This window comes from Sinohyriopsis cumingii, chromosome 4, assembly GCF_028554795.1.
Source record: "Sinohyriopsis cumingii isolate HCF-2022 chromosome 4, ASM2855479v2, whole genome shotgun sequence".
Classification (NCBI taxonomy): domain Eukaryota; kingdom Metazoa; phylum Mollusca; class Bivalvia; order Unionida; family Unionidae; genus Sinohyriopsis; species Sinohyriopsis cumingii.
In genome coordinates this window covers 109,168,979-109,229,926 of record NC_142964.1, presented here as the reverse complement: position 1 = coordinate 109,229,926, position 60,948 = coordinate 109,168,979, and the positions used below count along the sequence as shown (strand labels likewise).

The following is a 60,948-nucleotide window of genomic DNA, read 5'->3' as shown; positions in this document are numbered from 1 at the left end:
GATCAGTCAAATGCAGACTTTATTATCACTAGGTAAAAATTGCATATGTCTTTTTCTGCAAATTTGAAAGTGCAAATCATATTATATATTTTGTGCAATAGCTACTCACAAAAAAGTTGTAATAATGTCAGACATCAAACAAGTACATTTATAGCCATCAGAGACTCAGCAAACATGGATATTGCAGTTAGCCAAGCACATTCAGTCAAGTGTCTGAATGTATGTCACTTCTGATGGTTTAAATGAGTATATATTGCTGTATACTGACCAATTTAAGACCACTTCCATGTAGTATGTTTTCTTGAGTATTTTTCAAATCAATCTATATGCAATGCATGTCATTTTTCCATTTACATGGTATACATCTGCCTGCTTTTGTTGCTAACGGAAGAAATTCGTAGGTGCTTTTGTTAACTTGTATATATTAACTCGTTGATCACCTGCTTGACTCAAACCATTATTTTGGACAATCTTCTGTTTCCATACATGACTAATGTCATATACACCACATCTAGGTAATTACAGTTAATATCCTGTTTTACTTCCAAAAAATAGTTGATAGACAAGCCATTGGCATAAAAACCGTTTTATTATTTATTTTAATGAGATATTCCGGCATACGCTAGAACGTTTGAGCGCCTGCAGCCATATGACCTACCAACTGTATCAAAACTGCTTTCATAACTTCGTAGCCTATAGGGTATTAACAGCAGGCATTTGGTTAATTCGATTTAATAATTTACGAAAGGCACTCGGCAATCCATGTCACAGGTGGGGCATTATAAATTGCACATAAGGTGATGCGACTACCTTGACAAACTCCGGATATCACCATTAGCATTCCTGTTTCCGCGCAAAGTATCAAGGAAGAGATAAGAATGCACTTTTTCCATGTCCCTAGGAAAATATTGAGACATCTCTGTTACACGTTTCATATGACAATATTGGTTTTTGTAATTTTCCTGTTACATAAACGCGTTCAAAAATGTGAAAGAACTGGAACAACCCAATTGTATTGTAGAACAGGATGTTCGTACATATGAGTCTTTGGTTATTACACTGTTTCAATGAGATGTAAAAGTCTACAAACGGGAACATATATATACATCTTACTAAATATATGTCACAAATCACGGCGCTGTCACAGCTTTCACTTGGTGGGTTGAGAAAGAGTCTAAGTGCTGTTGTTTTTAGCAAGTAACATACATTGCATAAAACGTCACAGAAAATGGAGCTTAGTGATTCTAGAAATTATTTCATGGATAGTGTAGAAGAGTGCATTCCGCATCTACCCGTTAGAGGTAAAGGAAAACAATTACACATATTTATAAACTTATTTTGTCCGGATTAAAGTTGAACGCAAATGGCACATTCATCTTAAACATCAGAGACGCTTTTAATCATTATTATCTGAACATCATCATAAAATAGCCAGACACCGATAAAAGGCGAACACGACATGAGACTCTTGACGCAACAACTCATTTATTCAGTGTTGAGATGAATTACAACGGAGAATCACAATACAATAACTTGAAACTTGTTGAACAGGGTAATTTTAGAAGAAACAACTACCGAACACAATACCCCTTTAAACTTCGGAAGACATGCAGTGTATGTTTGTCTCAGTCAATGCATGTCTTGGATTTTGTCGCGCTCTTTTCACTATTCCTATACATTACTTGAAGGAACACGATCTCAATGGTGATTAAAACTTATCACTTCACTAGAAAATAATTTTGTTGAAACTCTTGCGAGTGATTAAAATGCAAAACTACTCCAGTGTAAGAGAAAGACTTGCGGCACAATGTCAGCACATCACATGTCCATGAAATGTATATATCTTAGTCATCTACACCGACATACAACGTATCCAATCTGAACAGGTATGAGAGATAAGAAGCCAAAGGGATTAGCGACCAAACCAATGACCTAGTATTGGCCTTGATTGGACACTGGTTTCAATAAATGTTATATCAGGTGGTTGGTCCATTAAAAATCAATTAATGTTCAATAATAATCACTTTTAAATCAAATGCAGTACCCGTCTATCCATTGAAAGTGTTAAGCGTTTCTAAGATATATACATCTTGTTAGACTGGCGAGACATGGTGAATGTATTTTGGCAAGCAATGAGAAAAGTACGGATAAGATAAGATACACTTAGAGCTTATGCAATGTTGGTTTCAAAACAGATCTTTCGGTACAAAATGAACACAAACGAAGACAAAATAAATTCCAAAGAATATAAACCGGATATAAACACTGTGACACAACCTTTCCGCTTCTTAGCCACAGTTTACAGATACAAGCTGGTATATAAAGAAATATCTGCTCAGAAGAAAAACTCTTCATATCACATTATGTATATACAGAACTGGATCTCAGTGTATTTCAAATATGTTGCTTTAAGTAACTAACTTATTTACATTGAACAAGTAAACTATTTTCTGCCCACGTATATGAGTCTCAGAAGTTTTCGAAGTGGTGTTGATATGACGGAAAATCCTCGTACTGCTTAACCTTAGAACATGCTTTCTCTACTGCTAGGGTCATTGGCGGTGGACCACAGCTGAAAACACCAATCTGTTTCACCTGTGACAAGGAACAACATGCAATGCTAAAATGAATGATCACATACGCAAAAAAGAAACAGCCAACAGGTTAAGAACCATCTTTTGATATTCAACATAAAAGAAGAAATATAAATAAAATAATCCGTATTACAAGCTCTAAATGGTCGTGCTGATCGAACTGATTTGTCCAGTTATACTGATAGTTGGACTTCTAATGATTAAAGAGGTTGATGGATTTGCTGATTTTTAGTTGTGTGTTTAACACATTATTTGTTGTATCATGCCATTGACATGGGAAATAAGTGACATTCCAAGGAGACATCGAGGTAGCTTTTGTTGACTGTCCTGACTGTCCTATCGTAAACAAAAAACGAACACAAAATATCGACCGATATGAAGTGCCTTCTTAAATATAATACAGTGCGTACCTCATACAATTTTAGTAAGCATATCTGAAATAAAACTGAACAGTTAGCAGTAAAATAATGCCAAAAAAATTAATTATAAAATGCTGAGGCAGCAAAGCATAACTAAATTATATATTTACATAAATTTTAATCGCATGCAGTATTTTACGAAGTCTGTTTTCCTTACATTCGGATGTTCATAATGAAGGGACTGGAAGAAATCCACAAAATCAGGACGACCAAAATGAGTAACTGCCTCGAGTCCAGTAAACAGGCTCCTACCGGATATCTTCTGGAAATGGCGCTCACAAACGTACTGGAAAACATAGTGTCATGATGATATGGTGTCATTGTAGAAGATAGAATGGCAGCAAATTGATTTAATTTAAATGTAAGTTAAAATAAGAACTGACGACTAAATACAAAATTTTGTTTGTTTTGTTTTGTTGTTTTAAATCAAAAGCCCGTCAGTAAGGAGTCGCTGTTTCTAAGGCTGCAACATCCATTGGTAGGAATGCGCTTTACATCTGCCTGACTGGATCTCTTTGACTCTTAAACAGCAGATACTCAAACACATGGTTGCTTTTAAACGTGTAGAAATAGAATGTGATTGAGTCTGCATAATGTTCGAGGAAACTGAGACCTATATGTATTATCTTTATATCAGGAACTTTGCCTTTGCGAGCTAAAATATACGGAAAACATAATCAGATGGATGTTATGCAGCAAAACCTACATGCTATATCCAAATTTATTACAGATCATACAATTCAGTTGGATGTGTGTTTGAAGGCGATATACAGTTTAAATGTGTTCAATATGAAGAAGTAGTATTACCAACATGGTGGTGCGCAGGTCATATTTATGCTGGAACTGGGTGATGATAATGTGTGTGCTGACCAGTTTCTTGTGATCCGTCGTTTCCACCTCCCTGATGATATCTGTCAGCCATTCGAACTGTGTCTGTGTTCTTGTAACCCATAGGAAATATACCTTTAAGAGAAATAAACTGGCAGTTCTAGGAGGATAATTCTGGAGTTAACCATTATATATTTATTCAGTTTTACTGTGGAACATATGCAGGCAACATGAAAATACTGAAATAATGATTTTTTATTGCCGACATGAACTCCAGCGCAACGGGATTTATGCGGTGTATGTGTAGCTAATGAAACTTTAAATACTGAGCATTTGGCAGAATATCGAGCCATACATATGTTTAATATTGGAGATGTAAGAGGTACAGACCGTAAATTGTGCTGAACATTATACCTTTTCACAAGGAAACTTGGCTCCTATCTTTGATTTATGGGCAATGTCCTTGAGAATAGAGGCAAAAGGAGTAACGCCAATACCTCCTCCGATCAGCACAGACACTGGGAACCTGTACCAATCTTGATGTCCTTCCCCAAACGGACCGTCCAGGTACAACTGTGTAAAAAGAAACATCTGAAGATTTGGTGTCAAACATTAATATAGAACGTGCATACGGTCAAGCTATATCGAATTCAATAATATTTTATCTTTCATTCCCTCAATTGTAAATTACAATCCTACTGGCATTATAATCTGTCTTGTATTTGATTTTGTGTCTTGTTTTTGAAAATATATTGCTGGGCACGGGGCCACAAATCGCACAATTTATGTTAAAACACTATAAATATGAATGATGTTTTCTTGAAAGTCTTTTAGCAGATAGTTTGCTATATATTTCATTCACCTTTTATAGGTTGTAAAATTTTTGGATCAAATTAAGTTAAAATCACTCAATAATCAATGATCGACAGCGTGTTACTAAATGAAACGGCTATTCTCTGCCAGACTGCGGATATTGTGTATCTGAATGTGCCTCAGAAAAGTAACCAATAATCTTCATACATGTATTTTGCAAAGTTTCCAACGATTAGCAGTTAGTATTTTGTATCACTTTCACCATGGATTTAACACACAATGCTATTCATGTTGTACAAGAGTACCAAGGTTATATATGTAAAAAAATAAAATTTAAAGAACGTACCATAGGTAGTGGTTTGTCTCCCCTGTCATTAATGTCATATACCTTTCGGAGATTCATGGTCCAGGGCCCAACTGCCCTGATGTGTAGCTTTAACTGATCCTCGTGTGGAGCGGAGGTTAGCGTGAAAGGGTGGTATTCATTTTCCCCGAGTTCATGACACGCTATTCTAACCCACTGACCCGACTTGTACTCAAAGTTCAAAGGTCGCTTGAAGGTCAAGGCCGTGACATCTGCAACGATCCATTATGTGTTACACTATTGAAAAAACCTTTGAAAAACTTAACAATATTGAAAACTGAAGTCAGTTGGTGCGAATCTTCTGAACCCAACTGTATTGCTGATGATATGACGGTTGCGGATTAGGACAGAAACTAATCCAAGTTATTGATTTCATTATGGTACTGTATGCTAAAACACAAGACAAATTATAATCCTTATTACTTTGTCAACTAAATGCTCTTCATTATTTCTCTCTCTCTCTCTCTCTCTCTCTCTCTATATATATATATATATATATATATATATATGTACATTTATATATAATTGATAAGTAGATACGCTTTTGTTTTGGAAGACGTATTAATATCTCATACGTTTGGAGATGTATGAATGTATGTGTGTATGTATGTATGTATGTATGTATGCATGCATGCATGTAATAAAGTATTACTATTTATATATCTGTGTCGCCGAGTTAAATTGTGGATATCGAATTTGTTTTAGATATTCTTTCCAAATGAATATCGTGTAGTATTATGAATTATATCCATGTTTTTCAAGAGTCGTGGAACGACTTGTGTTATCGATCGTAATACTTCCAGCACACCACAGATACAGTGATTCATCACCCAGAAAGGATATATTAATATAATTGTAATCCATACCGACATAGGAATACAAGGAGTTATGATCTTATCGTATCCATTTAAAAAGGTATCGGGAAAAGTAAAGCTGATCCTGGTGGTTACTGACAAATGTCTACATTGCAAGTAATACACAATCTATTTGAAGAATTGTACAATAAAAAAGTTTTTTTTTAGACGTGAGTGTAACTCAATTCCACGACTTCCAAGAGCAAGATTTTAAGAAACAGCTAATCTTCCTCACAGCTGCTATCAGCCTTCAAACGGTTATCCACTGCAACTCCAACAATGGTAGCTATAAATATACTGCCTTCCACGTTTTCCAAAATGTGTTTGACATTTTCGGCACAATACAATTCATTTAGAACTCTTCAAATATTGAAGGTGAAATCTGGATAATAATAAAGACACGTGCCGCTATAGCTATAGCTTGAGATAAGTCAAGGAGTAATGCATGATATAGTCCGTTCCTCCGTCTTTATCTCATATTCACAGAGGAGATGCTGTTACGAATCTAAGGTATTAAACTAAGAACAAAAACGAGCGAATACCATAACGTTTTGTAACAGTCAAAATATAATTTATATCTCTAAAATACAAATATTAAAATTCAAAATAACTTACAGTATCGTAAATGAAATCCTAAATAGTCCTAAATGTTCTATTACAGGTCCAAAAGTATTGAAAAATTCAAATGAGTTCTGGTGGTATTCTGAATGAAGTTCACTATAGTACGGATGTGTCTATAGTCTTGATAAACCAAAATAATATAATAAAAAATGTCTTTAAATGAATTCACAGTAATTCCGAACCAATTAAATCCGAATATCAGACTACTTTGTAATTCTAATGAATAATTGAATGAAAGAAATAAAGCATTCTCAATTCATCATCATCATCATCAGTCTCATGACCTAGTGTGGTCGTTGAGGCACTGTGCTGCTGAACATCTGACCAGTTCCCTCCACTTTTCTCGATCATGTGCCAATGCCTGTGTCTCCGCAAAACTTTTCCTGGTCCATTCTGTGATGTTGTCAGTCCACTTTTTTCTCTTTCTACCTCTCCTTCTGCCACCCTGGACGCTGCCCTGCAGTACTGTTGTGGATAGACTGTTGGCTCTAGTGACATGGCCATACCATTTCAGCTTTCTCATTTTGACGGTGGTGAGGAGGTCCTCATATTGGCCTACTTCGCGCCTGATGGTGTTATGCACTTCTTCATTTGTGATGTGGTCCATGTAAGAGATGCCAAGGATGGTTCTGTAGCATCTCATTTCAAGTGACTGGATTCTTCGTTGTAATTCTGCTGTCAGAGTCCATGCCTCACATGAGTACAAAAAGACTGAGATGACTAGAGATCGCAATAGTATGATTTTAATTTTCATACATATATTCTTGTCTCTCCAGATGGGTCTTAGCTTTGACATAGCTGCCATTTTTTGTGCTGCTCTTGACAAAATTTCTGCTCTTGATCCATCTTCAGTGATTATGGAACCAAGATATTTGAACTGGCTCACTGTTTCCAGTTCATGTCCTCTGACTTTAATCTTGGCTGAGATTTGTTTGCCACTAGTTGTCATCAGTTTTGTCTTCTCAGCGCTTATCTCCATGTCAAATCTGGAAGATGTTTCATCCAGGTTCTTCCCTAAGGTGGCTAGCTCGTCTTCACTGCCTGCCAGCCCATCAATGTCGTCTGCAAAGCGGAGGTTGGTGATCTTACGCCCTCCAGTGCTGACTGTCCCACAGTGGTTTTCCAGGGCTTCGCTCATGATGCGCTCTAAGTAGATGTTGAAAAGCGTGGGTGACAGGAGACAGCCTTGACGCACTCCCACTGTTGTCTGGAACCAGTCCCCCACAGCAACTTGGGCAATTACTGCACTGGTAGCCTTGGCGTACAGCTGCTTGATGGTATTGGTTAACTTTTGACCCATGTTATACTTCTTCACTGTGGCCCACAATGCCTCATGCCACACTCTCAATTGGAGAAAACTATATGTAACTCCTTTGCGACTGATAATTATGATAGGAATATAATATTTGCAATAAATATTATCGTATATGGAAAGATGATACATAGCTTTAGAAACAGAAAGAGTGTCAATGACACATTTGCAGCCGAACTTGTAAACAAGGTTATGTACTGTATACAGCTAGACAATCAGGACCTAATGTCCTGAAGTCAAGTCGCATGAAAGATAACTAAATTAGAACGTGGTCTAGTACTCGAATGCGTTTGCTGTGATATAGATATTTCCAAGTGTTCTGCAGACACTCCCATTAAGATATTCTCCCTTTGGGTTGCTCTGCAAGAGTTAGTGCAATATGACACACACCCTTACACTGGAAAGTTGCGATTTATGAATTCACAAATGTTTCAGCGATATTCTTGTAAATGAGTACAAGTAATTTTTAAATAAATTTTAGCCTTTTGACAATTTCAGATCTTTCAACACCTCTATATACAATGAAATTTTATAAGTAATCGATTTAGCAAATTTATTAAAAATGATACTCACCAGAAGGCAAGAGGTCCACCTTTTTCACCAGTATAGGAATCTTTTTCCGGCTCATGCTGACAAGTTTGTCCAGTACAAATAGCACGAGTGGCCCAAGGAGATAATAGTGGGTAAGGGGGGCCTGCACGAGGCGTCCGGACCCATGCAGAATCAATAAGACGTACAGCAGCATATACAGAGTGTGAGTGACCCAGAAAGCCCTAAATACATGGCGACGAGCGTACGGCAGGGCGAAAACATACATAATGATGACGATCAGAACCAGAAATATTCCTGTTATCCCTATAATAATAATAATAATAATAATAATAATATAATGATAACAAGAACAATAACAAAATAGTGAAGAATCATCCAAGTTTATCATACATGGACTGCAGAATAGGATTCCATATAAAAATAGTCTTACAATGATAAATACGCTAAATACGGATATTTGTTTACACAACTTATAGATATATATATATATATATATATATATATATATATATATATATATATATATATATATATATATATATATATATATATATATATATATATATATATATGTATAGACACACATACATACATCATATATGTATATATATAATCGGTTTGATATATGATCATATGAAGCCGAAATTTGCATGACTAATTAAAGGCTTAATTAATATTTATTCATCTTATTCTGTTTGCATTGAGCATGCAAATCCCGATGTGTACAGAAGAATATAAGGATTAGTCGTAGGACATGCTAGAGTTGGGTACCAGATATATCATTGGGAGGGGAAAAAAGAAAACAGGTATTGGAAACAAATATGGAGGCCCCGACCTTTCTGTGAATTCCTTTTGAGTCCCTAACCCTAAGGCATAACTAATGTTATACGAGGGAATGGTCTCTAACGGATTTATCACATGGCGACGGTCTTCTTTCCGAGTATTATATGATCCTATCTTTAATTTTTTTTCCTTTATGCACATCTTTTCGGGCATGTTGGTAAATCGGTTCGTCTGCTCAGAGATTATACTCGTGTCTCTTCCAAGCCATGATTTTTACGGGCAAGTTGGACAGTGCTATGATGATATGGAACAAGATGACTATTTTACATCATTCTATCACACGTTTGGGACCGGTAAGAAGGCATAACAGAAATTAAAACACTTTTAGGATTTTTTTTTGCCTTTGCGTCGATATAGTCATTTTACCATCAGTTAATAAAAGTGATTTGAAACCAATTTCGCATTTGCTCTAAAGTTCAAACTTTGCTTGACAGATACCTAGATTGCATTACCGAAACGGATACAAAGCGTCCTATGTTTTGTCGCACAAGATTCAGTTCTTACTCCGGCAATATACACATACTAAATAAAGGCATTTATTGACTAACCCTATGTTAGAGTTTCTTGTAGACGATGCTGTAAGATGTCAGGTTATAAAATAATTAAACTAGTGTGCAGAACTCGAGAACGACTTTGGAATTCAGGTTACAAAATAAAGACTTGCGACTGTAATTGTATGCAGAAACATGAGAAACCTTTAATATATTAACGGCAGCAATGCTGTGGAACATTCTTAACAGTTCCATTGTGGTTATTAAAAATCAGTATTAGTTATACAGGACCATGACACTGACATCAGTAAATACCACAAACACAGCATATGTAAGGCAAACCAGATACCGGGTCTTGTTAAGAAGAACGTACTAAATCATATTATTGACCTATCTAGGGAAGGGATAATCCTTTTCTAAACAAGACTGAGATGGTACTTAAAGTGTCACTACACATGTACTAAATATACATCACAATACATGTCGAGTTTCATCAGAACCGTCAAATGAGAATGTAGGTCCACATAACAAAGCTGCGCTGATTCGAGAATATATATGTTTATCTGACGCCACCGAGGGAGCTCAATAACAAATACATGCCAACAAGTACATTTTCTTCTATTTCCAGAGAATGATACACTTAAATGGGTTTCCAACTACCAAGAAAAAGACGACGAAGCAAATTATTTCATTTTTATATCCGTTTACTTTACTTCCTTCTGCCTTACTTCATTTCCTCCTCTTTAGCTAACCTGTTTCACGTTATTCTACTTTCGTTGTTGCCAGCAATACTTTTATCATTCTGGCAATAATTTCCACAGTTGTGGGATGGTAATATAATATGAAAAATCACAAATCTATTGCGGTAAGTGTTTCACTGTACATGAGCGACACGGTGAAGTCAACGCTCGTTCTCTCATTTACTTGTATTCATGCTCCCATTGTGAGTGTATCCACACGATGATTTGCCAGTTCCTTTAAGAATACATACTTGATGAGGTGATGACACGTGATTTTATTGTTAGTTTTTGTATATTATATAATTAACTCACCAGTTATTGTCAACCATGCCCAATAATGGAAGGAAGCAAGGACGTCCGATCTGAAAAAACAACCTTGATAAACTAGAGAAAGCTGAAATTAATCGCGACAGTATAAAAGAAAGTGATGGCAAAGTCTTACAAATACAAACTTAATTTCGACTCAAAGAATAATGCAGACAATGAGGATTCACATAAATTTGATTGTAATCGCACCAGTACTATTGTTAGCAGGCTTCACATCATACTTTATGAGTTTAATGAGTACTTCATATAACATTTGGACGTTGCACATGAGCTGTGAATGTTTATATTTACGGTAGAGGCTCATTATAATTGTACAATACTTAGAACACCTACGGCCTGAAATATCCTGTGAACTGGCAGTTCATGTCCATGGATGCGTGTGTGGAGATGTGGTAGAAGTTAATCCCGTGTCCCACACAATGAACAACTGAAAAGTATGTGGAATAAATAGTTTACTATTGCATTGATAAATATATATAACAATTCAACATCATGCGAGAAACATGGAATTTCAAAACTATACTAGATAATAAGGCATTTTTTCAAGATAAATTTAGCTCATTAATTCTTTCCATTTTAGTGAACAAATAGAAGAAATGAAGACACCGAAAAGATTTAATAAAGCAGAGTTTGATAAAAAGGAATGTTTTCAATTTTCGGCATGTTAGCACAACGCTGGCTCTACACTGCCGATTGCACACTAAATTGTAAAACTGTAAAGGGAAACACCACTAAATACACGGGAAGAAAACCTTTTCAAATAAACATTAATAAAAACAGTTAGGCTAAATATAAAATATGTATAAATATATTTCTTAGAATGTGCTAGTTTTCATTTCGGCTTCGGCACGTCCTGTCAAAATGGAAAAAGGTACAAGTTTAGAAATTTGGTGTATGCCAATAAGGTACCTTGAGCTTATATGGAATTGCGAAAAACTATATCAAAGAAACCAACCGGTGAATATCAGCGCTACTATAGCAATCAGTTTGTGCATGGCGTAAGCGGAGTCGAAGGGGATAAATCTGTGAAGGAACGTTTCTCTCAGGAAGGTGATTGTATTCCTGCTCATGGTGATTAGTAGAGTTGAGTACGTCCACATCATGACGCTGGCGGCACCACGTGTAACCGTAACACCGTAACCCGCTATGCGACGAAGGCCACCATGCTCAAGTTGAAAGGAATAATCTGCATATAAAAATTGCGATGTTAACAAAAGATGCATTCTCATGCCCTCTATACTATTATTTGCATAACGATATTGAACTAAACTTTGGATTTTGAACTGTCATTAATTTCATTGATTTGCTTTTTCAACAGAGCCAAATTATGTGTTTAGCGGCCATCAATTTGGACCTGACGGTCTCTAAAAATAAAGATGTTTGCGAAATTAAAGCTTACATTTTTCTATAATTATTACAAAAATTAAAACGTGGACATTTTAATCGGGTGATTCATTTATTTGGGCAATAATTAACGCAAGTTTGAATGTACTATCGATTGAAGGAATGCACAGTTCATCAATTATCTATGGGTAGTATTTGATTACTGCATACAATATTGTCCTGGTGGCTCGTGTATCTATGAGTATTATATGATTACTGCATTCAATATTGTCCTGGTGTCTCGTGTATTTTTATCAATTACTTGTGTTTACTATTTTATGGGATTTATGACTGAACGAGAGACAGCATGGGGCAAAACAATGTGTGCAATACCTACTCTGAATTTCACTTAATACTTATTGTTATAGTCAACATGAGAATAATTACGTTCACAATGTATACTGATAATAATTATGTAGCATGATAATCTGGAGATACTAGTATATTTTGTAAACTCGGCTAAGGTACCTGTAAAAAATTGTGTGGCATATTTTGATTACCTTATCTGCTTTGATGGTAATCGAGTTTCACCTTATAAAATCGAGCTTGCATAACAACTGCACCCTTATGCCCATGTACTACAAACTGTAGTCAGTACGAGGAGCCTGTAGTCAATATAGCATGTGAAGTCTGAAACAAATGCTTTCATAAAAATATTTTCTTAAATGTTTCTTCTTCTTCTTCTCTCCCATCAGCAAGTCTCTACTGCAATGACCTTGAAGTTGTCTAATCAACCAGACAAGACGTACCGTATGCAATCGCGTATAAGTCGGATTCAACATCGTAAATCCAGATCTGTCGTCTCATAATAGATCTTGGTCGATGCAGCTTTCTACGATTACTCAATAGAACGAAAAACAAGACAGACACTTATATGCCTTCACATAAGGCGTCGGCAGATAATGGCCTAAGTGTTTTGAACCTGAACCTGATTTACGATCAAGTATATACGGTATCGTCAGATCTCGCATTTAATGGTCATAGTATTACTAACGAAATACCTTCCTTATTGATATTCAAGCTTATTTTCTGTAAATATTATTCGTAACGGTCGTGCAGTACTTTCCCTGTCTTTGTATACTCATATTCATAGTTTACTAGCTTCATTTAAGAATAAATGTGACAAGATTCAATTTGCTTACAGTGGGCTCTTTCTACAAAGATTCCTACGGTAATGAGAATGTAGATGGTAACCCAAAAGATCTGACGACGGTAGTTCTCTACCCAGCTGAAAAAAGCAAACTTTCTTTTCTCCCACTTTGTTTTCGGATGCTCTTTGTGCTTGGTTGTGATCGTCACCTGCGATTTCGTGAGGGATAACGCTGCATGTGATGAATCGTTGTTGTCAAAGCCACGGCTTAAAAACAAAATGATCTATCGAAGTTAACAAAATGCATGCAAACATAATTTGTGTGTGCATTTCTCTGACCAATCACTGTCAGTTAATAAACACTTTCAAGCTTATATGTAAAGGAACTGAACTTAGTGGCAGCAAAATGCACGATGCAATATTAATCACTACATGATATTGGCTTGTTTAATAGGAAAAGATATATCTGATTTGTATTAAAATGAACAACGTACATTATGACCAAAGACAACAACAGTTCTAGGCAAGTCTTAAATACTTTATAGTGTTAAATGGCTTTATAATTTTAATTAAAAGTGAAAGGAATCTATCGCAACAGGCAATCTTTAGTCATTTGTACTGAGGGTATCTAATTTACTAACTATTGGATGTATTTATTGCTCAATCTGGTTGTATACATTTCAGAGAGAGATGGATGAAAGGCTTGATTCTCAATATTTATGTGATTATGTTTTATTATATATTTAACTGTTTGAAACTCCAATGAAATGGAAGACAGAGCTTACGCGAATCCATCGATAAACGTCTTGCGTCTGGATTGGAATCTTTTGGCCAGATGTCCTGTTTTTCTTTCTCCTGAAAAGTACAACGATAAAAGATATGAAACTATTTTATAAGAGTAAACAAATGTCATTTGATAATTCGTTCGGTGATTTACATTTCTTTTAATATAGTATCTGAGGGTAAAATGAGATTACCACATATACGTGTTGATGCAAATGCCATGTGTGTCAACAAATCATATTTATTTATCTAAGTAACACAATCTACACAATGTTGTTGAATTAGATTAAATAGTTCTCTTCCAGAAATGAGTGTGAATAATTGTTTGCAGGTTTCATCCATATTTGAAAGGTTCATGATTTCAACCAACATTGATGGTATTAAAGTTGTAAAGTGAACAGTTGAAATCGTTACATATTTACTTTGTTTAACGTTCACAAAAGAAGAATTCAGTAGATTTGTAGCAGCAACGATTCTCTTGGCTCTTTGGCCAAGACTTCCATAAAACCTTACAAAACAAGCAAACAGCCACTTTAAACAAAGAGAAGGAAAAAAACACCACAATAACGAAATCTTCTACCTTAAACCGAGGCTTCTTTAAGCTTGTTTCTCAAGACATTTGTGAAGAATTTCAACTACCTATAGCTACAAAGAACACGTTCTATACAGGTATAATACAAAATTCAAATGACGTAAGATCAAGTGCCATTTGCAAGAGTACGGGTATATACAAACCAATTGCTGTACATCCGTTCTTCTGTTGGACAACATTATGTGTTTGGATATGTTTCATTACATCGTCTTTACTAGACTTTGGGAATTATTGCCATCTCGTGCAGAAGTTAAAATGACTGCAATTTCAATTGGACATATACACATTTATGGAATTTATGTTAAGATTAGGCCCTAGGCAATTGAATCCACATCATGACATAAAAAAGGAAATAACTCTATGTACGAGTAACGATTGAAACGTTCTCGTTTCCTATTCGGGTGAAATGGGTATTATTATATATCACGTGTTGTGTTTCTTTTATATACCTCTTGGACTAAAGTGAGGTATGAAACCTACATATAAGCATGAACTGATGACGTGATGCACGGGACGATCTCACATATATGTGATATGAAGACGACAGAAATGTACGTAACAGTGATCACGAAAACAAAGTAGGGACAACAAATTGTCGCTCTTCATCATATTAATGTAAGACAAGCTCTTTTTTCTTCTAATGGACCTTAAATGAATATAAAATCTAAACTGCAATTTTTACAAAAATGTTATGCATATTGATTCAGCAGTTTTACAAGATATGGCCGATTAAGTACAAACATTCGTGTTGATATTCTAAGCTGTGGATGTTACCATGATCAATATATTTGTGAGGTGACTCAAATCTGGTTTAATTCATGTACATTCTTCATATGATTCGATGTTGCATAAAGTTTGTATGAGAACTATTAACAAAGCACGGGGAACAACGATGCTAAAATGTATATTCAATAGTGACAATGAATTCAGATGGTATGATACTGGACAAATCCGTTGATGATAATGTCACGTTTGTTCAAACTACTTCAAAATATACAGAGCTACGACTTTAGGTCTTAAAGAGTGCAACTGAAAGGAAGTGAAAGCAACAATTTAAGTAAAATCAAGAACAATGCATTTATCTACACTACAAAGTGTAAATTTAAAGGACTCTTATAGGGCTGTGAATTAACAACCAAAAAATACTAAATGCCCTTTCAAAAGTAAAGAAATATAAAATGATACTGATAATTTCCAATATTCATTAATGTCCTCATGTAACACAATAATGCAATCTTCCATGACTTTAAATGAATTCACGTAAGTAAAATTTAATGTATTAATCCCAAACAGTCAATGAGGACATTATTAATTTAAATGAACATATGAAATAAATAGTTTCTATGTATTTTTCACACTGACCCTTCGGCTGAAGTCGTAAAAATGATGAGAAATATGTAGTATTCTGCTGTTCTGGCACAAAAGTAAATATTAGTATTTTAGTGCCTGATACTTTTGAGTCACACAACAACACGAAATCACATAACACCTTGAAATCACACAACACCTTGAAATCACACAACATCACGAAGTCACACAACACCTTGAAATCACAACCTTGAAATTACACAACACCTTGAAATCACACAACACCAAGTAGTAGCACATCAACTCCATTTATTTCTCTTAACGAATGATGATAACACTTTATGTCGTGTTACTAGATAGCTACCCAGTGTGTGTGTGTGTGTGTGTGTGTGTGTGTGAGAGAGAGAGAGAGAGAGAGAGAGAGAGAGAGAGTATATTCGTTACAGTTGAATTATGTTTTGTAAAAGATACAATTAGAAAATTATCTCTTACCGTCAAGTCTGAGAGTTGCATTCTCGAAAACCTTTTCATATTCGTCTGAGGCAAAGATTTGCTTAAATGTATCGAAACCCATAATGTCGGCGCTCCGAAGTCCAGCTTGGGAGTAGAGATTATCTATCAACATATTGACCTGGTCATCTCCAAGTTTGCCGTCGGACAGCTCCAATATCGACCTGGATACACCGAAACATACAACGTAAGTATGGTCCTGTCTGTCAAATTCATAATTAACCTCATCAAACATATCATCAAAACTGACAAGGGAATATACAGTGTTCAATACGGTTTTCACTATCTCAACCCTCCTTTATCTCTATAATGGGTGTGATGAAACCGAACAGTGAAACGTACAATATGCAGATTAGTTCTCCAAATTCCAAAAGAACATTTTCTCTTTCATAGCTATTCCAATCCACAGCATGTAAGCTAGTAATCAAAGTTTCTTTACATTTGTAGTTCTGATGGATTTAAATGACTGGGATGATTTCGTACGTATTCAAGTAAACGCCAGTCAACATTTAATGGGCCACGAATGAGCTTTTGTATATATAAATGCAAGAAACTGACAACGAACAGTGCAAAACTAGTATCAAGCTAGCTTGAACGCTTTCGACTCTTTAATGAGCCTTTTTCAAAGTCAAATACAAAACATGGACAAGACAAATAAATAAAACAGTAAAACGGTTATGTTTGCGAAACTTTCTATGGCTGTTTCTACAGGAATTCAACCTTTTAACTATATTATGTGTCAACTAGTTTATTTCAGTTTGTTGCTAATACTGGAAAATATTTGTATTGACCTAGAAATTGATGAGCCAGAACGACATTATTTAGATCGTTGTGAAAATAAATGTTTCAGTTTAGTCATTTATATATTATTTAATGTTCGCAAACATAACAAAATAACACATGCCAAATTACATGTCTGTAACAGCAAACAATGCAGAAGAATAGGAGTGTAGATGTCAGAGAGTTATGCATTTTGTTCTTATTTTTGTTTTAAATCTCGTACAGTGATTCAAAGACAATCAAAATCAAGTTTAAAGTCGTGAGACCAGTACTATCGGTATTTTTGAAAATTAATGAAAATCAAGTAGACTCTGCTCTGAAACATGGGCAAGAATGTAAATTTCCTTGAGGTCCAAACATTAACTGCATGATAATAATAATTAATAATAATGAGGACTTTGTATAGCGCCTAATCTTTAGAAGCTCTAAGCACTTTACAACATTAGACAACACCTATAAGATAAAAAAATATAATAATATTATTACAAAAACAAACACCATGAAATTAGAAAAACATTAAAATATAAAAACACATTCTGAGAATATTTCAGGTAGGAAACATTATTAGGTCTTTAAGCTTGTTCTTGCAGTCGAAATAGGTGAGTTCTGAGAGCCCTCTTGAATGTGATCTCTGTGTCTTTGTGTCTAAGTTTAGTGGGCAATTCATTCCACGTTGCTGGGCCCTGGTATGCAAAAGAACGCTGTCGATATGACTTTTTTTCATAGTGGAAATAATGAGTATACGATTGTAAGAAGAGGAGCGTAAGTATCTTGCTGGTGTGTAGACATGGGTGAGATCGGATAGGTATGTTGGACTAGAGTCCGACAGTGAAACGTAGCACAGAGAACAAATTTTGTGTTTGATTCTGGATCGAATGGATAGCCAGTGTAGGGTACAGAGTAGAGGGGAGGTGTGCTCTGATTGTGGTACTCTAAGTATGATCCGAGCAGCTGTGTTGTGAACTTTTTGAAGTTTCTGGAGTAGATATTGAGATGAACCAGACAGAATTTAGTTACAATAGTCCAGTCTTGAAAGTACTAATGAACACACAAGAGTTTTAGTGGCATCAACTGAAAGATATTTGCGAATTGAGCTGATGCGTCTCAGCTCAAGATATACAGCCTTGCATATGTTCATGACATGATGGTGCAATATAAGAGTACTGTCCAGAGTAACACCTAGGTTTCGTACTGATTGTGTGAATTTAATTGTTTTTGCGTTGCTGATATTTATTGTTTGAGGTAAAGGATGTAAATGAATAAGTCTTTGTGTTGTGATCAGAATGGCCTCAGTTTTATCATCATTCATCTGTAGCTTGTTCCATGTCATCTATGATTTCACATCAAAAATGCACCTCTCTACACCTTCGATGGTAGCATCAACTTCAGCTGGGTGGCTAGATTTGTATATTTGGGTGTCACCAGCGTACAATTGGTGAGACACTGGATGATGATCTATGACACTTGAGAGCGGCTGAGTGTACATAATGAAGAGAACAGGTCCAAGAAGAGACGCCTGTGGAACACCACAACATAGATCAACTGGGCTGGAGTGTATTCCATTTGCCGATACAATTTGTGTCCTGTTGACCAAGTAGGACTTGAACCACAGTAAGGCTGTATCATGAATGCCAAATACATGTTGGAGACGGTGAAGTAATATATTATGGTCTATTGTGTCAAATGCTGCAGACAGATCAAGGAGGGTGAGGACTGTAATCTTTCCGCTATGCAACGCAGAGAGAATGTCATTAACTACTTTTAGAAGAGTAGTTTCAGTACTGTGGCAAGGGCGATATGCAGATTGTACATTGCTAAAAAGACTGTTTGAATTTAGATGAGATACAAGCTGGGATAGAACAACCTTTTCTAAGATTTTTCATATGAATGGGAGATTAGAAACTGGGCGGTAGTTTTTTAAATCGTTAAGGTCTAGTGTTGGTTTCTTCAGCAGAGGCTTTAAAATGGCAGTTTTGAAAAATGATGGGAATTCCCCGGATGAGAGAGAGGTATTAATAACATTATTTAGTGAAGGCAATACTAGATCTAAGCACTCAAGCAGCAGTGATGTTAGAATTGGATCAAGTTCACATGACTTTGGTGCACACTTCATCACGATTGTACGTACAAAATCCATAGAGACAGGTTCAAATGCCGCTAATTGTTGCCGCTCAAATTCTGTATCCCATCTGTATGGTGACGACGAGTCAATTGAAATTGTGATGTCAAGCTTATCTCTAATGGTTTGTACTTTGTCACGGAAGAAATTTGCAAACATGTCCGGAAGGTCGACTGGAGCGAAGGTCGTTGGAAGTGGTGTTGATTTATTCCTTGACATTAGCTTGTTAGTAATCTCGAAGGGCTCTTTGCAGCTGGAACTTTCCATGATCTTAGTAGTGTAGTGGGCTGATTTCGCTGCATGGACTATATTTGTGACATTCGTCTTAGCGACTTCATAGATTTGCTTATGAACAATGAGACTGGTGGAAAGCCAGAGCCTCTCAGCTTTACGGCGGTCTCTTTTAGCAGTGAAAAGCTGGTACCTAACTCTGCTATACCATGGAGAACACTTTTGAATTGATACTCTGCACTTGGTAGCTGGGGCATGTTTGTCAAGCAATGAACGCAGACAGTTATCGATTAGCATACAAGTGGCCTGCAATGTCATGCTTGCCTATGACATACATTTTGTGTACATAGATTGGCACCACTTCACTGTCAAAAGGCGGACACAACATAAACAATACACTTCTCGGCTTAACAAAGTTTTCCTATTAAGAATGTGTTTAATCAATGTATGCAAACAAATAGTACATAGTAAATCTTTACTGTGTGGCAGACGCACTAGAGCCGGGTAACACATTTACTATCGGTATACGATAAGCGGGACACATATTGTGATCACAGATCGTAGATAAATGTCTCCAACAGTGGAGCAGTTTCGTTATAACTACCACGAATAGCAGAAAACTATAGACTGGTTGTTGTTATGCAAGCCGAAATAGTTTGTTATAATAGTGTTACGAGGTTGCTTAGTACATGACCAGCTACTCTCCCATGTAATTCTGAGAACTAGGTTGCTTTAAACGCACAAACAAAGCAATTTGTGTTTTTTTTTTAAAAATTCAATTGTGCAATGTTTTATGCCTAAATCTATTTGCGCAAATGTGGTACTTAATCATATATAATTAATATTGTGGCAAAAGTTAGACTCAAACCATTAACTATTGATTTTCAAGCAAATAACTTCAAACAACTAGTGTCCGGTACTATTATCATCATTACAAGTCAGGATACAGATTGATTTACTCTGTTCATTCGGTAAAACAGTGTAGATATATTGTATTATCTATCACTGCTTATGATGATGAGAACATAATGTTTATAATTTTGTTTGCTATAGAGATCTCCATGGAGCAGAACTCATTTTATCAGATATAAATGTTTGTTACATTTTCAGTCGTATGGACTTTCCTGACAACGTTTTATTGATGTATCTATGAACAGTAAGAAAGTAAGGAAAATGGTCTAGGTATTGTAACATTAAGGGGTGTATTTTATCTTTCAGACATATCAAAGAAACCACTCTAGGTCTGAAAATATCACTAATGCATAAAAATATATAGATGCCTTTGTTCTCGTGCAATATTAAAGACAGTAAGGTTCTAGGGAGTTTTCGTTTTTCACAAAGGAGTAAGGAAAGTGGTCCAGCACTGAAACTGTTATTTTATCAGTAAATTAAATCATACGTGTACGTTTGTGTATTTGTGCATATATACATGCAAGTGACCTACTTTATAATGTTTTCAAGGTCTGCCTTTGTCAAGTATCCTCTCCCCCTTAAGTCATTCATATTGAACAACAACTTTGTCTTCTCTTCAGCATTACCTGAGAAAGTAATAAAATGTCTGAATTGATCCCCAAACAAATACCGTGAACTGAATACTTGTAAACGACTTAGAAACTAACATAGCTGGAGACCGAAACTTTCTGCGGGAATTAATGTTGCTACTTTTAAGAATAATATCAATCTATGAAACTGAAATAACAAACTTCAATAAAATATAATTTTAATATCATGGATCTATTTGTCATACCCTGATATATATTTCCAATATGTGTCATTTATATCATCCAAGTAAATTTCGGATTGTCTATTCTAGAGAGGGATGAGAAATACTATAATAAATAATTAACATAATGCAGTGAAAGATAATTATAGAAGTATTAAAATGTGATACAAGGTAAGTTCTGTACGAAACGAAACACGAAACGAAGCACTGGCATACACCAAATATAAATATACAAAATATAAATATACGACAAAAGCTTTGGAGCTGATATAAAAGAAGGTGTGTTTACCTCTGGCTAGTATCAGAAACACGTCCATGAATTCTTGAAAGCTGACAAAACCATTTTTATCTTTATCCGCTATGAGGAACATGTTTCTGACGAACGTAGAGTTGGGTCTTAGTCCTAGAGCATCGGCGAATTCGGTGCGAGTTAATTGAGTTATTGGGATGTCATTGGCTAATTTGGAATCTAATTGAAGGTTTACTTCCTCTTGAGACTCCTACAAAACAATAGAAAACAGCAACCGTATGTACGGAAAGGTCCACATAACTTATATTTGTAGTTTGAAGTAAACAATATTGATCTTGAAAGTAATAACATAACAAGCCGGAAAAATAAATTATTCAGAGTGATACAATCCATTTTCAAGTGCTTTAAGATTATTTTTAGTGAAACAAAGTTTGAGAAAAAAAAGTTACATATATCCTGCGGTAAGAAATATTTTCCTTTCGAGTCCAGTCATTTCATGCGAAACCGTTGTCAACGTATTTTCCTCTAATTCAAAAACATCATCTCTTGAAGATAATAAATAAAACAAACGTTATCATCTAGAAAATTTAGATATTTCCTTAGTTTAGCTCAGTTTAAAACGTATTACCTGTTTTACTTTGATCTTACAACGAATGTGTGTAAATGGAAATTGAAAATGTATAAAACGGACAAAAACTTTCTTAATAAAATGATTGTGAAATATACCTGTAAGCACACCATTCTGAAAAAATTATCCAGTAACTTTTTCCTTGTTTCCTTTGTTTCTGCGTCTTTCAGTATTATGGCTTCAGAAAACCTGAGCCTTTTGCTGCTTACTCCGACCTCCTGCAGGAAACTTTCAAGCTTGCAGACAAACTTGTCTCTGTAACCTTCGTCTGCAAATCGAAGGATCTGTAAATATGTAAAGGATATAATGACTTTAATGTATGTATTAAAATAGTCCATATGCAAACCTATTTTACTTGTGGTTACAATAGTTTGAGGTATCAATATAGCAAACATTTTGTACCTATTAAATAGTGCCAATTTATCACAGCTAGTATATCTGATTGTACGGATGTGATCTTCCCGCTAACTCTATGGCAAAGTAGAACATGAAAAAATGTTTTTTTTTTTTTTAAATAAGGTCCAGGCACAAGGAAAATGTGCATACTATATCATAATTTTATTATGTCTATTTAAATTGAAAAGGAAAAATTGCTTGTCTTTTAACAATTCTGTTATGTGACATTATATAATAAGCAAACGCATACACTTATTTCAATCAATTAATGTCTTATGATATACAGAAATCTCTCGAAAAACAGTGACGGTAATATTGTATTTACTATAATTCATAGTTGAATGCCAATGTGACAAACAGTGCTTATAAAAGCGTTTTCGGTCATAACTATTTCCTCTTAACAGTATTCAAAAAAATAAGTGAAATTTGTCAGTTTCGTTGGATGTAGCTTTCCATTTGAAGTTACATAAAATAAGTGCTATCGAAACACGCGAAAGTTAGGGTATATTTATCTTATCAAATATTTCATAAAGAACAAAAACATCACCCAGCAAAACTGTAAACATTAGTCTCGTTCAAGTCACTATACACCAATGCTGTTGACGATTAAAGAAAAGTGTCTTTGAAATGTGAACTTAAGTTATTTCTATTACAGTCCTTGTGAATGGTTCACGAGAAATTGTTAACCCAACCTTTACATGTCAGGTCGAAGGGAAAATTCAAACTACCCCACAAACAAAAACTGGAATTGCTTGCTTGATTAAAATGAAGAATTTAACCATCTTACCAGATCTATTTCTCCTGTCACGCGAACGGATATAAGCGTTCTCTGTCTGTCGTCAGATTCACGTATATGAATCTTCTCTGTATTTAGGCCCAAATCTATCAATCGTAGCGGCTTCTTAAGAATGTCCGTGATATGGATCTTCTTTCTGCCCAGGTTAAACTTGACCTTGATTTTTCTTTCACCTTCTTTAGGTCCCGTCCATTCGGTCACTGTGGAATCAAATTGTTAAGCATGGGAAATTTTCAAGATGTAGTCATTAGCCACTCTAAATATGGAAATGAAGGCAACTTGATGCAGAAATACTTCTTTGAACAATACGTTCTCAACGGTACTTCAATCATCCTGCCTTTTGAATCTCTTTCTGATGTTGCAATTCATAGTCTTCACAACAGCATAAATACATTTAAAGATCCACGTTCAAACCAAGACATTAGCAAGGCATGTGGTTCCAGATGAGAGTAACCTTATGACATTTAAGGAGGCCGCTCAACTGTTATTGCTACATTTGTCAAATATAGTGATCGATTTGTTCCAAGCATCATATTTCCTACAAAAAGTGGGGACAAATATATCTTTAGTAATGGACTTGTTCCTCTACTAAATTGTGTGAGTAACTTGTTAAACATTGTTATACCTTGCATTCGTATAACTATTTTACTACCAACAGCCTAATTAATCATGTTCTATCTGCCTTAACACCTAAATATAAGCTCTTTTACAGTTGTATGGTGTTGTTAATGACCTTTGCAAGAAACACAGCGATGCAAATGATATTAAGTGGTATGTTATGATATTAATAATACTTTCGACACATTCTGGTATGACAGTATCCTCTAGAAAATACGAAGTATAGGAATCGGTGGTAGATTATTGATATGGTTAAAAAATATATTTTTGATAGGACTCCAAATGCTGTTATATAATGTTGCATTTCAGATGAGCACATTGTCATAGCTTTTCTTTGTCAAGGATCTACTCAGACCAATTTTTAATTCTAATTTATTATACTTAACTCAACCCACAATAAAGGTATTTGCTGATGATAAATTCTTGTCAATAATTGTGGAAAATCCAGCTTTGGCTGCTTGTGATTTACAAGACATAGACAAGTTCAACATATGGTCCGATTCATAGTTAGTACAGTTTAATCCTAACTAAACTAAATCAATGACCACATTAAAAAACTATATGGGTAAATTAGCCACTATATATAATGAATGATACAGATTCTAGGTATGTGAGTTCCTATAAACAGCTTAGCTTAAATCTTGATAAAGCTCCGTCTCAGCACAGTCAACGCTGGAAATAATCACCAAACCATTGAAACCAATTCTAATCTGAAACTTGAATGAACATTATTTGATTTTCCTTATATCGAGTAGACAGCAGTGCTTACAAAACAGCAATCAATATGAAAAAGGTGAAATACAAACAAAAATAAATTGAAGCATAAATAATCGTGTCTTAGAAAAAAAAAGAAATTGCGTATTGGCTAAAAGGAAAGTTTAGTCATATGCTAGAATTTTAGAAGAAACATAATTAAAAAGGCTTTCAATGAGACGCTTCAAACATACAACTATATAACGATAAACACTTTGTTTCAAAATGTACTGTAGCTTGACCCGTGTTTACATGATAATAAATGTGTAGGTTTGTAATTGACTAAATGCAGACAGATATCAGTTCTTCGTTCAAGGAATGATATGACTTTGGGTATTGTCCCATTAGAGGCCAGGATAAACCTTTCATATATTAATTTACACTTGAATTGTGGTCTAGATCTGGTTTTGTTGTAATACTGCATAAGTGAGAGATTAATACAACTTTTATATTCAAGAATGTTTCTACGTTGTAGCTCATTAAGCAATTATTGTTCGAAAAACCATTCGTCATTAGTCAATAATTGTTCATATGGTGGAGCAGAGACATCAATGCATTTTCGTTTAGACTGCATCAAATATTGTGCTTTTATGAGCCATTCAATAGAACATTGTTGTATATTCATATACTTGCAATCCAACGAGGACATAATATGCTTTGTCCATAAGCATGAGTTTTGTATAAATAGTATCTATTTTTTATCGCATATTATCAAAGTTGAACTTAGAAACCATTTAGTACCCTCCTCTTTTCCAGATAGGGCTAGTATTTTCAGATTTTGTCAATAAGGGGGTAGAGCGTTGCTTGTGCTAATAATTCTGGTAGATTACTGATTAATACAATGAAGTATTTTATGAACAATTATGTTTGAAGATTTAGGTAGCTTCTGTTGCGTATATATACACTCCTTGCTTGCATACATCAGGCGCTTTAATGAAATTTTGGTGTTATTGATTACAGCAGTATACACACATTATGCCAATTTTTATTTAATTATTAATTTTCTCGTTTGGAGTTAGAAATAGAAACAAATGCGAAATCAGGAAAACGGCGGAACATTAACCAAAGGTTCACTTAGAGTGTTCTGAAAATCAAAATGACAAATCACTAGATCACACATATTTTGAGGCGTCTTGCTCTCGTGCACCAATCAAGAAAACAATGCGGCCGATTTCAATTTCACTCTCTTTTTCGCTTTCAAATCTGCAAGTATCGAAAATAGAGAACTTATTTCTAATTTATTTCGTCAGAAGTATACGATCGTAATTTGTTTAGAATTGCATAGAATTCAAGTATAAATTCCCCCAAAACGTAGGGATGTGATGCCCATCGATTACTACGACTGCTGTGAAGAAAACCAATGAAGATGAAGAAATGAATTTGACATACCACCTTTCTAGTTATCTTTTGCCAGCATTGCATTAGCTCATGAGAGAGTTTGGATTGTTGTAGCTAGTGATGTGTCTGGAGCCGTGCCAAATAACTGACTTCGGGCGTGTGTGTGTGTGTGTGTGTGTGTGTTTGTTTGCTTGTGTGCGTGTGCGTGCTTGTGTGTGTCCCCCAGATGTTTTGTATAGTGTGCTATGTACGTTTGTGAGAACTTAAGTGGCTTTATGAGTTAATTTATTTTTCTTATATATATATATATATATATATATATATATATATATATATATATATATATATATATATATATATATATATATTTATTTATTTATTGTTCTTGTTTGATTTGTTTAGTAAGAACCGAAAAGACTTATATTTATAAATCTTTCAGTACATTGTCTAGTACATTGTGTTGATTTATCGGATGTGGATGGAATGGACAGTGTTATGAAAAGTCGGTGGGTAGTGGTGGTAGTGGAAGATAACATAATTTAGCCGCAACCTTTGATGGAAAGCTTCTGAATACGGGTTATTTAGTGTTCTGTAGGGACCGGTAACGATATAAAGAACAGAGAACCGGAAATTGCATTTCGCTGTGAAAGGCAAGTCTAAAATGGATCTTTAGGTAAGTGATAGAGAAATATAATTCACTCTTACACTGAAAGGTGTTAGGGTCATCGTCGTTTTTAAGGAACACCCGTCTTGCGGCCTGCAGCTTCCTCTGACGACATTTAGCCAGCACGATAAGGACTCCAATAGCAACTGCACGTATATAATAAAACTGATGTATCAAATGTAAGAAATCCGAAAAAAGTTCATACAGGCAACAAAGGAAGAGTACAGTTTTGATATACAAGCTTGCAAGTGTCTACATAAATATCGTTAGAGTAGTGAAATCCTGAAAAAGTTGTTTCATGTTTGGGAAGATACATATTTGCAGTTAAATAATTTATCCAAAATAAATGTAAATGTGTTACAACAAAATGCTATTTCTAGTCGTTAGTATCCTTCATCTAGTTTTATAATAATAATAATAATAATAATAATGATAATAATGATAATAAAGTAACAATAATGTATTATTATTATTATTATTATTATTGTTGTTGTTGTTGTTGTTGTATGTTTGTGTTCTTCTGAGTAGAATTTGGGGTAGTGATAGATTTTCGGATTTCTATAAATATATTATGGATACAACTTTATATCGTACATGGTTCCTGCAAATAAATTATCTAAAACTATAAGAAGAACCAAATATAACGAGTACTTTCGTCAGTTGCATGAAATAAAATAGAAACCTCAGATTCAGCAGGCGTATATAGTTTGTCTACTTATGCGAGAAATGATGCTAACTTGTTGTCAAGTAAGAGAAACTCGAAGGAAACCGACGGTATAACGTGTTTTCTACCCAAAATATGACAACCAGAACTCATGCGACCAGACAAATAAGTAACCGAATGACTGATAACCTATCTAAATAAAATAACTAACTGGATGAATTGCTGCTGATCTACTAGCATATTAAATAACTGGCTGACACATTAGTCAATTGATAGCATAACTATTAATCTAGATAAATACCTACCTAAATATATACCCACTCATCTTTTTAGCTATCAACGAATACCCACCCATCTATTTAGCTAACTATCAAGGAAACAAGGAATCGAAACTTTCAAAAGAGATATCAACATATATTATTTTTCTCAACCTAATAACAACCTAAAAATAAAATAATCTAATACTCATATCGGTCGTTGCGTAACAGCGAGTAAACAAATAAATGAAACGTGATACATGGGCGCTCACTTACTGGGTATACAGAACCCGAGTCCAACAAAGGTGAGAGCGAAGGACACTTCACTTCCAGAGAAATAGTCGTAGTGTTGTAGAGGGGTGCATTTCTCGATTACTTCAGTTCCATTCAACGTCTCGTTTCCGTCAGCAACTAGCTGTTTGGGCTGTGGACAGGGACCTACGTTACAAGGAATCATGTAAGTTGCGATATATATATGAATATATACATACATAAATGCATACATACATACATAAATACATAAATGCATACATACATACATACATACATACATACATACATACATACATACATACATACTTAGATGACAGTAACATTAAATTCATATGCCTATTGATATTCTAAGCATCCAATATCTGAGCATAACGGTATTTCGACAAACGTGGCTGACCCATAAAGTTTAAACTCGTATGCAATCAACTCCATGCATAATCTTGGCCCAGTGATTAATGACACCAACATATAGAATCGATAAAACAGGTATGATTAACGATAAATTTATTCAGTTGTGATCATGACACAAGTGGATAAGGACCCAGTCATGTTCGTAGAATTAAAAAATCTGTATATAAGGATCTACAACTAAGATCTCAAAATGCACCCATACGGAAATACCTGTCTCCCCCTTTCACACTCTAATCGCCCATATATATATATATATATATATATATATATATATATATATATATATATATATATATATATATATATATATGGGCGTTTGTTGCGTTTGTGTGTCCATTAGTGTGTGTGTGTTGTTTTTGCGGGTTTAAAATGATTCTCAAGGTAACATAGGCTATACATGGTGGCCAGGATAATCGGTGGAGGAACAAACCCCGTTAAGATCAACCGACCGACGGGAAAATACTAATAAGCTTTGTCACATACCCACATTGGCAAGCACGAGATTCGAGCTCACGCTGACAGAGGTTAGATGTCAGTGATTCAAGGCAAACGCTTAATACCACTTGAATTACCATTAACAATTTCAGTGAATTTTTATGCCGCAACGAGAAATTGGGCTGCAAAAGTTATCATTGGCCCGACTACTCTACACTGATAAAGTTTATTTGCGCCTTTGCAGAAATACAGAGGAAATCATTATTGTAGTTTTACAAAAGTTATGAAGTGCAAAGGATGTATTTAATATTTTACATCCAGAACGTTAGTATTTATCAAGTATATATCGATTTAAAGTACACGATATCTGTGCATTTCGCCGCACAGGTGGCACAGTAGTTAGAGCGTCCGCCTCTGATGCGGAAGTCGCGAGTTCGAACCCTGGTCAAGTCATACCAAAAAGTTAGATAAATGGTACATCACTATAAACTGCCACGCCGCAGACAGTGTAGCAATATGACTGAAAAATTGTTAAAGCTACGTTAAAAATCCAAAATCACACACACACACTGTACGCTTCACTAAGTGTAGCTTGCATGAACATACAGTGGAAACATCTAAATATATTGAAGCTGACGATTCAAGGATAATAATGTAAATCCTCGTCTTATGTCAGTACTCACTATCCGTTAATAAGAACGGGTTCCGTTGTATATCGTTGGGTCCAATACGCGTCACCTTGGTTACTATGTCATAAATGGTAACATTTCTTATTTCTTCTATTTCCTCTTCTGTGAATAGCCTGATAATAAAAGGATGACTATGTTATGGTCGGCATGAGACGTAGAGATGACAATGTTTATTAAACATATTATATTTTAAACAAACTGCCTCTTTTGGTGTATGCATAGCTAAGAGATCGAATGATTTCGATTTATTTGCTATGTCCTCAAACAGGGGACATGTGGTGAAAAATAAAAGTTAGGAGAGTCGGTAATCAAGTAACATAATTTATCCAGATGAATATGTGGAATAATAGGTGCATAAGTGTTTGATGGTTCCATCCGTATAGAGGTGCAATAAATTAGTTGAAAATCCAACATTTCTCTGTAAAGTATGCAATACAAACCAAAGATACTATCCCATCTTAGCATAGCTACATAAGATAATCCAAATATATGAGTACATCTTAGTAAAGAGAGCAAAGGTTGTTATTGTTGTTGTTGTTGTTGTAGGGTTTAACGCCATTTTTCACCACACGATTGGCATTAAATGGCGGCCAGTATAAATGGTGGAGGAAGAACCCTGGAAACCCCGGAAAGAACCACCGACACAACGAGAAGCTACTGGTAAGCTTTCTCACGTACCCAAATTTGCCGAACCTGAGACTCGAATCCACGCAGTTCTAGTCTCGGATTCGGCTAATGTGGGTATGTGAGAAAGCTTGCCAGTAGCTTCTCGTTGGTCAGTGGTTCTTTCCGGGGGTTCTCCCGGATTCTTGCTCCACCATTAATACTGGCCGCCATGTATAGCCTATCGTGTGCTGAAAAATGGTGTTAAACCTGACAACAACAACAACAAATCCACGCAGGCAGAGGTGAGACGGCAGTGATCCGTAACGGTCAGTGCTTTAGACCACTCGGTCACTCGGGGCCCCTGATAGCAAAGATAATGCAAATATATGAGTAAAACTAGTAAAGATAGCAAAGGTAATCTAAATATATGAGTAAACCTTAGTAAAGAAACCAAAGGTAATTCAAAGATATGAGTAAACCTTAGGAAAGAAATCAAAGGTAATCCAAAGATATGAGTAAACCTTATGAAAAATAGCAAAGGAAATCCAAATATATTAGTAAACCTTAGGAAAGATAGCAAATCCAAAGATTTGAGTAAACGTTAGGAAAGATAGCAAAGGGAATCCAAATATATGAGTAAACCTTATGAAAGATAGCAAAGGAAATCCAAATATATGAGTAAACCTTAGGAAAAATAGCAAAGGAAATCCAAATATATTAGTAAACCTTAGGAAAGATAGCAAAGAAAATCCAAAGATATGAGTAAACGTTAGGAAAGATAGCAAAGGAAATCCAAATATATGAGTAAACCTTAGGAAAGATAGCAAAGGAAATCCAAATATATGAGTAAACCTTATGAAAGATAGCAAAGGAAATCCAAATATATGAGTAAACCTTAGGAAAGATAGCAAAGGAAATCCAAATATATGAGTAAACCTTATGAAAGATACCAAAGGAAATCCAAAGATATGAGTAAACCTTAGGAAAGACAGCAAAGGAAATCCAAAGATATGAGTAAACCTTATGAAAGATAGCAAAGAAAATCCAAATATATGAGTAAACCTTAGTAAAGATAGCTAGGGTAATCCAAATATTTGAATAAATCTTAGCAAAGATAGTAAAGGGAATCCAAAGATATCAGTAAACCTTAGGAAAGATATGAAAGGAAATCCAAAGATATAAATAAACCTTAGTGAAGAAAACAAAGGTAATCCAAAGATATGAATAAATCTTAGTAAACATAACAAAGGTAATCCAATAATATGAATAAAGTCAATACAAAAGTATAGCTGTTCCAAAAGATCATGTGGAATATTCACAATAAAGTTTCTTTACGATCTCAACGATATACAGCTGCATGCTAAGTTTAGCTGACATTCAACAATATTAGTTACAATAATGCTGAGGAAACACAATCCAGCAGTTCAGTCTTGGTTATAACAATACTGAAGAAATACAAGCCAGAAAGTCCGTCTTTGTTAAAATAACGCTGAGGAAACGCAAGCCAGAGGGTCAAACAGTCTTGTATTTAACCTCTGTAGATGATGTCGTTAGAAGTTGGGAATCAAATTCGATCAGGGGCACATAAATAACAAGCAGCAAGCTAAATTGGGTTGCAATACAGCAAACCTTGATAAATGTACGTTGTGGAAAGCAAAGTCAGGAAGACAAAATGTTTGAGTAACGGACAAGACGAACGGCATTATATTATTACTTACGCCATCTTCATTGAACGAGGCTCTAATTAACATTAACAATTATTATTCAGATTTGTATTGTAATACAAACAAACAGCGGATAGAACGTAATATAGTAGAAGAAACGTCGCTAACAACACGGAAATTGTGGAGTTAAAAAAAGAGTATGCGTAAGTAGCGATATCAGATTCAAACTACATTGAGTGGTTAAAAAATGGCACACGATATCCTCAGCGACAGTAAAGAATGTGGAATGCTTGCCAGCGGCCATATGTGATACTAAACAAAAAAGTTAAGAAACGCCAACACAAAAAATTCAAAATAATTTAAATAAAACGGCACGGAAAACTATACGGTGATATTGTGAGACGAACGACTAGTAAATACTCTGGTGACAGTACATTACGAGAACAACGCCTAATTGTCGAGAAAGGCATTTGATAAGCAATCTACTTTTTGAAAACGAAAGTGTATCACTGGGCTTTGCAAAATTAATGACACCAAAATTGTAAATTAAGTTGACATAATCACTTTTTTTCATTGTGTGTATGTTTAGTACAAATTTTGCAAAGGTTACGGCCATGTACAAACATCTCAGAAAGGTGTGAAGTCTAAAACAATAAACTGATAGCCAAGATTCAAACTTTCGGTTTAAAAGATTCAAGTCTTATAGTCTGATAGTCTATCTTTACATCGATAATCAGTCAATAATGGAAATGTACAACGTATATCTTTTACAAATAAAGATAATTCGCAAATTTAATTTATAACAGTGAAATACGCATTTTGGTACATTGGTTTAACAACACTATATCGACACAAGTGATAAAATAAGCTTACCCGTTCTTGATGTTTTCAAACCAAAATCTGTCACCATTTCTGATCCTCAGGAACTGGTCTAGGGTGATAGTACGAAAAGTTTCTCCCATACCATCAGGTGTTGTCTCCAACAAAGACCCTGGAAATAGGTCCACGTTATCCGGTTTTGATGCATTTCCGTACACCCGACGTAAGTTTTCGATTGGCTGGGAATGTTATACAAGATTACTTCAAAATTAAAATATCTTTGTTATTGTCAACTTAATTTTGGCAGAGTATACGTCAGAGGCGAACTTGTGCATGTGTGTCATTGTTGTATTAATTCTTTACGATGTTATTTTACTACGAGTACATTAAAATAAATAAAATAATGACACCACCTTAGAACTTATATCGGCACACTACAATCTAGATTTAATGCACTAAAGACAATACAAAATGCCAATATATTTATGATTAAACAGTGAACAGATCCAATTACATTATTCTATAACTATCACACTTGTCCATTCCTATCTTGAATGTATGACTGACAAAAATAGATAAGTACCCCTTGCATATACAAGCTCCCATTATACATGGAAGTGTTGATTTCCTCCCAAGTTTGTCTCCTAGGTAACCCATATGCCTCCCGGATTGTGTTATAGTCAGATAGTCCATGATCTCGCGCCCGTTGGATGTTGATAGCTACCAGGTCACGCCGAGAAAACTCTAGGGGGCCAAACAAATGTTCTAAAAAGAAGAAATGAAGATTTACAGGTAGTAGTATATCAATTATAACATTTCTAATTATATTCTTATTACTTAGGGTCAAGAAACATTTTGTACCATATTAACGTACAACAGGTAACCTCATCCAGTACTACCCTACCAGTAAATGCATGCTTCACCAGAATTGACTTTAACGTTAAGTAGACACGCAATCACCCGATGCGCGGTTCTCCAAAATATAAACAAAAGCCCCATTACGGTGTCTCCTCAAACATTATGCTTCTACATCATGCACGACTCAGGACATGCAGATAGCAAAACACTGACCTACATGCCTTTTGTGTACCCAAAGCCGTATGTTTTATTTCCTCCCAAAATGGACGAAGTGGGAAACCAACGAACGCAAACAAATTTGAAACAATCACCCTCCGAAAGAAAAAAAAAAACGTCCTCAAATTATATTGCTTATAAGCTTTGTCACCGTCTTGCAAAGCTTCACTCCAACTTCCATCTCTCTCTCTCAACCACTACAGCTTAACCACGCATTCTTTCCAATACCTTCCCTAGAGCAGCTACTGATTGAGTCGAACACCAACGATCAACTTAAAATGTACACTGAATGAAATAAATCAGATTGTGCAGTATTAAAAAATATTTAATTTGATAATGGCTTTAACATTGCTCTGAATGGCATATCGTTCCGTACACCTAAGATTTGAGAGACACGTTAGTTAGTCAGGGCAAAGTTAAAACCATTCTCAAATAAAAGAACAGTTGGGAAATCAAGGCCTTGTGAAGCATATCTGCAAGTAGAATCACGGATAAAAAGTTCAACATTCAGAAGCAGTCTATAACATCCAACACAGATACTTTGATTTACGTCATTCAGTGCAATATATGCCGCATCCAATATGTCAAAAGACACATTGCAATAAAACACGGACAACCCCTAGTGGTGGAATATTTATATTCCCTGGGCTACACTTTCAATGATTCAGTCCTCACAGGAGTCAAACATAATATCAAAACGGGGCACATAAAATATGAAATCGAAAGAAATATGTTGCATTTTAACAGATGCAAACATTCAAGCCCAGCGGAATCAATCAAGTAGATTCCATGTGTGCAACACACTACGCTAAGATAACTATATATGTAAAAGCTACAAACATAAATAAATTCAGCTATAATTAGCTGTCTCAATCTCCTGATCTCAAATTCTATGAATTCCATACACAAATTCAAATATAAAAATTGCATACATTTTATTTTATTTTAATTTTAGTCAAACCACAACTTTGTATCATTACTTTAGAACAAAACTTGCGTTGGTCATAATTGTTTGACATTTCAACAAAGTACCGTATTCGGGATAAACATTGAACTAGAGAGTTGTAGACCACCTAATCGACGGCGCAAACATTATATTGCTGCCGTACTGGCTTATATCATCAGTTAGATTCCTTTGTTCTAATTATATCGTTTATGTAAATATCTAGAGCCAAACATCATATATAGTCTGTAAATCATTTTGTTTCGTTCAAGTCTCATTTGTGTAATCGTCCTCAGTAGCTTGGTCCCTTTGTGAAAAGAATAGTTTTATATAGTTGTATTTCCAGAGCGATCGGATCGCTTTTACACAGCTGTTAGTGCTCTATCTATCTATCTCTCTTTATATATATATATATATATATATATATATATATATATATATATATATATATATATATATATATATATATATATATATATATATATATATATATATATATATATATATATGGTGCTTTCTGCTATCTTACTTCTCAGATCTGGAACTACAATATGGTCCTCTCTCTCCGACAGTGTAGAAGCCATGCCCATCAATACCTCATCAAAAGCATTTTGTTCTGATAGAAATTCCTGTCAAAGAATACTATATGTTTATTCAGAAAATAAACATTCACACTTTGGCGTTGAGTTATTATTAATGAATCTATTTATATTTTCTACACACTGATCAACCTATCATATTATCAATAGTACTAACTTTGCATACATTATGTCTAAATTACAGGTTATAATAGTGGAGATAGTGTACCCGAATGAGAGCATAGAGCTTATGAAAAGGATTAAATTAAATTTGCGAGATAAAACAAAACAGTGAAGGAAGCAAATACGCTTCGAACTCAATTAGAGTAGTGATACATATCAGATACGCATCTGATATATAACCGGAAACCTACAATGTCAAGGATGACATCACTTGGCAACGATAGATAAAGCTCCCCTTTTTCAAGTGACTGGGACTTAAGTGACTGCAATTTCAATGTAGATAGACACTTTGGTAATAAAACATCTAGGCGCAAAAGTGTACAACTATTTTTTAAAAAATAGCGAGTTTGAAATTCGCTGTCGTGCGCAAATCAATTGAGCAGTATATTGTGAATATTTTATGATGCTTTCACGTATCAAAGTGCTATAACATACATACATACATACATACATACATACATACATACATACATACATACATACGTGTGTGTGTGTCTGTGTGTGTGTGTGTGAAATACATCTCTACTTATAACTGTTTCAATGTTTTTTGGTGGTGCTATTTAATAAACACATAGACCTTGCGTCAAACTGAACCTTTCAATAAATACATACATACATACATACATACATACATACATGCATGCATGCATGCATACATACATACATACATTTAATAACAACATATTTTATCTCACAAGTCGCGTGCTATACGCCTTTACTACGTCTTTCTGATAGAAAATCGCAAGATTACAGCTTGTAATGTCAGAATTTACTCCATTATGTCATATAGGGCAAAACTGTAATATCCGATGCATTCATATTAATTTCCGAGTACAATCACTGCGCTGTTTCGCTGTTGCATTTAGATAATTGAGAGATCGTCATGTGGTAAATATAATTATACATGCGTGCTCACTCCTGAAGAAACCTATGAATCTCATTGTTGACCTAGTGTTATAACTTGACCTGGTGTTATAACTTGAAATGAAAACTCGTATAAGATCAAATCTTTACCATAACATTTATTTGAAGCCAAAAAGCCCAACCGCACGTGCAATGTACTTTCCACGAAATGATCTCAAGATAGTTTTCTCTCATGTAAGACACCAATAATTTAGAGTCGAATATAAAACGTTATTCTGAGTAAACAATATCAATAGGGAAGTAATCTTTCAATCCATACTTGATGTTTTGTGTTAGTAACATTTTGTTTAATATATACATTATTGTTGTTCTGCGTAAAGTTCAATGTACCGACCGATGCGAATTGAAATATATTGCGTCCCTTTCTCATCTCTAACAGGATCTTTCCACTTTAATGATTAATGTCACCTATGTCTTGTTTCTGTTTAGATACATAGGTAGGCATTATTCGTGCAGTTCTAGAAAGTCTATAGATCGTTAAATTTAGACTTTTGTTTAAGAGTGTTCATGGTCAGTCGTTAGTGTGCCACAATGTATACATACCTGTGGGTTCCAAAATGCGTTGCACATCCGAAGAGCGTGAACGTTACTTGGAGATCCGGGTATATTCAGTTTTAGTGTCTTAAATTCACACTTACTGTCTCTGCAAAGAAATTGTCAGGTTTACTGCACGCGCATTTATATTTCCCTCAGAATTTTTTTCCAGACAAATTTAAAAAGTATTCATGTACATAACATCTGGATGGGATCTTTGTGAGAGATTCTACTGTTTAATTCGTAAATTCTACCTTGTTTTAAGCAAAGATAGTTGTAAAGTATACGAGATTAGTTAAATAGGAGAACTTAGAGAACATTGTTCAAACTGCATGCTTCTTGGACAGATCTAGATGAAGGTGGAGACTAATTCTTGTAAAGCTGTTAGACAAAGAAAAACCTAAAATCAGGGTGTTTTGTTGGTTAGTTCTGTTATTTTACTGAAAACAAAATGAAATGTGTCTTAGTGAAAAGTTTATGAAGCATAAAGGGGAAATTAAGCGAAATCATAAAACTGACTAAATTGTTAATAATGGAAACTCTTGTTCCGATATTATATACATGCCATATGTACCAGTCATGTTTTATGCTGATACCTGAGTCTCTATATTCACGCAATAGAAAACGAGAAACCATTCATTGATGATTTCAATATCGAATATGACAGCAACATATGCTTCTACCAGTGTAAATACTTTTCAGTGATACGGTGATACAAAATCGTCATACAATTTGCAGCAAAACGGTTGGAAGTGGTAATTATAATATTTCATCATTATCTTTGTATGCAATTATGTGAATCGTGTCATTTTATGTATAATTCTAGGTTATTTGATTAGCAATGTTTTATAGGAATTATATGTAAATGTGTCTTGTAATATTACTAGCGAGCATATAGCGTTCTTCCACACATAATGCAGATGCATCAGTTTTACCGTCTGTGCTTGCTTATAAGTCTATTCTAATGCAATTGCATAGACACGCATCTGCCTTCATATCATGCGCCGGTAGATCTCGGTCAATGCAGTTTGTAAGGAGTAATCAGTAGAACAACCAACATATAACCTAATTTGACGGCACAGTATGTGACCGCAGATCAGGGTCTATGTTGCTTGGATTGGACTCGACTTATCAGCTAGTATGGACGGTATACGTTGTAGAAAAAGGATCATGAATGCACAGTGAATGAATGAATGAATGAATGAATGTTTACGTTAAATTGGAAAATACATCCAATACCAGACAAACAATACGTGCTCTAATACAAAGAACACCCTTATATTATGGCCAACATGGAAAACGGACCTAATGCCAAAGATTATTGAGCGCTAAATATGAGATAGACACTAAGCAAACTAGCAAGTCTGGTATGTAGATTGTAAGCAAACTAGTTTGTTATATGGATTTTTGCGCATGAGCATTTATATAACTTAATTAATATGAATAATTGAAACACAATCTAGAACGTAAAAAAGGAAAAGGTATATTAGGAGAAAAGGAAAGTCGGGTATGTGGTTGAACTTAAAGGTTCATATAGGCCCGTTAGAATTGTGAATGAGTGAGTCAATATTGTTTTCTTCAAAATAATTTGCAGTGGTAATCTTTGAGTGAATAGTCTTTCTTTAAAAAGAAATAATGTTCCAATCAGTATGGATGAATATGCTTATTTGTATCAAACTTTTAGTTTTATTCTTGTATTTAAAAAAACGTACGAGAAAGCACATTGGGAAACATTCGTGACAAGAACCGAGTCGTAACGAAATATCAGCAAATGATTATTTTATGCAAAGGATAGAATTTCACGTTTTGATACGAGGCGGTGCTTTAATCTTATTGACTGAACACGTGTATGGTCCAATGTTTAATTAGCTATGTATATAGTTGAAATCTGATTCAAAGTAGGTGTAGAATAACAGGTATCTACATTATATTCATTGGGTACTTTCCTTTGCTGTAGAGTTCATGGACACTTTTAACTTAAATGTTTATCATGTCATAACAGAGCAATGTAGTTTTGTGGAATTAAGCTGACATGACTGTGGCTATGTTGAAAATCATTACAACCTCTAATTGTACATAACATTGGGACTCTATTAACCACCGCGTGTCAAATTTTGCAGAGAGCGGAATCTCTTACAACATTAAGATATATACGTAACATTTAATAAATCCTTCATCATCCGTTTGGACATATATCTTACCAGACAAACCGACATAAGAACAGCTCCTTCTGGTGAAGCTAATACTGTTATATTATGTATAGTCTTACAAACACCCACTCATCTACCCCATTTATAGTATAATCCCCATCACCCATCCTACAGCGAGTCTCGTGATTTGCAAATTGTTGACACCTCTTTTTTATCAGGCGCCGTGCTAGGTGAATGATGCAGGTGTGCGTACAATGTACTTAAGATAAATACCTTTTCCACGAGCCTGGCGTCACCAGGGTGTGTCCAAATCTCAAGGCCGCTGTCTGAAACTCTTGGGAAATACCCGGATGAACATGTGGGTCATATGAATCTGAAATAAGTAAAATATAGTTAAATAAAAATGTGGGGACAAAACTTGTTTTAAAATAAACAAATTCAGTTGTTAGTTGTCTGGTAATGTTGATGGGGGTAATTACATGTGCTATGTTGTAAATATTCCTTTCAAGTGGAAACATATTTCTCCCTCCTAATCTTGCAAAACTTCAATTTAGTTAAATTAATTAATTCAGGCTTGATTTGAGCTCAGAATAAACGTGCGGTCTCAATCATGTGGCATATTTGAAAATTTCAGAACAATGTATGCAAAGTTTTGTTTAAGATTTTGCCTTGTCGAAATTAATTTTTGGAGTCAAAAGTATGTTTTTTTTCTAGGATGAATTCTCATCACATCGTGTTTTCTCCTTTACAAATGGGAATATATGTTCTAATTTTGTTTTGACACGCATTATTCCATTTACAGCGACATCTTATTTTCTGACGAACAAATGAAAAGGTCAGAATGTTTAATCCCTGGGTTGACATTGGTATTAATTTAGAGGTATACATTCCTTCCACTATGTTATTCCACCCCGATGCTGTCGTTTGAATCTCTAGAAGAAGTTTCAACATTTTTAAAGGTCAAATCAGGAAGATATGTTGAAATAAGAAAAGCAAGATGAACGTTACCTTTCGCAAATAACCAGATGTGGAAATTCATGAATACACTCATATATCTGCCAGATAAATACTTAATTTGCAAAATATAGATAGAGCTGTACGCAAGGATTACACTGGAAAAGAAAGCCTTTCTTTAAAACAAAATTAATAACGAACAGAAGAAAGTCACAATCAAAATTAACGAAATTGACAAATGACAGTCAGACGTGCATTGTCATTTCTTTTTTAATTTTTGAATGCAAGACATACAAGGTCTATACGACATCCCTGTCATTTTTTTTTTTGATGACGATTAAATGTAAGAAATAAGAAACCTCCTTTAACAAGGATTTTAAGGTGTGGTTCCCACAGTCAGATCATGAACTTACATGTCTCAATACTAAGTTAGACAAGAACATACGATATCTGACAACCCAGGAAAATGATAGATCAATGAATGGCATACCACTGAGATGGGTATGGTTGTTTACTCACTCTTTGGATCACTCAAGTTGTAGCGTGGTATTTCGTGGGTGGGGTTTCCCAATTCATCCAGTCCTAACCACAATGGAAGCCAGTCGTACATTACAATTTTCTGTGGAAGACAAAAGTTAATTGTGATTGTTTGTTCCGTTACGTATGTAGTTCCTTAGTGACAATAATGCAAATACAACATTTACAGCTATAATATGTATGTTGATGTTAAATTTAATAGCTTTCGTCGAAGAAAAGAATAAACTGATGAAAGTAGGAAAGAAAATTCGTCATCAAGTTTTACAAACGTAGGATGATGGAGTTTTTTTCAAAATGCATTTTACAAACCTGAGCAGAGTTATCCGGGACAGACAATGCAAATTAAATTGGAGAGGAAAGCTTTATTGGCCATCTGTTTGTCTAATTCGCCATCTGATTGAATATAACAAGCTTTCCCGCCTTTTTTAATGGTACATTTCGTTTGAAAGCTATACATGTAATCGGTGTGAATATAAATTCAATTTTCCATTAGAAACTCATTTGTTCTGAAACTAAGCTACGTATTCATTTTGTAAAATAACAATGGAGGCATATTATTATTTGAGATGGTTGACACCAATAGAATCGTGTGTTGTTAACTCACCTGGTGATGTGCGGTGACAAACTTCCTGGCTTCGTTGAAAACTTCTTCATCTGTGTAATCGGGATGCTTTGTTGCAATATTATGGGCCATATAATTATGCCATCGAAACCACAGTACTCCAAATGACAAAAGCAAAGGATTTTCGTTGCCCCTTGGATTTCCAAGCCCTGAAAAGTTTTGCGTTCATACGTGCTTATACCTCAGAAAAACACAAACAGACTCAGAATGATAAAAGTATTAATGCTCAACATGAAAGCTAAATCTATTTGATAAGAATGTCATTTTAATAATTACATATTACCCTTATCGACAGATTAGGTACTTAAGAAACTAGTCGCGTTCGAGAGTAAAAGACTAATTAAGGAAATAAGTCCTTAATTAAACATCACAGTACCTCTTGGTTTAGCATATGCATTGTATTGTTGGCACAAATTACTTTATAACTGTAAAAAATCTAGAATATGTCCTCTTTATATTTACATCTCTGTTTATAGTTTTGTTAAAGACAGCTCCGGTGGCCTAGTAGTTAGAGCGTCCGCCTCGTACGCGGGAGGTCGTTGGTTCGATCCCCGATCTAGTCATGCCAAAGACTTACAAAAATGGTACAAACAGCTGCCTCGCTAGGCGCTCAGCATTAAGAGGTTAGTGTTAGGACTGGTCGGCCTGGTGTCAGGATAATGTTACTGGGTGGGACATCATGTTACGTGTCTGCGGCATGATGTCCCATGGCTAAACATCTAAACAGCTAAACATCAGCTAAACATCACTATAAACTGCCACATTGCAGACATAGCGATATGAATGAAACATTGTTAAAACTACGTTAAAAATCCAAATCACACACACACACACACACACACACACACACACACACACCTTAGCTTTGTTAGAGTTGAGTGAGTTGTTTAATTATGGGGAGACGGCGTTTGGAAGATATTTCTCAAAAATAATAATTAGCTAGTTAGCAGAATTAGCGTGCATAGTATTCACGGGGCCTTGCAGTAGCACGGATAAATTTCGTACAATGGATCCTCCTTAATTTCTTAACTTAAGAAATTTTCAAGACATACTCACGTATAAGGGTTTAATAATGTAAGATGGGGAAAATTAAGAGTATTATGTGTTTGGGACATGATTTGAAATCTATACATGAGTGTACCTACAATTTACAAGTGTGAATAAGCTTAACATGGCTGAAATGAAGACTTTTTGATTTGGGTTTGCCGGCAATAAAATTAAAGTACAGATACTTGTGCTGTAGAGAGTGTTATTCCATTTTTATTTGGTGTTTTGCGACTCCTGATTTTTACAAGTATTGTACCGGTGCCACCTTCACCTCTTTCTCCGCTATTGAGATATGATATAGTTTATGAAAACAGAAGAACAGCTGGATAATTTTGTCCTTGAATAAAATGAAAAGGAACAGGACAATTGGACAGAGTTAAAACACTTGAGAAAAATATACGAAACTTCACTGGCGAAACACAAGAGAAAGTAACCTTCACTATCCTATAAAAAGAGAACCTTACAATTCTAGAATTCTAAAACTTGCATGACTACATCGATGACCGCCACTGAAAAGCCAGCAGCGACAACACTCACGACGACTATTACGGCGTCAGCCGTAGGACTTAGACGTTGGAAGATTTATCGCAGTTACATCTAATGATAACAAGTCCATGGTTTTAAAAAAACACACAAACGGAACAGGGAATTTGCCAGATCAGACAGAACAAATCCCATCGCAAAAGTATCAGTATGTGAAAAACCAATCAATGCTAAGAAAAGGAAAGACAAAAGGTCAACACATGGATACAACTAAGTTTTGGAATATTCGCGTCAATAACAATCACAAGGAAATGCAAAATACATCACAACATTCACTTTCTTCACTCAATTTTATCTTCTTATTTTTTAATTGCTTTACTGGAATGAGTTTTGTCAGCTGTTGTCATTGACTTATGACAGATCTTATCATTGTTTCTGAATTGTACATTTGTCAAATCGTCAAATTGTAAGTAAACGTTTAGTAGATTGTCTATGAGAAAAGAGCGTCTTCCGAACATAAAACAGCACAGTAAAAGTACCGACATCGGGTATAAGTTTTAAGACAAAAATATGATTGTGTCAAGAAACTTCAGATAAAAATAATGGCGTACACGTAGAAGCAATGTGATAGACCCACTATCACCAAGTTCACTGAAGTCGAGTACGATGCTGAACCATGCGACCAGAGTAATGGCGTGTCTTGTGGCACGAGAGTTGATGCATCCTAAGACACGAGCATATGTAGCACGATCTTGCTACTCTACAACCGAAAGCTATGCCCTACGCGTGCCCATATAATGGTGGCATTCTCGTACATATCACTATGGATACCTCAGTATCACTGAGAATCACAAATCAAAGACAAATACATGTTACGTTTGGCTTTGTTTGGCTAGTTTGATTCCAACCGTTTAAAGGGAAATGGCATACATATATGGAAGGACCCAACACGGGTTTACCTACGTGAGAGAAGGAAATCTAATCTAGCATTGTGTTTCAGTTGTGTAAAACATCACAAAAGTCCCTTTCTTCACTCAATTTTATCGTCTTATATTTTAATTTCTTTACTGAAATTAGTTTTGTCAGCTGTTGTCATTGACATCTGACAGCTCTTACCATTGCTTTTAAATTGTACATTTGTCAAATCGTCAAATTGTCAGTAAAGTTTAGTAGATTGTCAATGAGAAAAGAGCATCTTCCGAACATAAAACAGCACAGTGAAAGTACCGACCTTGGGTATAAGTTTTAAGACAAAAATATGATTATGTTCAGAGACTTCACATAAGAATAATGACTTACACATAGAAGCAATGTGATATACCCACTGTCTCCAAGTTCACTGAAGTCGCGTGCGATGATGAGCCATGCGACCATGGTAATGGTGTATCTTGCGGCACGAGAGTTGATGCATCCTAAGACATCAGCACATGTAGCACGATCTTGCTACTCTACAACCGAAAGCTATGCCCTACGCATGCTCTTCTTTGGGTGGCATTCCCGTACATATCACTCAAGATACCTCAATGTCATTGAGAATCACAAATCAAATACAAATACATGTTACGTTTGGCTTTGTTTGGTTAGTTTGATTCCAACCGGTTAAAGGGAAATGGCATACATATATGGAAGGACCCAACACGGGTTTACCTACGTGAGAGAAAGAAATCTAATCTATTTGTGTTTTTCAGTTGTGGTGTGACATTAAATTACGAAAATATAAAATTCAGCTTACCCTGAAAATGCCAGACGATCTCCGTGCTATTACTACCTTCCTTTCGTGGGTGCATAATATTATCCCCATGTATAATTTAGAAGAGAGATTTTGTAGTTTACATTTGTAGTTGCGATATCTCATATACAAGTATTTTGTAGATACGCACGTGAAACTCAATCAACAAATGAATTTCAACATTTTTTAAACACTTTGTATCTGAATTGTGTAATAATGCTGATTCTCGAGAAAGACTATGACAGACCAAAACAATTCGTGGATTTTTAGGTCTCAATACATTGACTTATGTAATCAGTGTAACACCGAATTCACGGTGAACTTTATCTTGCATGCAGAATACTGAAAATCAATAGTCGGAGAAAAGGCATCATAAACTATTAAAACAGAACATTAACTGCAACAACACATCATGAGAAAAGGAAGGGGAAAAAGCACACTCAAAACGTTACGATGGCCAGAATGCAAACAAGATTTAAGCTGCAGTTTGGTTACAAAAATCACGCTCCAGGCCAGAAAACAATGGTAAATGTGTCAAATCTATTGTGCTGTTTAAGTGTTATACTATCAATGTTTGATGACAAGTTTAAAAAAACGTTGGAAGCGAAAGTGGAAGAAGAATGGATGCTCACTGCAGATGTAACAACCATGGAAAAATGGGCTAAAGACTGATCATTTCCAACATCCATTGATTTCCTTGGAGATTAAACGCATCGAAACCCTCCTGTAGCAAAGCACTGCGACATTCGTTTATCGACTTACTTGATAGATCTTTGTGAACAAAAAGTAAAGTGTGAATTCAGTATTATTTGTGTGCCATACTATACATACCTAGGTACGTCATTAGCTTCTGATTCACATCTCGTACAGAGCTTCTTAGAATCCACTGGTGTGTTTTAAAGATCAGCTTCCTCATCGAAACTTTAAAGACGTTCGAGATTATGTCATCAATATGGACGACGGCCATTGCCCAGAACCCATTATGTTGCCGTTTACTTCTCAACAACTACAGCGTGGAACATTTGAGTTATATGGCTTATCTCCTCTCGAAGAGGATATCATATTCAGTATGCTGTATTCACTCAGTTCAATAACGTGAGCTTACTAGAATTCAATTTGATGGGGTGTGGGCAATATGTATTTTGTTTATATAACCAGATTGGGATTAACATTAGAATATATACTAATTGGCTTTGGACGGTGATTTCTCCCTAAATGATCAAAAGGTCGAAATGTTGTTTTTATTGCAAATTAATCCCAACTATATTTTTTAGGTCAAAAGCGTCGTGTTCGCCAATAGAAAGTGACATTGTAATAAAACATTCGAAGTCTAGTCGTACTCAACAACGTTGTCAGAATTGTAAATATTTCAGCTTAAAAGAGTTTTGAGTTTTTATCAGTTGTACATGATCTCCCCACTTCATTCGTTAATTGCGTTAGCGGGGCATACTTGAGAAAGGTTTGCTTGGATAAATGGATTTGACTGTATTGGGTTGTTTTTAAAAACCAGTACACGTTCTTTATTTCTTAGATCTGACGGTATTTGAATTTATAAGAGGATATTTTCTATCACCATCGAGTCTCCACTGAGTTTTTTTTCTGTCATTTATGCTTAAATCATAATAAACAATACGTCTTGCTATATTTCTTCGACCAAACAAGAAACATAAAATGACCAGACAGCACTATCAAGTCGGGAAGTTGAGGAAATTCAAGTGCCTGTATAATAGAGTGGAACACTTCTTGGAACGGGTGGAGAAAACGAAGTGTCATCCGAGCCAAAGTACCCTGAAGAGGGATATTGTAGGGACTTATGGAAACAGAGGTGATACAGAGGATTTTTAGGCCGAAGAAAAGGAAATGGACTGGGAGAAACGGAAGAGGGAATTTTCACACCTCAACCGAACTTTGAGAAACGTCCAACAAAGGCTGAGGTAACAAGAAGATACAAAAAGTAATACCTCTTACAACAAGTGAAACAATAGCAGCAGCAGTCAGAATATTCCCTTACCTCTCAATTGGAAAATTGGAAGATATCGGCAGATGGTCCAAATGTTAGACTCACATATGGACTGACTGCAGTCCGATGTGCACCTGCTGTCGGAATGGGCCAGGAGAAACATTTATTATGATATCGATAACATCAACTACCCAAAACAACAACAAAGGGTCATTTTCAGGGCTATCCATACCTTTTGGGAAGAGAGGTATTACGTAAATAAAATTTCTTAATTTCTTCTTTCTTTTCGAAAGAAAACACAAATTTCCATAAATGTTTTTAGTATGTAAGCCTTCTTACCCTCTTATGTGTGACCGTATAGTAGTATGTTTCATGTATGTAACAGCCCTTATCTTTTTATGACTGTTTTAGGTATCGTGAATCACGCCTAACATTTTAATGAATATTTGTGTATGTACTACTATCCTTTTCAGAAACAAAATAAAATGTTTTTGATATCCTACCCTTTTCATGCATGTTTGTATGTATGTATGAGAACTACTATCGTTTAGAGAGGTGATAGTATTTTTAGTGTATATGCTAGGACTCTTAAAGTTTGCATGGATGTTTGTGCTACGCATGTGTGATCGCTTCTATCCTATTCATACAATTTCATGCACATTTGTATAGACACACATTATTTACATGTACGGTTGTATTAGTATTCATTGTCTTTTCGTTGGTTAGTAAGTGTAGGTGTTGGTCGGTCGATGAATAGGTTCTGGTCAGTCCAAACAGCGAGTAAATTAGTATGTGCATCTTTTAGTCACTCAATTTAGTTTTAACATTATATTTCCCCATGACCCGATAGATATTTCAACATTTATATTTAGTGTTCAATTCAGTTTGTCTTCAGATGATCACCTTAATATCAAACCTAATTTTGATATAGAAGTCATGTCCTTTGGAATTTAAACTTAAACTCCCTAAGATGTCTTTAGTGTGTAAACACTCATATTCTCTGGTGACAGTTTGATATTATTTTTTCGTATATCGACATAAGAACGCCTACTGTTTTCATTGCTGTGTGTGTGTATCTTGAGCAATCTTTCCCTTTCATTGTTGTTTGTGTGTATATGTTACCATTACTATCCTGTTGTGAATGTGTTAGGACTGCTAGAGTTTGCACGGATGCTTGTGTGCATGTCTATAATCACGCCTATCCTTGACATGGATGTTTGTTTGCATTTGTTAGTACTTTCTTCGTTGTTTAGTAGGTGAAGGTGTTAGTGAGCAGTTGACTGGGTTTGGTCAGTTTAAACGGAGTGTTGGTTAGTAAGTGTAGGTGCTGCTCATGCAACTTCTTTTTAACATTTTCCAATCCCCTACATATATTTCAACACGGATATGTCATGTTCAAATCGTTTTGCCGAACAGGTCCATATTAATGTGAAATTCTTTGAAGTTTATAGCGGGAATTCCGATTACTCGAGAGTGACATTTTATACTGATAACCAAATTCCGATTCTAGGTATAATGGGTATGTCATTTTCAATGACAGATGTTAAATTTCCCTTCTCCCCAGAGAGCCTCAATTAATATTAAACATTATGAACGGTTTTAGCATTATTTCGCCCCTTTTCCAAGAGTAAAACTTTCTGATGTAATATGTTACAAGAGATATCTCTATGATATCAAGTATAATCTATTTTTCATAGTGGTGAAACAAAGTCGCAAGTTGATTGAAGATTTTAAAATACATACGGTATGCCCTTACTGCAGACCAAACATCTAAATTTAAATATCACATACATAAATACACACAAGATATGCAATTGACATCAATGGTTCAAAGATCTTATCACGTTTCGTGTATTTATATATGCACACGAAAGTCGGGCAAATTTCTATGTGTTCATGCAAAGAAGGTTGCCATATACATTTACTAATGGAAACGGTGTTACAAAACTACAAGATCCACATTACTGGGAAAAAGATAAGTGTCTGCTAAATTATGTTTGTTTGCAGAAGGGTGATTCTGGGACGCCATCCCTACAATATTGTTTATCATTTATAAATCGCAAAGCATGTAGCATATGGTGTCAATGGCATACAGCATATCAACCAAAATTGAAGTCATATATATGTGAAATGCTAATTGAATGAGATATGAGGACATTAGAAATAAAGGACAAACGGAAAGGAAAAACTCAGAATGAGTCTTTTAGTGGTGGCAAAAGGGGTGTTTTATTTTAAGACATATAGCTACTTACTCCAAAACCTTCTCACGGGTTTGAGAACGTGTTCCCGGGGAGGGGGAGGATTTGCAAATGGCAGACGGATGTTGTTTAGGGCGGGAAAACTATCCCTAATATCAGCATTAGGATCCAGGGCTGCTAGACGTCCCCTTAAGTGGCCGCCCTTAAATTCTCGGAGTGCGTCAGTCCAGGCCTTAGCCGTCCCGTAAAACAGCCCACCGTCGAGGTACGGAGTGATCTCGTTCAACTATGAAAATGACCAATCTCATTAACAGTTATTGTAAGACATTGAATCAATAAAAGACTGGGCGATTGTTTATTATGGCACGCTTGTACCTCGTGAGTCGGATAATGAGAGGCAAATATTTGAACGTAGAGAGATATAGTAATATCTCTCATTAATAGACATGAATACGATTTGAAATCAGTATATACATTAAGGGTAAGATCCTCTTTCATTGTCAGTAATCGCTTTCTTGTCATGAGAACATTCTAATATAACACAAAAAATGATAAATATAAATGAGCTAATAATCTTTGAGCGCTTTCTGGCGAGGGTAGGAAACATCGTTTTTTTAAAATATCTAAACATATTCTTCAATCATTATGAAAATGTTGAATGCAACCAGTTAGCAAATTATAAAAGACTTAAAATATATAAAGCAGCACGAAGCAATTAGTCCTGAACGTCCAAAATCTTTATCTATATACAAAAGTTGAGGATTGTAGAAACATATCCATTTATACATTTTGTCTCATATTGTATCGATACATTTAGTGTGTTACTCAAATTGTATCGACAGTCACCATACATTTTGATTTATTTATGTCATGCTGACAAGAAGTGCCCGTGCAGAGGTTGATTTCAAAAACTAATTTGAAGTTTGAAGAAGCTAACATATATACCTGTTGCCTCGGGTTATTAGGTGAGAGTCCAGTTCGCTGATCAAATCTCGTTCGTTGTACCGGCATCGCTATGTTTCCTTTTCTCTCCGGGTCATACTCATGTCCCATGGGCACAGGGATATTGAAGAACTCTCGCGGACATCCCGGTCTCTGGGCATCCAAAATTTCTTCTACTACCTGTTGACCTATTGAAAAGCAATACACCAACAACATATTTTTAAATATGGTTAAAATAGCAGCCTTTAATTGTTTTAAATGCCTTAAAATACTTGACTGAGAACTTTGTACTGACTGTGAGTGTGACATGTATTTGAAAGGGAACTTCATTTTTTCAGTCGTTCACTCCAATAACCAAGTGTCTTTGTTCCATTTTCAGTTCACTCTGCTGTATTTCTCTGTACATTGTCAAATGGTTATTCATGCATATTTGTCTCCCGTACAGTTAAATCCAGATTAAGTATCTTGAACAGTTGAATGTTTATGCAAATGATAGAAGTGTTGCTGGTATTCCTAAAACCATTGTTTATGTTGCAGACTTTACAGATTATATTTTATATCCTGACGGCTGAGTTAACTATCTGTGTTTCAATCGAATTATTGAAACATTATTATTCTCTAGCTTTAATGTTGGATATTCATTTACAATATAAGATTTGGTCCACTATCCTTTTAAATGTTTAATGAGTAAAGAAGATATTCGCAGTTTACTACCAATTGAATGGAAATATCAATGTAAAAGGCCAGATCTTTTAGTGGTTCAACATTCAAACTTGACAGTAATTGTGTCGAAGCCGTTTGAGACTTGACTGGCATATTAATCTACTAAAACTGCTATGACAGGAATTCAGCAATGTGATAGGACGTCAGCTAAACAGGACGGATGATACTTTAAAAAAAATGCACGTTAACTAAATTCATGTGTATAGTTTCATGCTAAAAACATTCTAGCAGCCATTTCGTATATTTTTATTCATTAGCAGCTATTTTCGTGGTGACAACTTAATGTTCGTCTCTTACATACAGACTTGAAGCAACACCGTCTCGATCCAGCAGGCGGTGTGCACTGCTAAAATCGTCAACAAAATATTATTAGGTTTCAATGTGTTTTCTCATCAAATGCCCTTTTCATTTACCGATTTCCTATTTCAGTGTTCGAAATTTATCAGAGAACGCGGTATTATTTTGCACCATTTCTGTGATTAGTTAAGCTTCGTTTATTTTGAATTCTTCTGTATGAACCACACCACATGATGCATCCATGTCCATTGTAAAACATTGTTATAAATTGATATGAGCTTTACACGCTCGTTTCATCTTTTTGCTTGATTTCTCAATAATGCGTTCGCTATCACTGACATTAACGATCGCTTCTTGAACAAGTTGCACTTTTTATAGTTTTCAAATTTGAAATTTACACATCTACATTTTTGTAACATTGAGGAAATTAATATCGTTAACGTTTTGATTACAACAGTGAAATCTGTAATAGATACATTAAAAGTGGTTTTCTTAGATTTTGACAATATTTTAGTAACATCTACCAGCTTTTATTCTGCTCAACTATGTGTTTATTTTGGTTAAATAAATTTTCATCTGCAAGGAAAGAAAGAAAGAAAGAAAGAAAGAAAGAAAGAAAGAAAGAAAGAAAATACCAAAGTAGACTAGAAAGGCCGTCCTGTTTCGAAGTGATCCGAGACCAGCCGGTCCATCATGCACCTCTTTGCTAATGATGAAGGGGTTGGGGCGGTCCTTGCCCGACGGTTCGTACACACCATCACTAAATGCCACAGGGCTTCTTCGTACTAGATGTCCATCTGAAATGTGATGTCAGATACTCCGCATAATAGGCTGTGCTATTTGTTATAAAATCATATATCGCTATCTAAATACATTCCTTCTTCTGCTTGAAAAATCCCCAGTGAGAATGAAAAATTAGTAAACACCCCCATTTTACCGCCTTGATTACTTTAAAGATCTAAAAAGCCAAACGTTTTGCAGATTAAAAGAACCTTTGCTTTTTGCTCCATACCTAACTAAATCCCTTCAAACTGTTGAATATCCAGAATAACATACGGTAATGTGAGTTATATTTACATGCTGAATTCGTTGAAACACGCGCCTCTCTATTTGGACATTAGTTTTGATTACCTCATTAGATGATAATATTTTGTTGAAACACGAAAACGTTCTTTGGGTTGAAGCATTTTACATTATCAAAATCAGTGAGTTTCTAGATCCTGCTAATGCCAAACAACGTTTTAAGCTAATTAATTTTATTGAAGTTGTACGTACAATCGCATGAAATTATACTTAAAGGTCCAAGTACACGACACAAGATACAATCTTTATTCCCTCAGGTCGCGTAGTTAGAGATTAGGAAAACAGTAAATACTCTTTATTCCAATCATGGCGCCTTCTTATAAATGTTGGATACAAAATACAATCTTTTCTCTCCTCAGATCAATGTGTCACAGGTGAGCAACGCAGGTTGCAATATGTATTCTCCTCATTCCAGTCTACCTTGTTGTGGATAAACAATACAACATATATTTTTTTTCCCGTTCAGATCGCTTTGTACGGATAAGCAATACAATATAAAGTCTTTCTTCCCCTCAGACAACTTTGCTGCAGATAAAGAATAAAAGATGCAATCTCTGTTCAAGTTAAACTACCTTGGTAGAGATGTACCACTCAAGATACAAGTTTTGATAAATTCAGACCATCTTTTACCAGACGAGGATTGCAAGATACAAGCTATATTTCCCTCAGGACATACTTTAACAACAAGGAACACGACATCTAATCTCAGTTCATCTCCCATCACATTGACACAGATGAGCAGTACAAGATACAGTCTCTTTCCCCTTAAACCACCTTGTTACAGATAAACAATAGAAGATACACTCTTTATTTCCCTCAGGTCATAATACAACATACGCTCTTTATTCCACTCTGGTCAACTTGTTACAGACGCAGAATACAAGATACGATCTGAATTTCCCTCAATTTACCTTGTTACAGATAAGCAATACATACACATTCTTAATTACTATCAGCTCTCCTTGTTACAGATGAACAATACACGAGGATACATAACCAACAGAGGCACAAGCGTGTCAGTATAAAATGAATTATATTAATTGTAGTCATCTGTTATTATCTATACAGTATGTATAATGCCATAATGTGCAACATGTAAATCATATATTGCTATCTAACTTGAAATTCATGCTAAGACATGTTAAATATATTTCACTTACGGTATATTTTAGGACCAATGAATGGAAACGTAGAGTTATGATATATCATTACATTTTTCTTTGATCACAATGGTAAATGTGCATACATGTATATTCATGCGCTCAGTTTTCCGGGACTTGAACTTATCACTCAAATTTAAAACCTTTGGTCCCTAATAAATTTCCAGATGCTATTAATATACTTTTGTCAACAAGAATCTGCATTTCCAAGAATAGCAATAATTACCAAACATATTGATCATGAACTGAAGTATTTGTTGAGCATCGGCAGGACGAACGGCACCACGAATCAAATTTGTTTTATGAAATTCTTGCAATTTGAAAATAATCTTAAAGCGTTCAGATAAAGTAAAAGCAGTACTGAGAAATGTTTTTCCCCATGACAAATTCTTTTCACACATTAAAACTATAAACATTCCCTTTATCATGTATACATGATTTGATATCTTTGTACATACTACATAACAGATTCAATAACATCAATTGTATTCCACAATTAACAAGTTTATACATTTTCAAAGGCCATATACAAATCAACACAAACAAAATAAGTTATTTATCAGAGTATTTTTCGTTTTGCCGAGACGTCTCTACATAGGTTTTATTTCATTATAAATAGAGTTTATCAGTAACAATAAATACATAACCCTTTTATTTATTGCCTCCCGATATCCGTCTAGTTTTTCTTCCCTAGGCATTCAACGTCTAGGACCAGATAATGAGTCCATAATCGTAACATAAACCCGTTGTAAGTAATTAATAGCCACATCATACAGGTTGCCATACCTCAATATATGTCAAAGCATGTTCAATTCTGGCGCCTCCAAATGCACGGGTACATATTTGCATCAATGTGTGGAAAGATAGATGGATGGATGGATAATTTTGATGAATGAGTTGATATATTGATGTAGAAATAAACAAAGAATAATGAATGAAAACGAAAATGTTTTCGAAATACTTTAGTGAAATCCTTGTATGTCTGGAGTCATCTATATTAAACATCAATTCAGGCATGCATATATATGTGCGTGAGAGTGCTTAAGATTACAATCATGTGCATGCAGATATGCATACATGTGAACAGACATACTGACCGATAGACCAGAGCATGCATAAACACATAAATACGCGCACATATCCATCCATCAATCCATCCATCCGTCCATACATACATACATACATACATACATACATACATACATACATACATACATACACACACACACACACACACACATACATACACACACATACATACATACATACATAGATACATAGATACATACATACATACATACATACATACATGCTACATACATACATACATACATACACACATACATACATACATACATACATACATACATACATACATACATACATACATACATACATACATACATACATACATACATGCATGCATGCATGCGTACATACATACATACATACATACATACATACATACATACATACATCGCACTCAAGGATTACAAGCTGCATTGCGGTTACTATATGCATTACAAACCTTCAGCAAGGAGTTATAGCATTACTTTAGTGACTGAATCTGTTAAATTGGAGTCCGCTGTGATTTACCTGGATCGTTATCAATGGTTCTGTATCACATACTAAAATGGATACATGATTTGTGCCGTGGAAACTCTTTGGATATACAGTATCGATTCATCTTGTTCCCATGCCGATATAGTGATCATTATTTAAACAGTCATCTTATCACGTAAACTTGTAATGCTGATCAGACTTAAAGCTGCCCCTATCTCTTTTCATCTTTCTTCCACATAGGGTATTGTGCAAGACTAGTAATAGAAAGAGTGCTTTTTTTGTCTACCATCTGGTCAGCCAAGGTCGGCTGGTCTTTCCTTGGGCAAAACACTTTACTTTAGCTGCCTCAGCATTAAACAAGCTACATTGTTATTGCGTAGTAACAGCTCTGTGTTGGAAATAATATTTTGTTCTGGATAAACAGACTGTGCAAAATAACAAAACTTTAATTAAGAATATCATCTCAGAAGTAATTTGAGCTAAAATAAACGAAACATAGCTGGACGTGTATTTAGGTAACAATCAATATTGCCAATTGATGTGATGTGATGATTTACTGACGTAGAGCATTGTATTGTCAACAAAAATAATAATACAATAATAATTTGCTGTTAATTAGCACGTATGCTTAAACATTTAATGAAACAATATGGCTACTCTATTTATTATTAACATATGTTGCAAATACCATAAATTTTACATCAACGATGCAGCTATGCAGGTCTGAAAATATTGTTTGCGAAACCCAAGTCTGTGCGTATGTCTCTGTGAGAGAGAGAGAGAGAGAGAGAGAGAGAGATCACCAATTGCCCCCCAGTCAGGATGTATCAGATTGTTGTACCATCCATCCTGTGGAGTCAATTCAAACTCCTTGGTGGAGAAGGCTGTAAAAGATATGTTAGATCCCTTTAAACCAATTGCTAATTTTATAACAATTAATTTAAATAGTTGTGCTTATTGTTTATACAAAACCTAGCCAAAGACATTTATAAATGTTGAATAATTCTTCAGTCAGACTTTACATTTTTATTAAAATGAATACGAATATGGTGCTTTCTGTTCCGTTTCAAACATCAGTAAATTATGTAGCAGAAATAAACAAATGAAGTAAAAGGTAAATAAACGCGGGCAAAAGGAAACTGGATTATAATGCGATACAATACATTTAGTAAATCTGTAATTATTTTTAGTTAGACAACTATCAAATAATACTGAAAAGTTGACACTGTCGATTTCAATGTCAAAAGCAGAGCATCTGATTAGTATGCGGAACATAAGTGGACTGATTAGCAGTCTCGTATCATCTCACTGGTATCGGGCGTTTCTTATCAATTGACGAATGCCCAAAATCTATACTATCTGCAATAAACTGTAAGTCAATGATTGTTATAGATATTTCTTTAAAGGGAAACAAAAATATCTCTTGGTATTTTTTAATATTGAATTCCATATTTGTCTAACCGATTCTTTTACTTTTTGAAATGCAGTTTATGTCTTTACTACGAAATTTCCGATCTAATATCAGTCGGAGAATACCGTAAGAGCCCCAGGACCTTGCAGTATGCTCCTTGCACAGTTGCATAGTTGTTCTCTTACTCCGATATTTTCACGTCACTGTCATTTACCAATGCCACCCGACTCCCTTAAAACTGCGCGAAATGACTGCCCACGTAAGAATGCTTGAAGGAAACCCAGCTCAAAATTCAAAAGTAGCTTGAATGAATAAACTTAATTTAATTCAGATGATTGAAGATAGCTACATATGGAACATAATTATAAAGATGTAGAATAAACACCTAAATAATCTAACTGAAAGTAACAAGAAAGACAGTATAACCCGCTGAGTAGCAATACTCCCAGTTCGCCGTGATGTTTTTAAAGAAGACAACCTGTCCTCTTTTTGAATGATGCATCTAAATATGTGAAATTATTTAGTAACATAGTGCACAATTTTAAAGGTACATTTTGACAGGACAGAATATAACTTATATAACTATGAATTTATTGTGGGCAGAGAATCAGTACGAACACCAGAGATATAAATAAGCAAGTAAATAAATAAACGACCGCTTTCGAATTGCAGGCCCCATAGCAAATAATTGATAACAGAAGTCAGCCATAAAGCACGTGGAGCTACATTAGGGCTGTATCGAGAAAATGGCAAAGTTTGGATGATAGAGTCCTGCGGAAAATTGGTCAAGATGGCGGATTTATACGACTGCGGGGTGGAGTGATGGAGTTGATGGATACCTCCGACGCGTAAACGTGTGGTTAGGTAATGTTCTATTACTTTTGGCAACAATCTATCTTGAAGCACAAATAACGTTCAGTCATATTTGCAGCTACCAGGACGAAAGACCATTCTCGATCGAAACATAAGGAGTGTATAAATCTCTTAGCAGTCCGACTAGGTCAAGATATTTGTAGCCTTTGCTAGTTTTCTCATTTGTTAGCTTTATTGTTTTCTCTGAAGTTGAGTAAAGAAAAGTAAAAGAATGTTTCGTCGCCTCCTACACTCTCATTCAAATGTCTCTTGTCATCCTATCCTTATTTTTTCGAGTTGCTTTTTGGCGATTTCAACCCGGGTGTGTTGATAATGAGCCGCCTACAAATGTTTCTGAGCTTTAATTGGTTCTTCAATATATTAGAAAGAGCTGACGAATAATGCACGTAATAACAGAAAAATATTCACTGTTAACTAAGTAAGGGTCTTTCGCTAATTGTTCCCGTCACAGATGTCACTTGCCGCTCACCAATTACAGACAACGGTCGTCCAAAACTAGGGTCATCTTCCTGAACAACTTTAAATTGATAAAGCCGCCTGAAAATTGAAGAATATAACAAAGCATTGCAAACTTTATGCGACTTGGTCTAATATCAGTCGGAGAATACCTTAAGAGCCCCAGGACCTTGCAGTATACTCCTTGCACAGTTGCATAGTTGTTCTCTTACTCCGATATTTTCACGTCACTGTCATTTACCAATGTAAAATCACATGCATATATCTGAGGGCGACCGGCATACATCATGTTTAGCTGCAGATCATAGTGATAGATCTTTATCTTTCTTATCGATCGGCATTACATGTATTAAAATGTTCCAACAAACCAAAAACTCAACAAAGTGTTCAGAATTTGTCAGATATTAACAACATGCAAAAAAGTGAATTCAAAACATTTACCTATTCGAGAAAGTTTGCTGAGATGTATTTTGAGATGATGCACTAATAAGAAACATTATTGTACATCTCTCCAACATCCAACACTTTATAAATAATGGAAGGTTATCAGTGGGACTGTATCAGAAATGTACCTTCTTACGGAAAATATATCTAAAAGATTTAATCTATCTGACAAAATAACAACAAAGCCAAAGCTCGAATACTCAGTAAACTTAGACTAATGATAGTACAAGTCGGCCGTATTTGCAACAACTGTGTGATGCCAGAAATAAATATATATGTTTGTGCTCTATACCCATTATATGACAACCAGTGAATAAAAGTGAGAACAGTAAAATGAATACCAATATGGAAAATGCTATTGAAAAGTATATCATCTGAAATAATTCATTATTCTGCCAAAGATGTACACTATTCCATTGAAGCAATAACAAAAAGAAAGATCTTATCGGTTATAGTTACCCAGGGTTGGTTGGAGATATCAAGCATTTTTCATCCAGGAGTATGAACACACTAGATACCGTAGATTGTGAATAATAACGAATTTCCTTCGGAAATTACTATGCACTGATTTTGTTACTAATTCATACTGGTAAAACGTCTGTCGATTGTTTGTTATTTGCTTAAATGTTTATTTCCCCTCAAATTACACATACAGCAATTATCTTTTAAGCCGCATTGTCCTTATGCCAAAATGTACATGTGAATGCCTAACGGCATGCTCTTTGTCATGTGCTAATTATTTCAACCAGTACAATATCCAGTTTTAAAATATCAGCTTCTGATATTATTTGGATAGATTGTCATTTTATCTACTTTGCAGGAAGGAAAAGGCGTTACGTACATAAGTAAATAATGTATAGCTTAGTGTACTTGATATCTTGTCCCCACCTGGAGATCTCGTGAAGAGAAGTTTTTAAAAATATTAACTTCGGTCCAAAATTTCCCATATTTTGTTACGTATGCTACAAACCTGAATATTTTAGGAATACAAAATCTAGATATAATAATTACCTGTTGAAACATTTGCAAGAAGAACAACAGAAGCAGAACAAAGTAACTTAATAATGTTCATCTCGGCTCTGATCCGACTTGGAACTGGAATATCCTCCTGCTGACAGGCTTTACTAAGTCTACATATATACCAAATTTCACTACCAGGAAGTGTTGATTTATTTGCACGGCTGTCTTTAAATGTTAACCAACCATCTCACTTATTCATTGCAATTGAATTTGAGCTGGTCACCAATAACGAAATCAAAACAATGAATGCATATATTGATTGGCATCTATTAAAAAGCTATAAGGCGTGTTGAGGTATTCCACAAGCTCTTAAGTGATTGATTGTCTACAAGATAACGTGCAACTCCTGGTTTTTTTTCGAATGTCTTTTTTGTGCTCACGAAATATCTACCGGGGACCATAAAGTTTTCCCGATAACTGCAATGTTTCACGTCCTGTTCGTGTCACTTTCATTATCGTCTAATACCTTTTTATATAAATTTTAGGATTGAAATAAAGTATTGTATGAAGCTTTACTTACAAACACCAAGCTGAAGTTCCATTTTCGTTTCTGTTTGGAAAACGTAAAATAAATTTTGCCAGTTCTTGTCTGTTACATTGCCCTTTAACTGCATGATATGGGTGTATGGACACATTTCTCGTCTGTGCTTGACTTTCACATCGTGCTATTTGCAGGACACCTTCGAATAAACAAATGTGTTAAAACTGAGTGTGGATTTTAAGCCAGTTTCAAACCACAAATATCGAACAAGTTTCTTTGCCCTTTTCAATTTATTGGTGATTCAAAAAGTGTCACAAGGGAGAAAACTACTCAAGCAGTAGGGGTCTCAAATCTGGATACCACTAAATGAAGACGGGAGCTTGGAAATTTAAATTTATTATAGTGTATGCTCCCAACAATTTCTTGCGACACCATCTTTCTCACCATGTTTAACTGATACGTGCGCGTATCTGGGTCATCTTTACATTACCAAGCATCCCATTAGCCAACTTCACTCAGTTGTGCCCTTTTTTTTAAAACGGTTCCACATGGGAACAATAAGTCACACGAAAAGATTAATTTGCAGCTATGATATTGAATCGTAACTAAAAACACAAGTGTTCAACGATATGAGTTATACGACGGGATACTCTCTAGTAGTTTATAGCAAAACTATAATATTTTTTTTTGCCTAATTAAAATAATTTAAACCATGCATCAAAACAAATCAGTCTCTAATTATGCAATTGGTTTACAGTGAGCGGAAGTTCTGCACCCGCAAACTTGAAACGAGAGCATTGATAGATCATTAATTTACATTGTTTCTTGACAGATCTATATTGTATTTTAAGTAACACACACCCACACATACATGCATACATACATACATACATACATACATATTTGAAATTGGTCTTAAAATTGTAGAATCATATCAGATGCTTAATCCTTGAAAATACTGTTGGAAGGATATTGGACCAGTTTTAGACGTGGAGCTTCATTACTTGCATCTGAGACTGGAACGTTTCTAACTATTTAAGACAATTGAATAGCAATGATATAATTAGTAAGCTTGTACATACATTCAAGTACGTTCAGCAGTAAAACCTAGCTGCAACACATCTATCCAAGGTTACTCATCGTTTTATTGATCATTACACATAATTAATTAATCCTCTGATTGAAGGGAAGTGTTGTACTTATTCTGCTGAGTATTAGTATCGTGAAGTTTATGTGATTTTGTCAGACTGACAATTTGGATCTTTGTCACAAATGAATCCGTTATTTATTGTATGATTACAGTGTTGAGTATATGTAGAATATAGTTACAGCAAATGTCGGTTGCCATGATACAATTTGGATGTTTGTACTCTACAACCATTATATACATACGAGTAAATAAAGAACTGACCTGAACGTTTAATCCAATTTTGTGAAGAAAATAGAAGTTATTTAAAAGTTTATCTGCGTGTGTGCGATTTTGTTTGATTTGAGTTGACCGCATGCCATAGCTGTGTTTAGCGTGGTAACGACATTGAATATGAATGACAAACTCTTTGCATTTAGTATTGTGCAAAGAATTCCAGTCATGAAGTTTAATCCTGTCTTGCTAAGGTAAGTGTAACTGCAGACAACAGTTCTTCCTGTTCTAACTGCTGAGTAACATGACGCAGACTTTGCCTTGCAATATTGATTTTTCCAGGAAGTTATGACAAAGACTCGAGTCATGGATTTGAAGAAACGATATATATATATATATATATATATATATATATATATATATATATATATATATATATATATATATATATATATATATATATATATATATATATATATATATATATATATATATATATATATATATATATACTCACACACACAGATATGTGCGTGTGTGTGTGTCTGTGTCTGTGTCTGTGTTTCTACACCACACACTAATTATACTATATTTATTACCATATATTTTGTCTTGTCGGCCAGCAAGGAAGTACCGTGTAGCGTCTCTTCTATCTATATTTCGAAATCCAATAGCATATGA

General features: G+C 35.1%; 1 protein-coding gene across 2 annotated transcripts; it reads right to left on the bottom strand.

Annotated features, from left to right (window-relative positions):
- Window positions 1-1,460: 1,460 nt before the first annotated feature.
- On the bottom strand, window positions 1,461-58,577 carry LOC149801860 (dual oxidase 1-like). 2 transcript variants are annotated; one of them, XM_089956228.1, is made up of 31 exons: window positions 58,418-58,577; window positions 55,026-55,106; window positions 51,052-51,213; window positions 49,400-49,584; window positions 48,509-48,740; window positions 41,020-41,186; window positions 40,398-40,497; window positions 39,198-39,297; window positions 36,784-36,883; window positions 35,085-35,184; window positions 33,122-33,303; window positions 32,593-32,777; window positions 29,444-29,562; window positions 27,918-28,079; window positions 26,762-26,866; window positions 23,339-23,547; window positions 22,254-22,439; window positions 21,567-21,777; window positions 20,999-21,092; window positions 16,407-16,588; window positions 14,017-14,086; window positions 13,284-13,498; window positions 11,714-11,944; window positions 11,092-11,185; window positions 10,744-10,793; window positions 8,379-8,660; window positions 5,001-5,230; window positions 4,256-4,414; window positions 3,821-3,976; window positions 3,171-3,299; window positions 1,461-2,595 (listed from the first exon to the last, which is right to left on the bottom strand). In XM_089956228.1, exons 1-31 carry the CDS (start codon window positions 58,476-58,478, stop codon window positions 2,470-2,472), a joined length of 4,665 nt encoding a protein of 1,554 aa, XP_089812354.1. In that variant the 5' UTR covers window positions 58,479-58,577; the 3' UTR covers window positions 1,461-2,469. The 2 variants fall into 2 exon arrangements, with proteins under 2 accessions (XP_089812354.1, XP_089812356.1); XM_089956230.1 differs by having other exon boundaries at window positions 55,064-55,106; window positions 58,418-58,506.
- Between the last annotated feature and the right edge of the window lie 2,371 nt (window positions 58,578-60,948).

What these genes read in the sequence shown, in the direction of transcription:
- LOC149801860 (XM_089956228.1), bottom strand. Translation starts at nt 58,478, where the DNA reads ATGAACATTATTAAGTTACTTTGTTCTGCTTCTGTTGTTCTTCTTGCA. An exon ending in CCAAGTTTCCTTGTGAAAAG is followed by an intron (nt 3,977 to 4,255) that starts GTATAATGTTCA and finishes TTTCTCTTAAAG; the next exon opens with GTATATTTCCTATGGGTTAC. An exon ending in ACCTGCGCACCACCATGTTG is followed by an intron (nt 3,300 to 3,820) that starts GTAATACTACTT and finishes TATGTTTTCCAG; the next exon opens with TACGTTTGTGAGCGCCATTT.